At 38.4% G+C, this 67,228-nt stretch overlaps 1 pseudogene; it reads right to left on the bottom strand.

Moving 5' to 3' along the window:
• Window positions 1–18,921: 18,921 nt before the first annotated feature.
• On the bottom strand, window positions 18,922–39,586 carry LOC100467433 (annotated as a pseudogene).
• Window positions 39,587–67,228: the final 27,642 nt, after the last annotated feature.

Here is a 67,228-nt window from a genome sequence, read left to right on the forward strand (position 1 = left end):
CTGAGGAGTTTTCTGATGGTATTCCCAAGTGACAAAAACATACCCAAGACCTCACACTACAGAAGGGAGAAACAGAAAATAATTAATTATTCCATTATAACTCCTGCCTCAAAAATATCACATACTTAACATTACATTACAAACAGTATACCCCATGTTAATTATCTTTCTTATCTGTGAATCTTATCTCCTCTTATAATAAGCTCCCTGAGGAGAAAGAGACCACCATTTATTAAGAATAAACCACAGCCCACTATGATTTTATTCCATGTATAACCAACAGCCCTGTGAAGTCATTACAGATGAGGAAAGTGTGGGAGGTTTGAGTCATTCTTCCAAATGCAGACAGTGACCAAGTAATGTTTCCCACCCCCCACACCTCTGCTTGAGCTTGTCCAGGCACTCTGAAGATTTACTGAGCAACACAGACCAGCATTGATAATTGTCGTCAAGAGATTACTACTATGAGCCTACCAGAATGTCTGTTACTTGAGTACTCCTGAGACTTCTGCAGTCACCTTTGACCTTATGAACTGCCTTAGCTTTAAACATCAACATTGCCTCAGGCTTCCATCCCATTTATTTTGAGAAAACTAGTGTCCTCCACACCACCCCGATATTCATTAGTCATTTAAGCTCAAAGTTTATTGAGTGCCTCTGTGTGCCAGGCATTCTACCTTCCTAGGAGAGAGTGCCAAACAAGACAGAGTAAGTCCCTTCCCCTATCAAGCTTGCATTCCAGTGGAGCTGTTAGTTATCAATTGCTGTGTAAGAAATTACCCCCAAACCTAGTAACTTCAGATAACACTCATTTATTAGTTCATAGTTTCTAAGCTAACCGGTTAGCTGAGGGCCTGACTCAGGGTGTGGTTGAGCCGGGGACGTCTGACTCAGGGTCATAAAGCTACAAAGTGTCAGCTGGAGCTTGTAGTCATCTCAAGGCCCAACTGGAAGAGGATCTGGTTCCAGGCTCCTTCATGTGGCTGTTTACAGGTCTCAGGTCCTTGCTGGCTGTTGTCAGAGGCATCGGTTCCTTGCCACATGGGCCTCTCCATAGGCCGCTCACAACATGGCAGTTTCCTGCCTTAAGAGCCATGACTTCCAGAGAGTGAGAGAGAAAAAGGGTAAGAGAAGGCACAATGAAAGAGTCTTTTTGTAACCTAATCCTATCACTTTTCCTGAATTATATTCATTAGAAAGGAGTTACTAGGTCTAGCTCCAGCTGATACTCAAGACGGTAGGAATTTGCACAAGAGCATAAAACAGAAGACAGGGATCACTGGGGGCATTTTAGAGGCTGCCAAGCACAGAGAGACAGATAATAAATAAACAAATAAAAACTGAAGGTGATGAAAAGTGCTGTGAAGTAAAATGAAGCAGGATAAAGAATAAAAAGTCAGGGGTTGAGGGAGAAGTATTATAAATAGGATGGTCAAAGAAGGTTATCTTTACAAAGGTGACATATAAGCTAAGATCTGAAAGATGTTTGGGAACCACCTGTGCCAAAATCTGGACAAAGAGCATACCAGGCAGAGGGGACATAATGGGTATTACCCTAAGATGATAAGGACCTTGACATGTTGGACAAATGACAAGGAGGTCAGTGTGGACAAATCAGAAGGAGGGAGGTGGAGGATGGAAGAGGTAAGGCCAGAGAGGCAGCCATGAGCCAGGGCACACAGGATCTTTTTGACCAACGCAGAGAATTTGGACTTTATTCTAAAAAGAATGGGAAATCATCATGATCTGAGTTACAGTTTTTCACCAGCTTTATTAAGGTATGATAGACAAATGAAAATTGTGTATATGATGTTTTGATATATGTATACATTGTGAAATTATTACTGCAATTGGCTAACTCACATATCTCTCACCTCACAAAGTTACCCTTTGTGTGTGTGCGTGTGTGTGTGTGTGTTAAGAACACTTGAGATCTACTCTCTTAGCAAATTTCAAGTATATAATACATTATTATTAACTATACTTACCATGCTGTATACTAGATTTCCAGAACTTATTCCTCTTATAATGGAAAGTTTATATATTTATTTCAGCATCTTCCCATGTCCCCCAGCTCTCAGTCCCATAATACCATCTTTCTACTCTCTGTCACTGTAAGTTCAACATTTTTAGATTTCACATATAAGTAAGAACATGCAGTATTTGTCTTTTTGTGTCTGGTTTACTTAGCATAATGCCCTCAAGGTCCATCCAGATTGTCTCAAATGGCAATATTTCCTTCTTTTTTAAGGCTGAATAGTATTCCATTGTGTAATATATATCACATTTTCTTTATCCATTCATCCTTAGACAGACATTCAGATTGTTCCCATGTCTTGGCTACTGTCAATAATGCTTTAATCAACAGGGGAGTGCAGATATCTCCTAGAGATACTGATTTCATTTCTTTTGGATACATACCCAGAAGTGAGATTGCTGGATCAACAGTTCTATTCTTAACGTTTTAAAGGAACATCCATAGTATTTTCCATAATAGCTATATCAGTTTACATTCCCATCAGCAGTGTATAAAGGTTCCCTTTTCTCCGCGTCCTCACCAACATTTTTTTTATCTTTTGACTTTTTGATACTAGCCAACCTAATGGGTGTGAGGTGATATCTCATTGTGGTTTTAATTTGTATTTTGCTGATGATTAGTGATGTTGAACACCTCTTCACACACCTGTTGGCCATTTGAATGTCTTCTTTGGAAAAATATCTAATCGGGCTTTTTGTCCATTTTTACAATTAGGTTATTTGTTGTTTTTGCTATTGAGTTGTATGAGTTCTATACTGAGTTTTGTATCACATTGTATTTGGGGTATTAACCCCTTATCAGATACACAGTATGCAAATATTTTCTCCTATTCTGAAGGATGTTTTCTTCATTTTGTTGATGGTTTCCTTTGCTGTGCAGAAACTTTTTAGTTTGATATAGTCCCACTTCTTTATTTTTGCTTTCATTTCCTGTCAGTGTCAAATGCAAAAAAAAAAAAAAAAATCACTGCTAAGATGCTTGTTGTCAAGCATTGGTAAGGAGCTTTTCCCTATGTTTTCTTCTAAGAGTTTTATAGTTTCAGGTTTTACATTTAATTGTTTAATCTATTTTGAGTTGATTTTTGTGTATGGTATAAGGGCCCAATTTTACTCTTTTGCCTGTGGATATCCAGTTTCCTGACACTATTTATTAGAGACCATCCTTGGCCCATTGTATATTCTTTGTGCCTTTTTTGAAGATTAGTTAACCATATATGCATGGTTGCTCTCTTATATTCCATTGGTCTATGTGCCTGCATTTATATGCCAGTACCATACTGTTTTGATTACTGTAGCTTTGTAATATAATTTGAAATAAAGAAATGTGATGTCTCCAGCTCTGTTCTTGCTCAAGATTGCTTTCATTATTCAGGATCTTTTGTAGTTCCATATAAACTTCAGGATTGGTTGTTTGTTTCTATTTCAGAGAAAACATCACTGGGATTTTGATAGAGATTGCTTTGGGTAGATGGACATCTTAATATTAACTCTTCTGATCCATGAACACAGGATATCTTTCCATTTATTTATGGGCTTTTTTTCTGTTTCTTTTGTCAATATTTTATAATTTTCAGTGTATAGCTCTTTCACTTCCTTGATTAAATTATTCCTAAGTATTTTATTCTTTTTGATGCTATTATAAAAGGAATTGTTTTCTTAATTCTTTTTTGGATAGTCTGTTGTTAGTGTACAGAAATGCCACTGACTTTTGTATGTCGTTTTTGTATCCTGAAACTTTTCTGAATTCATTTATTAGTTCTAATACTTTTTTTGGTGAAGTCCTTAGGGTTTTCTGCAAAAAGACAGTTTTACTTCATTCTCAATTTGGTTGTCTTTTATTTTGTTTTTTTCCCTTAACTAATCGCTCTGGTTAGTCTTCCAGTACCATGTGGAGTAGAAGTGGTAAAAGAGGGCCACTCGTCTGAGTTGAGTGTTACCTTGTTCTTGATCTTAGAAATAAAGCCTTCATCTTTCCACCATTGACTATGATGCTAGGAGTGGGCTTGTCGTATATTTTCTTTATTACGTTGAAGACATTGCTTTTATATTTAAATCATTGAGAGTATTTATCATGAAAAAATACTGCATTGTGCCAAATGCTTTTTCTGTATCTAATGAGATAACCGTATGTTTTTTTATTCTTCATTCTGTTAATACGGTACACTACATTTATCAATTTGCATATGTTGAACCATCTTTATATTCCAAGGATAAATCCCACTTGATCATGGTGTATGATCCATTTAATGTGCTGTTGAATGCAATTTGCTGGAATTTTGTTGAGGATTTTTGTAACTATATTCATCAGTGATATTGGCCTATAGTTCAATTGTTTCTTTGTTTTTATAGTGTCTACACCTTTTGTTCTGTCTTTGAGGGGAAATTCTTAAGACTGTATGCCTTCCTACAATCCTGCAAAGCCATACTTGTGCTAAGAGCCTCCCAAGGGAAGTTTCCTGAATTGTTCAAGTTTATGTGCCTTCTCCCAATCCTGCAGAGTTGGTCCGGTTTTCTGTATGTGCTCATGAGCCATCTATAAAGACTTGCACTCACTGCCTGCAGGATTGCACTTGAGGAACCAATCTTGGGAGGTGGGTGAAGCACGCAGAGAATTAGGGGTGACTGTGAGCCATTTGGGAGAGGTCCACAGGTGCTGAGTCCCAAGCAGTTGTGGGCAGTTTCCTGATGGCATTCGCAAAGCAGGTTAGTAATATCTGTGGCCCTTTGATGAGTTCTGGTCCTGGTTGCTATGTTCCCAGCCTCTCCCTACCTTTAGCTGTGCCCATCGCCTCAGTATTCTGAGTGGGGCAAAAAAAAGTGGGTCTCTTGGGCAGTGTCCTGCCTGGTTGGGCAAGCTGGGCATTCATTCACTGTGCTCTGACTATCCCCTGTGTGCGAAATCAGAGGCTGAAGGAGTTTCCCTTGGCACTAAACTGTGATGTTTTGGGGAAGGAATAGAATGGATAAAGTGAAACTTTATCTTTTCCATTATCTTTTCTCCTTACCAGCCTCAATGCATCTGTTCTTGGATTTATTTATTTATTTTCTTTGCCCCAGTTCTTCCCCTAGACTACTGGACTTCCACAAAAGTACTCTCATCTGTAGATGGTTGTCAAAATCAATGTTCTAGAAAACTCCTATTTCACCATCTGCTAATTTACATTTTTAAAAGTTCCCCCAATCGCTGTTATAGAGAAGAGACTATAACAGGGCAAGAGGGGGAACCACAAGACCAGTTGAGAGATTATTCTGGTGTGCCCTATGAGATACATGGCAGCTCAGACAAGAGTAGAGAGGTCTCGAGGGCTTAGTTGTTTCTTAATTTCTTCCTACTCTAAGATTCTGCTTCGTCTGAATACTGACTCTCTACCTGGTATCCATCTCCTGTGACAATCTTCTCAGCACCCTAGGTTGACCCTGATGTGGAATGCAGGCCCATATCCTTCTAATTCTTTTACCAAGTGATCACCAAGGTAAGGCACTATGTGTAGCTGACTCTTCTGAAGTCCATTGGTACCTCATGGGACTTATGTTAGAACACTGGACAGTGCAGCAAAATTTTAAATGTAATATTAAATTGCTATTATGAAAAACCCTACCCATTAACCCCTACCAGCCCCAATATCCAACATGTTGCTATACCACTCTCGCTCCCTTGATGTCCTCATAGCTTAATGCTTCCAAATTTTGTGTCCCTCATTTCCTCTCAGGCTGCTCACACCTCTCTCAGGCTGCTCCACATCTTTTTACATAAGAGCAATTCAGCATCCCCTTTATCTTGCATTCTCCCTCTAAATGCTGATTTGGGGCTTAACTTTTCACAGCCAAAATATCCTTATTAAGGTGTTTTCCCAAACATCAATAGCAACTATATTTTCCTAAGCAGGACGCTTGGATGTTTTTACACTTCTCTGATACTGAGTTGGAAAGTTAGTAAACAAAGGGAGAGATGGGCTGGGAAAGGACTTCATAAACCAATTTCAGAGCATGTACCACCCCTTAAAGATGGAAAAGGTAATGAAAGAAGCTATATGCAAAACAGTTTCAGCAATAATGTTTCCTTGCCAATATGTACTTTCAGTGTTTAGTGTTTGTTATTACCCAGGGAACACAAAAGCCCCTATGGACATGAAAGTCATAATAATTCCACCTCTCCCATCCCCTAACCTCCATACCCTTTGGCAGCCTCATACATTCTAGTCACTGTAAACTCAATTTTCCAGAAAATTTCAAGAAAACTAGTTTACTACCCTCTTCAACCATTTATATTCATTTTGGCTTATTGTATTAAGAGTCTAGGTACCTTTGAGTGTTCAGACTCTGTTAATGATGTCACAGTTCAGAAGTAAAAGAATGATTGTGGAAAAATTAATTTCTGATTCATGTAGCAATAAATTGAGGCATGTTTACTCGAGCATTAGTTTTTCCAAGAACTTCTGCTGCCATATTTTATTTACAGAATGTCATTATTTTCCAAAACATTATAGTTTCTTTTTTCTTTCTTTTTATAATTTTTATTTTGTTGTATTAGTCACCATACAGTACATCCCCAGTTTTTGATGCAATGTTCCATGATTCATTATTTGTGTATAACACCCAGTGCACCACGCAATATGTCCCCTCCTTAATACTCATCACCGGCTTATCCCAATCCCCCACCCCCCTCCCCTCTGAAGCCCTCAGTTGTCATTTCTTTTTTCAGATTGTGCCTTCTGACTAGAGAGGATAATTTGGGGAAGGTTTATACTTAGTGATAGCCTGAATCCCTTCATTTATAAAATTGCGTAGTACTTGGCTCATTAATGGCTGTTGAAAATGCTAGTCTAGTAAAATCATGAGAAGAGCTTTTACCTGGGGAATTTAATTGCTGAAACCAAATTGGACCCGTTCCCAAATATTATCTGAGACAAACAATCAATCCTCATGCTGGGTGTTCCTCAGGGCATATGTTGGGAAGGCACTGCCCTGACTGGACACAATTTGGTAGTACAAAGTTACCATCTCAGGGCTCAGCTTCATTCCCTGGACTTGGAGAAATCATCAACCTGTTTATTCAACTTCATTTGGGCAATGGATAAATTCCATTGTGGCCATTTACAAAATTCCAAAAAGCAATAAAATGTACATAATATAATCCTAATTTAGAGGATTTAAGCATCTGTCAATGCTCCAGTGGGGACACTGGACCTCATCATTAAGTATTTGGTAAAGTGGTGAGCTCAAAATAAAAGATTAAATGAATGCCAGGTAAACACCTCTCCACAATTACAGATCTTATAGCCATCTATGTTGTTTTGTTCTCCCACCTAGGCCCTGGTTTGAGATCTGGTGGAAGAAATACCCTGTATTGTGTAAAAGAATGCAGAAGTAAAGCTGCTGATTTACCTAAGATCTATTACTACAGTCACTACAGTCTGAGGTAGAGCAGAGTCAGATTTCAAGGGATGAGAATAGAGTGTTGTGGCTCAGATTGGACTTCAGTTTCCTCTTGATAATTATGCATTCGTGTGTGTGTGTGTGTGTGTGTGTGTGTGTGTGTGTGTGAAGAGTTCACAAATTACATCCAATAACTAGACAAATTATCAGAATCACTTGAGGAGCTTTTAAAAATATAGATGCCCACACTTACCCACCCTGAGACCCAGGAATCTGTACTTGTAAAACAGGTGCTTATCCAAGTGACTCTGATTATTAGTTCTGGTTTAGAACCACTGTCCTAATATCCATTCTTCACCCCCCTCTCACCATTTCTCTGCTGGCTCTCTTCCAGTGATTTAGTTTCTCAAAGTTTCATTTTCTTGTTTCTTTTATATTGTGATGTGCATTTGATCCACACAGACGATTTCTTGGCCTTACAAAGGTGTTCATCTTTCCATATGCAACTATTATTCTTCTAGCTTCTGAAATTTTGCAATAACCAGATAGGTGTATAGCCAGGTAAACTGATGTTCTTTAGTTCCTGGGGAAACCTCAACTGCAAATTGGTCAAGCACTGCCCAATGATCCAATGACAGGCTCACAAATCTTTATCTGAACGGATTCTTTTTTTTTAAGATTTATATATTTATTTGAGAGAGCGAGAGAGAGCAGGGGGAGGGTCAGAGGAAGAGGGAGAGGGAATCCTCAAGGAGACTCCCTGCTGAGTGTGGAGCCCAACACGGGGCTCAATCTCATGATCCTGAGATCATGACCTGAGCCAAAATCAGGAACTAGATGCTCAACGAACTGAGCCACCCAGGTGCCCCTATGTGAACTGATTCTGAGGCAAACACAGAGACAGAGTTTGGGGCAATGTCCTAAATACTGTCAGTGGCCCCAGCATCTTAAAACAAACCAATTTTTGATTTTGAGGTAAAGTCTGGCAAAGAATTGTTTCCTTGTTTAAAGAAGGGAAGGACTTAAAATGGATTACAAACAACTTTAAAGTACATGTTCTTACAAAACAATAGCTTCATGACCTAACTCTAAATGTTAGCTATAAATGAATCAGAAACATATGGTTGCAACTTTTCTCTACATACAAAAGATACTAAAAATTCAGGGGAAAGGAGCTAAAGACAAACGTGAAGTTGATTTTCCAAAGGCTTAACTGCTGGGCAATGGTTTAGAACACTTTCTGAAAACTCTAAGCTACCAGGTTTTATCAACTCTCTTTTTTAGCTCAACTCTCAGAATCTACGGATTATCTAGAAGAATCAGTGTCAAATGAGAGTCTCAAACAAATTCTAACCAGGAGTAGTTTTCAAACTACAATCTAATTATTGAAAACTTGCTAAGGACAGGATGTAAAAGAGATGGAGACATACTCAAAAAAATCCAAAGCTGGGCCTCCCTTAACTTTCAAACACTTTTTAATAAAAAGAAAGTACTTCAAATTGAATGATAGTTGAACAAATCAATTGTTGCTGAAGAATTTCCCCTAATTAAGTCCTGATGGCTTTACAATGCAGTAAAGAATGTATTGGGCTTTTGACAACTCCTTCCATTCCCAGTGAAAAGGGAAGACAGCCCAGAAAATCACTTAGGAAGAGCCGGACAACAGATGGTACACCAGAACTGAACAATGATTTCAATAAGTGAGGCCTCAGAGACATGATGATGCATTCTGCAGCTGGATATCATAAAACTTGGGTACCAGTGGTACACTGCTATGACCACTAAAATGATATTCTTTTAAAGCCACAAGCCAGTGGTATGGCCAGTCAAAGCCCAGTCACACACTGGACAAAATTGTGGGAAACATCTGGGGCCTGCAAGGAAACAAAGCTCCCTAGGTTTTCTACAGTATGGCTATTACCTTAAGCAAGTCAGAATCCCTCTGTCTCAATTCTCTGTGGAGTGACGGCAACACCATCTATTCTATGTATCCCTACAAGTATCCAAAATGAAAAAGAAATTGCTTTTAAATGTAAATATGCTATAGTCAAATAAGCTGGTATTTTGTAAAAACGATTGGACACATTTTAGAACTTGCATTTTTTTTAATAATAATCTTTTATTATGTTATGTTAGTCACCATACAGTATATCCTTAGTTTTTGATGTAATATTCCATGACTCATTATTTGTGTATAACACCCAGGGCACCATGCAATGTGTGCCCTCCTTAATACCCATCACCGGCCTATCCCAATCCCCCATCCCCCTCCCCTCTGACTCTCAGTTTGTTTCCCAGAGTCCACAGTCTTGCATTTTTAACCCACTCTGCTAGATTAAAGATGCTGCTCCAATTGACAAGAAGGGTCTATAGTCTTTCCTCTTGAAACCGGGCAGGCTCTGTGACTGCTTGACCAATAGAATATGATGGAAGTAATGTTTCTAGTTTCCAGGTCCAAGATGTAAAGGACAGATTCCACTTTCTGACACTTGAAATACTCTTAGAACCCCGGATTCACACAGTGGGGAAATTAAAGCAGCCCCATAATAAGACCTAAATGGCGAGAAATGTGGCGTCCAGCCAGCAGCCTTGGTTGAGCTCCTAGCTAAAGGCTAACATAGCTTGATAGTCATGTGAGCCATCTAGAAGAGAATCCTCCAATTTCTAATTGAGATGCCCCAACTGATGCCACTCAGCTCTGCCCAAATTGCAGACTCATAAGCGAAATAAATGGTGGTAGTTTTTGTTTCAAAACACTAAATTTTACAGTGATTAGTTATTCAACAATAGATAACCAGAATATCCACTATATTGTATAATAATATTATAATATAATATTATTTATGTATAATGATAATTATATAATTGTTATGATATCATAATTATTATCAACAGGAATAATAATTTTCACTTACTAAATATTAACTATGTTCCAGGCACTATTTTATGTGCTTTACCTATATACTTTTAACAATTTTAACTATGTATTTGTTTGTTTATCTATTCATTGTCTATCTTACCCAGTAGACTATCAGCTCTAAGAGGGAAAGGACTATGTCTCATTCACCAGAGTATAACAAGAGTCTATCACAATGTCTGGCATATTAATAGACATTTTAGATTATTCTGCTATTAGGTTGCTTTTCTTTACTAAAATTTCATCAGGTTTTCTTTTCTTTCTTTTTTTTTCATCACAGAGGAATCAACAAAAACCTTGAAAAGTTCAGGGTCAAAAAAAGAGAGATTAAGAGAAGGAGCACAGGCTCAGTCCAACAACTTGGATGAACAAGATAACATTTACAAAGTTTTTGGAATGCAGAGTTATTAAGGATGTGTCTAGGTAGGAACCAACTGGTCAAATTTGCCTTAAGAGGTTGCTACCTTGTTTTTAATGACTAATCAGAATAGTCTAACCACTTAATGCACATGGATGGTATTACTGGGGAGCTTATACTTCTGGCTACCAAATTCTGTAGCACTTGAAATAGAATACACTAGTCAAATAATACTGCCTAGTTCTTCACCCTCATGCAGGTCCCAAAGAGACAGCCAAGGGATGGGTATGACTTGTACTAGCCTCAAGGGTAGGATGAAATTTGTCAGACAGGGGCTTGGCACTTGTTACCACATTGCTATTTCAGAAATTGATCAGAATGACTGGAAGCAGCACTCTTCTCAAAAGTATTGCCACCACTTGCACTAATTTAAATACCCTGGAAGGGACCAGAGCTACACATCTGTGATACTGAGAAGAACATAATCATCTTACCAGGCAGTTGGATGGGGTGAAAGGTATGGAACAGCAGCCAACACTGCCAAAAAGACCTGACATCACTGGTGCCTGGGCTAGCACAGGGGCTAAGGGTGAAGCTGATATGGAAATAGTTTAAACCATGTAAAATGAATAATAAATAAACAGAACTAGACCTCAAATGGTGGATATTCAGGCTCTGCTGATAAAAATCATATTGCATGCAAGTCCATGTGCCTTTAGGCCTTGGGAAATCAGAAGTCTAGGAGGACAGAGGAAGAGGTGCACAGAGGCTGTTTTTGGAAGAAAGCATAATACATGTTGAAGCTGCTATCCTCTCGCTCAAGTCACTGACTGACACGGTAATGATCATGTGTTCACAAGTCCATCTGGCAGATGTAATGTGCCAACAGTGTCCAGCACCAGTGATGTGCAGGGATCCCACCCAATCCACACCCTTCCAAAGGTCCCTAAAGGGCAACACTTGGAGCCTTGTTGCTCTAGATATTTTGCGAAAAGAAGCATTCAGATGTTAACACTGTTGGGGAACATGAAGGAGTAAAGCCAAACACACAAAGGCAGCCTGTAGTAGAGGAAAGCTGTAAGACTAAACTAGAAAAATCACCATTCTGTCCATCAGGCAGGCTGAGGCAATAAACGCTCTACTGAGGACTGGGTTACAACAGGAAGAATATAGTAACTAGTTAAGGTTGGAGGCATATTTCCCTTGGTGACCTCCAGATAAATGTTGAAAAAGGCAGCTAACGATAGGCTGTTTATATAATGTATGTCAATTTTCATTATTTTGATAAAGCCACATTGTGCAGCTGGTAGATCATAAATCTCTGGTTTACACTGGGCTATTATTTAATTAGGCCAACCCTTAATGACTCATGGTATTTTGTCATTTTAATGATTCTTTATTTTTCTCACATCTAATTGGTAAATCACTGCTTATCAGAGTTTATGGTCTCCTTTTTTATTGTACCATCTTCTAGCCGCTGTCCAAGGTGATGTGAACTCCAGGCTATGGACTTTTCCCAGTCCTCAATGGAGGTTGTCATGGAAAATTGAGTTTTTGACAAATCAACAGCCTATGTGCAATGCCTCTTCCAGGGTGTAACTCTAAGGAATTTGGGAACTGTCTTTAGTTTTGGCCTGAAGTCACACTGTAGCTTGAGATCCTGTCATTTACATCAAGCTCAAAAATATACATCTTAATACACTGCAGTATTTCTTGGACTTTGATGGTATCTGGGAGCATGGTGAAAAGGGTTTTCACCACCAGATTTGAAATGTTTGGCTTTAAAAAAAAAAATCACAGACTTCTTTTGTCTAAAACAAGTTCAGGCAGTAGGAAGAAGTGAAAATGTTCAGATTTGTTCACATGGTATTTTCTCAGAAGAGTCTTTTTTTAAAGAAGCAATTATTAAGCCATCCACATTAGACCCATGCAAATGAAAAGATCAGAGCTAATTAATCTTGTCCTGAGTAAGAGAAGTGACGAATAGCAATTAAATACTTTGTGATCCTCAAGGAATTTGCTTGCTTACTTATTCCTTATTTCTCAAGGGAGAGAGTTACTCTAATAATATGGAAAATGCTTGGTGGAAAGGGCTAAGGCTAGTGACTCATATATCCTGATTATCTTTCTTCAGCATGGCACAGGAAAAATAATGGGAGTTCATGAAGTCACACAGACCTAGCTTCTAATTTCAGTTCTACCATTCGCTAGCTATGGATAATTTATATAAACTCCTCATGTGTAAAGCAGAGCTAATGGGGCCAACCTTCCCCACAATGATGGTAAGGCAGTCAGTCACCTGTTTCTCTGGGGCCTGAGCTAATATGAAAAGAAGGCTCCTTTGAGAGTACAACTTGAACCCAAAGAGGTTTATTCAAAAACAGGAGAAAACAAATTATATTTCTAATATCACGCTGCCTTTCACTTTATTTTATACAGTACTTAGAGACTATGTCTATATCCCAGAATGTTTTAATTTATTCAGAGAAACAAAACTAGATCAAATGATAATAATACAAAAATAATGATAATAATAACAATGGATATTATTCTGATGGAGGAGAACAGGAAGAAAATACTCTTTTGGTTAAATGACTTGAGGTCATTTGTTGGTTGCCTTTCTTACTACTCAGTTGATTTTTGAGGCACCATTAGACTTAACAACTAATGTCTCTGTCAAGGGAAACAATCAACAAGTATATTAATTAGGCACTGCTTATACTTTTACTGCAAGTCTAATGATTTGTTGATTTTAAGTTAGATGTCTGTCTTCACTAAAGTCACTAAATACTCTCAGTGAATTTGTGCTTGAAATTCCATAAGTATTTAAGAATTACACATATTTTGCTTTTTACTGTGAGACCCTTAGGCTATGAACATTTTCCTACTGCAGACCTCTAAAGCTACAAACAGAGCTCTTTAGGCATTTGTTAATAAATGACTTGCCTTCACAATTGAAAATGGAAATGAAATAAACACAGAAGTGCAAGGGATGGAACCATCAAAAACACCCTATGTGTATTAACTTCTTTTTGCTGTTGGTACATGCAATGTCTTCTGCAGCTGGCCACAAGTTAGCACAGCCAGTATTTAAGGTGTGATTGACATTAACATTCACGGCTCAGTTTTCACCAGATACCAGAAGCTGTGAGACCCATACAACCCTTCCCAGGCCTCATCATCCAATGAGTACTACAATACTACCTTTACAACAACAGCACATATCTTTACCCTCTCAGACCTATGCAGAATCTCCCTTCCAAGTGATTTCTTCTAAGAGTTCTGGTGGTGGTATAATGATGATGATCACAGCTTTGTTCTGATGTCTACTGCTCTTATGATCTTTGGCTCTGTGGACCACTGATAACCAGGACCATTTTCTGTAAAGTCAGTGATCCTCCCTTGGACTTCTGACCTCTGGACAACTTCATCCACTGTACCTGAGAGGAAAGCTCCTTTAGCTCCTTCTGATCAACTTTTTCATAGGACTTTCTCACAGCAGAATTGTCCAGATGTTATGAGGGGAAGAGGGAAGAGGGAGTGACAGGAGCTGATGAAGTACAGCTTCACTCCATACCTAGGACCCATGTTCTCTCTTCAGCTCTGTTTATGTTCATCACCTGGCCCTTATAGCACCTGATGCTTCCTCTGGTGGAGGGAGTGCATCACCATTTTATCTTCTAAGCAGACTTCCTTCAGCAGCTATTAAAACATTGGACAAGTCTATGGACCCAATTCAAATACCTTCTAACAGGTACCACATGCCTGTTAGGGTATACCAGGACATAAATCTCTTTGCTTCATATTTCTTGAAAGTTCAGAAATTCCTAGAGGACAGTAGGTCCTAAGTCTGACAGAGTTACAGTTCAGCCTAACAGCCTGGACCTACCTCAACATGTTTAGTTCCTGTGGGTTTATGCTACCAATTTTATATTCTAGAACATGGAAGCAGCGTAGATATGTCATACATACCTTCCAAGACCTGCCATAGTCAGGTCACACCTCACATACTTATTCCAATCATTAAGCCTTTTCTTGAGCAACTCACCACACAGAACCCCTGTAACACTGGGATATTCTTTCTACTTAGAATCTTTTCCTTCTCCACCAATTCTTATATCACTCCTTTCTTTCCTTAAGGACTGATTTAAAATCCACTTTCTCCATGAAACATTCTTAATTTGTCCAGCCCACACTCCTCTCTCTTCTCTGTCCAGGTATTTGGCATCAAAATCACAGCAGCTCATTGTTCTATAACCTCAAATGCATTAGTATTGGCTTTAGTTTTCTAGCTAAATTGTAAATTCATCAAGAGGAAGTTCCATGTTCTAAATATGCATTCTTATATCAACACAGTATTTAGCATGATACACTCTGTTGGTCACAGAGGCACAAAAGGAAGTCAGAGTAAATGAAAAAATAATACATTATCTGCCTGGTTGGTTCATTTGCTGGTGTGTCTAGGTACTACAGGATATACAAAAGTGGGATATGATGTGGTCCCTGCCCTTAAAGAGCTCCCAATCTCATTGAGAAGTCAATAAACATAACATGAAATAATTTGACTGTAGGCAAATGCTAAAATTCTTGGTACAGACAGGTGTTGCTTTGACAGCCAGGAAGGGGATAATATAAGGTTAAATGAAATTAACTGGGAAGATTTTATGGATATGATAGAGTTTGTGATTAGCCTTAAAAAGTATAAAAGTTGAAGAGGCTGATAAAATACCAGCATAGTTATATTCATACAAAAACCTATACACTGATAAAATACCAGCAGTTATATTCATACAGAAACCTGTACACGAAAGTTCATAGAAGCTTTTTTCATAATAGCCAAAAGTTGGAAACAGCCCAGGTGTCCTTCAAAGAGTGAATGGTTACATAAACTGTGTACATTCAAAGCATGGGATACTAGTCAGAAATAGAAATGAAAGAACTATTGACACAAGTGACAACCTGGATGAATCTCCAGGGAATCATATTGAATAAAAAGAAGCCAATCCCAGAAGATTATATACTGTATGATTCCATTTACGTAACACTTTATAAATGGCAAAAACTTAGAAGTTGAGAACATATTAGTAGTTATCAAGGGTCAAGAGTTCAGAGAGGGGGCAAGAGAGAGATGGGTATGGTTATAAAAGGGAAACTCAAGAATCCTTGTGATGATGGAACAGTTCAGTATCTTGACTGTGGTGGAAGATACACAAACCTACAGAGGAGATAAAATTATAGAGAACTAAATACACACACATGCACACAAACAAATACAAATAAAATTGGGGAAATCTGAATAAGATCTGTGGATTGTATGAATGTCAGTACCTGCTTGTGATACTTTACTACAGTTTTACAAAATGTTACCATTGGGGGAAACAAGATAAAGGGGACAAAGGATCTCTCTGTATTATTTCTTACAAATGCATGTGAATCTACAATGACCTCAATAGAAATTTTTTTATTTAAAAAAAAGCAGAATATCATTTCTGACGATGGGGTACAGATGATGGAGTTCATTGCTTGGTACATAATCTAGGCAATGAAAACTTAGATCAGGTCCAAGATCAAATTTCAGAAGTCTTGCTTCCACAAATATTTCTTAACTTGCTAAAAGTTACTTTGCCTCAATTTACAAGTCAAAAATTTATGAATAGAAAGTAGTATAATGTGATCAGGAAAAATTAAGACATTCAAACATTCAAAGAAGACGATTTTATCAACTTACACCGATTCTGACTTGAGAAGACCATTGCCATTTCACAGAAAGGGTCAGAGGTTGAGATGCTATCTTGTAACAAAAACAAGTATACCCTAGCCCTCAAATTAAAAGTTCTGTCCCCATGGCCAACCAGTCTAAGAGTTCCTAAGCAATGATATACATAAGATTCATCTCAAGATATAAAAAATACAGATTCCTGGAACCACACCTAGAGATTCACATTAAGTAGAGTTTCATAGGGTTCTAGAATTTCCATGTCTGAAAAGCGACCCAGGTGATTCTAATCTACCTGGAATCAAAAATCAGAATCAACTGGAGTACTTATTAAAAATGCAAATTTTTTGAGACCCACTGCTTTGGTTGCACTAGTCTATTTTAATTTTATTCTGATGATTCAATGGAATTTATAGAAGGAGGTTTGGGTGCTTAAAGGTCCGGGTCATGTTCCTATATGGTTGGGGGTGGAGAGAGGGGAGGAAGCTGTCAAAGTATAAAACCTTCCTAGCCCTCCTCTTCCAATCACAACTCATCAGAGAGCATTTTGCACAGGGAGATCAAAGGCCCTTGCCGAGAAGAAGTTGAAAGACTTTGCTGTTATAATTCTGGGGCAGAGGTGCTTGGATATAAATGATTCCTAACTGTGGGTTTGGGGGACCCTGCTACGTAGAAATGTAAACACAGATGTCAAGCCTTTCATCCCCACTATATAAACATACCAGCTGCCAGGGGAAGAAGGAGAAACCCTTTGGAATTAGCTGCATTTTTTTGCCATCTAGAGCATAAAAATTGGCTTCACGCTTGAATTTCCACCAGCAACGCAAAAGCACTGTTCACCAGAGAAAGAGTGAACAATGAACTAGACATCCACTTGCTGATTGCTTCCTTTCTTGACGAGACTTTCAGATCTTGCCATTCTCCAGCACAGGAGTGGCTGTCTTAGATGAGAACAATGAGAAGAGGTGGTAACACTCTATCACAAAATTGCCAGGCTCATGGAAGAGGCTCTTAAAAAATATGTGGTCACTTTGCTTCCAGGGTTGTTTAAACCAAGAATCTGGCTGAAATTTATATTCCTGATCAACTCAGATTTAAGGAAAATGGAAGAAGCAGGTCTTGTGAATTTTTGTGAGAAAAACAGAATGGCTTCCAGTAAAAGAGGGTATGATTATTCCAATACATGAATATTCAAAGGGCCACAACTGGTTTAGCCACTCCCAAACCACAACAGACCTCTTCTCACCCTATTAAATATTTTTTTTTAAAAAAAAGGAAACCATGAAAGAAACCATTTCTTAAAAAAAAAAATTAAATGTGCAAAAGAGTATAATGGGAAATGTATTTCTAAACAACACTTCAATCCATGGAGAAATGTGTCTTCAATTACATCTGGAGCTAGCGTGCCAGCTTGCATATGCATACAAGTCTTGTGTTTTCTACAGAGACCCAGTTCTGAAAGACCTGAAGGACTATAGTGAAAGCATATAGTATCTTTTCATTGGACAGGGGATTTTTTTTTTCCTGGAAACATTATGACAGTCAAACAGATCTTCTGACATTGGATAAATTAGTTGTTATATTATTAACCATACGTAACAGTTCAAGATGATAAAAATAAATCTGAAATTACCAAGCAGCCCACATATGTGATCTTACTGGGCAGAGGCCATTGTGGTTTAGGCACATAACTTCTAACAAAATTTGTCCCTTTATAAATGGTCCATCAGAGTATTGTAAAAGGATTATCACAGTGAGCTTTCTAAATGGTCCTGTTGCTTAGAATGACCAGTCAACCTGGCTGTGTGTGATAGAACAGCCAATCAATCCAGGATAAACACCTCATAGGCATTAACTAGAAATTCTGTCCTGCTGAGGCTTAGTTTATAAGATGATATTTTCCATAGTCAGATTATGGACTACAACTAAATAAAAACTGTGTAGTCAATATAGTCTACTTACAAATAGGTTAATTCAGGAAGGCTGTTCATAAATTCGTTTGTCTTGAGTTCAATAGATCACAAACAATCCACTTCCCCATCTTTCTGCTTTCATAAAAGGGTTCTTGATGTTGATTGCATTGCTTCTGTCTCTTCTTGCTTATTTCAAAAACTCACATATGTATGTATGTCTGTAAATATACTGGTGTGTATGTATGTGTATATGTGTGTACTATATGGCATCTATTTGTGTGTGTGTGTGTGTGTGTCTGTATCCATGATAGTACTTCAAACATTAGCACACACACCAGAACATTTTGAAAATTCAGACTTAAAATAGCTAGCTATGCATGACAGCCAGTGTCCCCTGTGGATGTAGACAGAGTTGAATTTCCTTTATCAGGAGCATAATGTTTGTTAAATTGAGTAAATAATATAGCTTATATAATTCTTTTTTTGTTGGGGGGGGTAGGAGAATCAGGTCATTTTTATAATTAAGGTAAGAGAAAACGGCACTGGAGAAAGACAGGAGATAGCTGGATAGGGATTTTCATACTGGGCCTACTATCCACAGGCCTCAGCAGCCCTACCATGGATCCGCCTGATTCTTAAACATCAAGAAGCTGAACTTGCAAGCCATTTCCATGTTGTAGATCCAACAGAAGGTTTCATGGCTTTCCGTTTGTTGTCCGTGACAAGACTTTTTATAGTACCAACTCTCACTTAACGTCCTCAGGGAGCCCATCCATGGTGTGGATTCTATTTAGGGTCCTGTATGCACCTTCCACATTCCCTTCTTATGCTATCACAGTCCTGGCAATGAACCTCAGATGTTTTGCCACGACCTTGGAATTTAAATCTTCACTCTGCTGGACCCCATGCCCTCAGGAACCAGCTCTGGCAAAGCTTAGCTTATATAATTCTTAATCCATGCTAATATGGCAAAAATATGCAACTTGATTTGGTTCCAGTATACCTTTCCAGGCTGGTCTCTCACCCATTATGTGCTGTATTCAAACTGTTTTTGTTTTGTTTTGTTTTAATTCCCTCAAAGTACCATGTTTTCCTCTTCAGTCATTAACTGTATACTGATCATGTATTACGTGTTAGGCAGAATTCTACGTTCAAGGGGATACAGCAGTGAATCAAGCAGACAAAAACCCTTACCTTCTTGCAGTTTAGGTTCTAGTTGGGAAAGACAGAATAAACAACTACGTATAATATATAGTATGTGAAATGGTGGTAACTACAAGAGGGAAGACGGGAGAGCTGGAGGACTAGATAGGAAAGGCCATATTTGGAGCATTTGAGCAAAAGCTGAAGGGGCTGAGGAAGTGAGCCAAGTGGGCATCCGTGGAAAGAACATTCCAGGCAGAGGGAAGAGCTAGTGCAAAAACCCTGGGAAAGTGGCACTCTTGATTTATTCAACAGCAAGGAGGTCAAGATGAAGGAGGGAGAGGATGGTGGAGATGTGGTCAGGAGGCAAGAGGTTGTGTGGATCATGGAAGGCTCTAAGAAAATTTAGTTTTCACTTTGAGTGATGTGGAGAATGATGTAAGGGGGGATATGGAGAGGTGGGGGTAGGGGAAAGTGGTGGTGACACAAGGAAAGATGACATGGACAGTGTTGGTAGAAGTCATGAGAGTTGTCAGAGTCTGCACAAAATTTGAAAGTAGAGCCAAAAGGATTTGCTGATTCACTGAACTCAGGAACGGAGATAAAGAAGTCAAGAAAGAATCCAAGATGAATTTCTTTTGGCGGGGTGGGGGGGGTTGTTTGTTTGTTTTGTTTTTATGCTCAGTTAGCTACTGTATAGTACATTGTTAGTTTTCTATGTACTGTTCAATGATTCATTATTTGCATACAACACCAGTGCTCATCACAACACGTGCCCTCCTATACCCATCACCCAGTTATCCCATCTCCCCACCCCCCTCTCTGAAACCCTTAGTTTGTTTCCCGGAGTCCAAGGTGTTTGTTTACTTTTGCCTGAGTAACTAGAAAGGTAAAAACGTTGTTCACTAGGAAGGGGCAGGCTGCTGAGGAAGCAGGACTTGGCAGGGGTGGGAGAGTGCAGGTAGCAGAAGTTCAGGTTTGGACAAGCTAAGATAAGATACTTGTTAGACAACCAGATGGACACAGAGGAAAGGCAGCTGTGTCCGCATAGGAGTCCATGGTTCAGGGGAGGGCTGCATTGGAGATACAAAATTCGGAAGTTCTCAGAATAGAAGTGAGATTTAAATCTATGAAACCAAAGCACTAAAAGAGTGAGAAGACAGAGAAGCTATTTGAAGAGTGAGCATGGCTCATGGAACTGATGACTCAAACAGTATGTGCTGCGGCAACCACTGTCCTCAATTTTACATTAGTGATTTCTTCACTTTTCTATAGGGTTTTACCATCTAACCGTATTCCTAAACCATTAATTCTTCAGATTTTATTTCTTAAACTTTTTCATACAGTAAGGATTCTTCTAGATTTCCTTCTTGCCCTGTGCATTACGTTCTTAAGATTCATCATGTTGATGTATACAGCTATTGTCCATTTATTTTCACTGTTACATAGTATTTTATTGTGTGAATGGATGGTTATTTATTCAACCATTTTCCCCAGGTTTTGGCTCTTAAAAACATTTCTATTATGAACATTTTTTTATGAGTTTCCTAGTGTGCACGTGCAAGATTTTTCCTGAGACCATTCCTAGGAGTGAATTTCTTGATTCAAAGAGTATGGATGTATTCAACTTTACTGGCCATGGCTGAGCAGTTTTTTTTTTTCTCCAAGTGGTTGTACCACTTACATTCCCACCAGTAGTGAATGTGAAATTCCTATTGCTTCACATTCTTGATGGCTCTTCCTATTGCCAACAGTTAAAAAATATTTTGCTTCACATGTATGTGGAATACGATATTTTATTGAAGTTCTATTTTATATTCCTATTATTATTAATGATATCAAATATAGTTTTGTATGTTTACAGGCCATTCACATTTTCTGTGAAATGCCTGTTCACTTCTTTTGCTTATTTTTCTATAGACTTGTTGGCCATTTTCTAATGGATTTGTAGAAATTCTCAGTATTATCTACATACTACTCTTTTTTACAGTTAATGTGTTGCAAATATTTTCTGTAAGTTTGGGTCTTGTCTTTTCAATCTCTGAGATTTTTTACATGCATTTCTTCATTTTAATGCATCTGAATTTATCAAATTTTGTTTTAGTTAGTGCATTTTTTTTATTTTACTTAAAAAAAGTACCTACCAAAAAATCAAAATAACAGTTTCCTGAATTATTTATTTTTGTCATTTTCATTTCAGCCATTCATCTACCTGAAATTGATTTCTGTGTATGATGTTAGGTAGGTATCTGATTTCATTTTTCTATAGGGAAAGTGGATGTCCTAGCACTATTTACTGAATAATCCATAATTACTGCATTTATTTATAGTGCCCACAAAGTTCCACATAAGTGGATCTGTTTCTACTCTGTTCTCTTTCATTGGTCTATTTATCTATTCCTAGGTCAAAACTATAAGACATATTGTGTGTGTGTGTGTGTGTGTGTGTGTGTGTGTGTGTGTCTTAAGATTGGTCTCTCCCTACTTCACATCTTGTTCTTCTCCAAAAATGTCTTGACTATCCTTGGGCTTTGCTCTTCCACGTAATATTCAAAATTACCTTATTAAATTCCACCAAAAAAGCCACAGGGATTTTTGACATGATTGCACTGAATTTACAGTTTAAGGACAACTGATAACATTATGATACCTGCACTTCATATCCAAAACCAAGATAAAACTCAATTTTTTAAGTCATTCCTTAGCATTTTTACAAACATTTATATTTTTTCACAAATTGAAGTTATAGTTACTCTTCCCCAGTCAAAATCTGTTTAGAAACATGGTCTTCAACTGCTATTAGATATATTGCCATTTCCTGTCTCTTCTGTGACAAATTCCTGTTCACCTTCACCTTTAAGGCTCCAGCTCCCTCCTTAGTCCTCTGAGTAAAAGGGTTTGTTAGTAATGTTTCACCAATCCATTTCATTAATCCTCTGGCAAATGCTGTTTTCAGAGGATTAAAGACCAGAATGTTCTGATTAAACACTTAATTAGACATAATAAAAAATATTGCCAGTTTTAAATAATTGATTCACTCATTAGTCTAATATACTGACAGAGCTTTGAGAAAAGGAAATGGAATAAAATTTACCCTCTGAGAAAATGGGTTGAAATTAGATTTTTACGCTAAAATTTTTCAGAGTAAATTACCAGCCTGGATGGATGAGAGTGGTCTAACTAGTATTTCATTCACTGCATGGACCTCTAATGGGTAAACTTTTTGCAAATGCAAGCACTCAGGACTGGCCTTTCAGTTACTTACTATTAGAAACTTTGCAGACCGTGAGATACAATGGAAAAGAGGCCTGAACTCAGAGCCAGATGGTCTTGTTCAAATTACATCTGTCACTTCCCTATTGTGTCTTGGAAAAGGTTTCCAGTCTCTTTGAGCCTTTGCTTGACCTTATGTTAAGATGAAGACTAAGATTATGTCCTAGACAACTTTTTCTTTCATGGTGCCTACTGAAATGTTAGGCACTTACTATTATATTTACCAAATTAATAGAACAATATTAGATTAGGTGATATTTTAAGTAACTTTCAATTGTTCTTGAACAATTGTTCTCTTAAACAATGATTCTCTCTAATATTTACCTTTTTGTGATTTTGTCCCAAATTTCTAGCAAAATTACTTTAGAGGCCTGTGCAAGCCTATGATAGATAAAAAATTGCAATTTAGCACTAAAAGTGCTTATATGAAATATTTTCTTGTTTCCACTGACTTCCATCATCTGGGATATATTGTATAAGAAAATTTTAGGAGAACCCACTTACATCACAGGCTTTATTCTTTTCCATTATCCAGCATAAGAAATATAAGAAAAAGAGGAGCAACCAAATGGTAAGACAGAGAGGACTGTGTTAGATGTCTGTTAATGTGTATTATCATGGTGAACAAAATATTGTTACATAAATAGAGCAAATTGCAGAGAATAGTCCCTAATATAATCCCAATTTTATAAGAAATAGAAATAATTATAAACATACATACATATTCCATGAGTATTTCAGGGAGTATAAATTTGTATAAGCTTAGACAAAAGTATAGCTGACTACCCAACAAATTGTAACTTCTGTTTCCATGGACAGGGTGGTGGACAAGTGTTTAAGATGAGGAGAATGCAAGGGAATTATAAAAGGGAGGAGATTTTGGGGGGTGCCTTGGTGGCTCAGTCGGTTAAGCATCCAACTTTTGATTTGGTTCAGGTCATGACCTCGGGGTTGCAAGATCAAGCCCCACATCTGGCTCTGCGGTGGGCATGGAGTCTGCTTAAGTTTCTCCCTCTCCGTCTCCCTCTGCCCCTCCCTCCCCTCTCTGTCTCTAAATGAATAAATAAATAAATAAATAAGTGGGGAGATTTTGTCTCTTTCTTTGCCCACATATGTTTTGTTTGGCCTGTTTTATAAGAAATTATAAATTTGCACTGAATTCCCTTTCCAAACTAAAAAGTATGGAAAAATGGTTGATACCCAAATTTAACTTGTTCTGGAAGCCTCCTTCATGTTTCAGATTTCTGTTCAAGTGTCGTCTTCTTGAACACTATATACTATATTCCTCCTCCTTAGTACTTTCTAGACTGCTTTATTCTACTTTCTTTTTCTCCTGAGCAGTTACTGCTATCTGAGAGATGACAGTTTCACTTGTCTAGTTGCTTACTGTCTGATCTTCTCACACTAGAATATTTCAACCAGTGGCCAGCATAAATATGGTAGTCAATCAATACAGTTAATAAATACAAAGGTAAATAAAGCAAATGTGGTTCATTCACATGGAGCAATCTAGTGCCATTTGGGGCATGCATGCTGATCTATACAGCTGACGTGGGTTTTTTCCAAAGATGGAACTGAAATGGTAAGAACCTAAACTCAGCCTTTCTTCTCTCCTAGTTCCCAACATCTAGTGATATCACACAGGTTCCTCTGCAGATATTGAAGTATTACCTACCTCTTCAGAATTTTCTAGGTCCACCAGACAGGATTAGACTCAGCAAAATTATGGCTTTAGGTTTGTCTAATCACATGACATGTTTATTTGATGTCTCCCTCCAACTAATCTTGTCTTAATATATCTGATATGGGGCCAATTCAAGACCAATTCAAGAGGCAAAGTGAGCAGTATATTCTTACCCTTGGATTCTTCATGAAAATGTTATATCTCCATCATTTCTATGTCAATAGGGAAGAATGTTCCATTTGTACTAAGATGCTCTTAGTTACAAATAAGATAAAACACAATTCATTTGGATTAAATAATCAAGACTTACTGACCCTCAGAACAAATACAGCCTCAAGGAAAAGGCATATTCATGGTTAATTGATCTAGCCATATCTGCATATTGATCTAGTCATATTTCCAAAGACAGGGTTTGTTTCCATATTTCTGCGTAGCAATCCTTAATATGAGCTCCATTTTAATACCCACTCTCCTCTGGTAGCAGGATAACTGCTTAACAAAGTCAGGGATACAATTGTCCTTGTTCAAGCCCAGTAGGAGAGATTCCTTCTGCCCCTGATTTACAAAAGTGCTGAGAAATACCCTGGGTGAACTCACATGGGGGAATACGTCCTCCCCACAACCAACAGGCCAAACCAAAGGAACAGAATGTATTGAGTGGATTAAGCCAATCTGAGCCCAGCCCTAAAGCAGGGATTGAGGACAGCTGACTCTAATCCTCCATTGGTAGGATGGAGGAGAGAAGGGAATACATCAACAAAAGTTACTCTTAGGACAAATGTCCATTACAGATATCACCAGGAGGGAGATGAAAGCAAAAAGAACTGTTCATTCCATCCTTCTGCGGGCTCCAGAAAGTGAAGGGTAGAGAAACCACACCTATAGGTGTTTGATTTGGATTCCCAATGTCCTTAGTTTCTTTAAAGCATATTTATTGCTTGGAAATCACACAGAATCCAGAAGAATTAAGTCTGAGTCTAAATGCTGGGACTGGTCAGTGAATAGGGGACCTTTTCATCAGGAATTTGCCTTTTTAAAAAGACCAAAAGGACTGCCTGATAGAAACAGCAATGCCAGAAAAATTAAGATTTTTTTTTCCTCCTGATTCTTTTTTTCCTCTTCCAATCCCAGTTTAGAAACTGAGGGGACAGGGGAAGAATCCATTAGTACAGTACGAATTTAAAAAATATTTTTGTTAAGAATGCTTCCCCCTCTTTAGCATTAACAACACCTTCTACCCAAAGGGCAACAATACCTATATCACATTCTTTTAGGGATGATCTAACCTGTCACTTGAAGAAGTACTGAGAAAGCTCCAAGAATCAAAGACACTGCTCAATGCAAATTGATGGCATTAAAAAAAATGTTCTTATTGTGGTGAATTTCAAGCACAGAATAGTACAATGAACTACTGCAATAAACTCATGGTCAATCCTGATTTCAGTTACTCCCCCTTCCTATGTTATTTTGAAGCAACTTATACATCATATCATTTCATCTGCAAATATTTCAGTAAGTAACGCATGTACCTCCAAAAGATAATGAATCTTTAAGAAATCATAATACCATTATCACAGCTCTTAAAATTAGCAATATTTTCTAAATAATTGTCAATTATCTAGTCAATGTTCACATTTACAATTGTCTTGTAATTGTCATAATTTTAAAATTTGTATGTCTGCATTAAGAGGCAAATGAAGTCCACTTATTGCAATTCATTTGTAAATATTTAATATCCTTTGATCTATGGGTTCCATTTCATTTCTCTTTTGTCTTTCATGTAATATGTTTGTTAAAAAATCAAGTAATATCCCCTAAAGATTTTTCTACAATCCAGATGTAGCTGATTGCATCCCCCATGGTATAGTTTAACACTTTCCTCTCTTCCCTCCTGTAAATTGGTAGTTGGAGCTAAAAGCTTCATCAGATTCAGGTGTGGATGGCATATTGAACCATTAATCAAGGATATATATTCATATATCTTATAATGTCTTAGATGTATGTATTTGAAGGCACCTGGGAAATTCCAAGCTGCAGTAAGGTGCCATTTCACTTACTGAAAATAAATTATCCAAATGGAGAGAGTTCACATGGCAGGATGTTATTCTGAAACTCACACAAGCTAACATTTCCAAGTCAAAAGGAAAAGAAACTACATGAATGTGGGGCTGCAAGCACAGCTACTGTCTGTTCATTTGTAAGGATGTAAACACATTTCTGGGTGTTTCATTGATCAACCTACATTCCACATTCCTGAAAGTCGCACATGATCAAAAATATAGTTCTCCCTCCAAGGTGTCTGTTTTCTTTTCCCCCTATCTTCTAATACCCTCATCTTTCCCATCTTTGTCATATTTGACTAGCTCCCTGGCAGCAAAGTCAACTACAAATGACTTTGGAAAGAAATATCCCTGGAACAAAATTTGATGTAAATCAATATACATTACAAAATGCAGATGTTAAATAGATATTCTCTGATTCTCTGACTCTGATAAATAGGAGTTCTATACACCCATCTGGGCTGAATCCACAGAAGTTATACTTTCAACCAACACCATGCTGTCAAATCTCAGGCAATGGATGCTGAAATGCAGTGTAGAACACAGACTATGAAGGCTTGCTTAGAAACTATTTAGTCTGTTCCTCTTGTTTCTCAAAACCTCAGAGAAGCTAGACTTCCAGTTAAAAGACATAGGAGTCTAGAACCCGGTACTCCTGAGTTCCAGTCAGTGGCTTTCTGCACCCTCTCTCTCCTAAAAGGCTAAAGACAGCTCAACTCGCAAGTCCAAAGTCTATATGAACTTAAGCCTTCCCATCATTGTCCATCAGCTGAAGCCTAAGGAAAGATCTCTCTGGAGTGAAGGAAAGAATGATCTTCTATCCACCCACTCTCTTTATTAACTGGGATTATACTATTTCACCGCTCACCTTTCCTACCTTGGGAAAGACAAAGGCAAATTCTTTCTTTTCTCCTGAGGCTTCAGTATCATCAACAATATCAATCTCTCCCCCGTTGCCCCTTATACAGGTCAGGTTGCAAGTCTAAGCAGCTCTTCTGTGTGTCATTCATCTCTCACTCTTCTTCTCTTATGCCCCTGCTCAGATTCGGGTTATTCTATCCATGAGCTATGGCAACCTCTTCTCCCTGCTCACAGTTTGTTCCCACTAAAACAATCTTGTACATGGTGTCGTATGGATGGGATGCTCTAGTTATTCAAAATCAGGACAGTTGTCATCCATATAGCCCAATTCAAACTCTTGACCGTGATTTTCAGTGCTGTTTCACCTGTCAGTTTTCCCACGCTTATCTCACCACTTTTTGTGCTGCCGGCTTAACCTTCTGATTTCATATTTACATCCCCTCATAGCATTTTTTCCAATCCTCTCAACAGACTTTGCCAAACCCAGAGATCTCATGCATAGAACATTTTTAAAAAACAGGCCAAGTGCTCTTTCTTCTGAAAGATCGCCACTTCATACAAATTCCAACTTCCTTGACTTCCCACTCACGAAATTTTCCACCATAAGTACATATGGTATCATCTCCAAATACAAACTCCTCTGGCTAAATTAACACCATTTATAGGAACATTTTGACTGTGAACAAATTCTCCAACTCCTCTGTACAACTGCAAACTACCAATAAATATTTTTTGAATATTTACTAAATATTACATAATACTACATACAAGGCACTAATCTAAATAATATGGTATTTACACCAATGTACAAAGACCCTTATATTCTAGCTGAACCAACAAAATATGCATATTTGAAAAGAATGCTAATAACCAAAACAGATAATTTTAAATGAAAAATTAATAACAGCCTGATAATGGCTGCTATGGGGTATTCATAAGGGAGGTCCTGGAAGAAGAAAGAATTTAGACCAGCTTTGAGTTCTAGGTAGAAATTTTAGTGGGCAGGGAGAGGATCAGAATTAGCTAGGGCATGGTGAACAGAGTACGGGTGGTTAGCAGATATGTACCACTTTTAATCTTTAGCGTACTTCTAAAAAGAAACACAACTGCTGGCTATAAACAGGACGATGATGACGTTAACAATAATACTAATGATGGAGATGTGAAGAAGGTAAGGATACTGACAGTGCTAACAAATGACAATGATGATTCTAGTGAAATATGCCTTACAAGAGAAGTCACTCTCTTTTTGCCAGTCTGGACTTGATTTGTATCAGTTGGTGTGAAATAGTCTCTCATTTCAATCTGCCATTCCAATCTAATTTTGATAGCAGTGCTACCATTGACTATGTTTTCTTGCTTTATATCAATGGCTTAATGAATTTGCTGTTTTCAGTGGAACCGGAGCAAATTTTGTGGGCTGACGCTAATTTATCTGGCTAGGGCTTTGTTAATATACTTGGGTTTGGTGAAGCATGGTCCACGGAGTGCTCAGGAAAAGCACAAGTAATTGACTGCTTTCCCCAGAGTTTACTTTCCTTTAGTAGATGTTGCTTGTTTCATCCCACAAGCTTGGCTTCCGAACTGAGGATATTACAAGATAATAACCTTACCTCCAACTGAAGAAACAGTGTCGCTGTATATAACCAAAATTAAGATTCTCTTGGTAATGGATTTATAACATCTAAACTCACGAGAAAACACACACGCACACAGAGACACACACACACTCCACTTTATGTGAAAGATCTTGCCATTTTACTCTTAAGCTTGGGAAAATTGAAGGCGCAAAGGCAAGCATGTTCTCAGTTCCACTCTGTAGAGGCTAGAGCTAAAATGACGCCTGGAAAGCAAATGCGGTGACCTTTAAAGGAATCAAGAAGAAGCTATTTCCAGCACATTACTAAATGCTATATTTTAAAGGTTCTAACCTTATTTGCTACAAGTGTATAATATCAAGAAACCCTTGTGAGGGAAGGGTCTGCATTCATCACATGGCATAAGTCACTTACAGAAGAGATGAGAAAGTTATTACTTTCTAACTTGCAGACACCAAAGTTCAACCCAGCTCCTTTTGTGGTTGGCTGCATTAAATAAGGTTCAAGGATCACTTGGAGAATTACAGCCTTCTTGACCTAACAAAAATAAAAAGTTTTCTGCAAATAACAATGGCTATATCATCATGCAGAGCAATTTATGACACATACACACACGCACTCCACCTTTCACAGTTTATGCCAGCTGGCAAACTGACCCTCCATGTGTCTATGGTATTACATTTACTATTACAGTTGATTAACAGGTATGGATCTATAAGACCCACTATGAAAATAATGAATGAGTAAACAGAAGAAAATTACTCATTGAAAAAAATCTTAACATATAGTCTTTGAAAATGAAGTTGGACTCCACTAGGAAGGTCTGGAGAACTGCTTGCAAAAAAGTAAAATATAAGGTCATAACACCAATTATCTTAATATTTAATAGACAGACAGGTGTTGATAATACAATATCTCCTTACATTTGTATACATTTGTATACAAAACACTGGTATTTGGCATACTTTTATATTCATAACCTCATTATATTTTATAGATTGAAAGCAAAGATTTCCAGCAGGTCAGCTTCAGTGAATCTTTTTCCCACCCTGATTGCATAACCCACATCTGTGAAGGAGTGAGTTGCCAATTATCTCATGGATATAGGATTTATAAATTGGCCAAGCCAATAAAACATCGTGAGGGGGCCTATATGGTCAGAATTGCCTCCAGTTCACCTTTACGCTAAGTGGAGCCGTCAGAACATTAGTAAATAACCCTGATCACCTAACAAATTGCTGTCCTCTGTGTTATCATCTGACTGATTTTTTATTTTTAATGGTGGACTGGAGAATCCATTTCAACCTAGTTAGCATAAAAATCATTATTACTGTTTATTGGTTTTCTGTACTTAGAATTCAAAGAGTGAGCCCAGAAACACAAAACAACAACATGAGGCCTATGACATGGATTTTTAGGTGAGGGGGAGTTCTTTTAGGATTCTATCCTGGTCAGAAAACAGTTATGTAAGTTTGGAATCTCTTATTTAACTGAATCCCCAGGCAAAAGAAACTAATGAGGGCATTATTTCACAAGCAGCAACAGGCAAAGTCAAAGAAGAAAAGAGAACCAAATAGTTAAAGGTAGTATGCAAACTACACTCAGAAATCAGTTCAACTTCACAATTAAGGGTGGGAAAAGCTGGGAATCTCAGCAATGAGTTGTTAAATTAAGAAGCCACTTAGATCTAAAGATCTTGCCAATGGTTCCTTTGTGACTTGGGTCATCACAGTTCTAAAATGCCCTTAGCTGAGTTACAGAAAATCTAAGGTCTATGGCAGCTGCTGACTTTTAATGGCACAAGGAGTATTCTAAAGTGTTTTGGGCTACTATTGTTGAGACTCTCTAAAAAGAAACAAAATACACATTGATTTTCAGTACAGAGATCCCAGTACTACCGTAAGTCAAAAAGTGTTTCTACAAGATAACTAACTCCTTATAGCCCGAAATTTGCTAAAATAAACTCAAGGAAGGTTAGGCCTGTGAGGTCCCTCACCCGAGCCCATCCTGAATCACCTTGGATTGCTCAGTCTGGGCATTTTTTTGCTGCCACACCCTTTTTTTTCCCATCGCCTTTAGGGGAAACTTCGAGCATAGATGGTTTTATTCAATTCAAACTCAGTAAAGATAATCAACAGTGATAGTACTGGACACAATGTATTGGAGACAAGTATCAGGACTCCCCTCATACTCCCTGTTGGCAAAATTAGTCATGGGTTGCCAAGGGAGACTGGAATGGTCTTTTTTCAGTTGAACTTCAGTGGAAAGACATGTTCATTTTTCCACTTATAAACATGTTGGATATTGGCATGTAGCCAATATGCCATTTCTAGGTTCCAGATGGATATCATGCCTTCTTGGTCTCCATCATTTTGTTCTATTATCCTCTATAACAATAATGGCTAATTTTCACTGAGTGCCTCTAGTATGCCAGGCTCTGTTCTAAATACTTGCTATGAGAATACTCATTTTATCTTCTGAATAATCCTGGCAGTGAGTGCTACGTTTTCCTATTAAGGAAACCAAAGAACAGAGAGGCTAAAGGCCTTGCCAAGGTCACACAGCCAGGGAGTGGTAGAGCTGGAATCTGAACCCCATTTATTGATTCTGGGTATTTTCTACCTCACAAAGGATTATGAGGATTCAAACATTCCTAACACATAGTAACAAATAAATGTTGACTATTGTTTTTTATTATTTAGACTCATATCCTATTGTTATCCCATTTTTTAAACTAGGTTTTTATATCCATCTTAAAGCTTCTGACTTACATGTGCACTATACTCTTTCCTAGGCTTATCTTCTCAAAGTATAGTGGAATTTGATAGGATGCAAATATACAATATTTGGTCTTACTAGTTAACAAGGAACCCATCATGATGGTTAGTTTTATGTGTCAACTTGGCTAGGCTACAGTGCCAAGATATTTAGTGAAATATTATTCTGGATGTTGCTATGAGTATGTTTTTTGGATGAGCTTAACATTTAAGTGAACTTTGAGTAAAGCAGATTACCCTCCACAATACAGGTGGGTCTTATTCAATCAGTCAAAGGCCTTAATGGAACAAAGATTGACTTCCCGGAAAAAGAAATAATTCTGCTGCTAGAGGTCTTTGGACTTTACTACAACATTAGCTCCTCCCAGCCTGACAGCCTACCCTGAAGATTTTGGACTTGTTAGTCTCCATAATCACATGAACCAATTCTTTGAAGTCTCTCTCTCTCTCTTTCTCCCTGTCTGCATGTAGGCACACACACATCTTATTGGTTCTGCTTCTCTGGAGAACCCTGACTACTACACCTACGACCTGAAATGTTAAAAACTAGCCTGACTCATAGGCATTTTTTATCAGCCTACACAATTTCGTCATTTCTCCCCATCCTTCCTGGAACCATGAGAGTTATAAAATCCCCAAAATTCTCCTAGAGGGGTGGGCCTTCAAAGTCGCATTTGTTTGTTCTTACTCCTTTTTGGGTTCCATTGCCTGCAAAGAAGGCCAGGCTGCACAATAAACAAACAAAAATGCCAGCAGAGTGAGCAGATTGCTTGAGGTTGTGGCTTGTTCCTGGACACCCTGGTCATCTTGAGAACAAGCCCACGCAGCTGGTGAGGAGGGCATCTTGGCCAGGTCTCCTCTGCTGTGTCTGCCTTTCCCACAGCTGACCACAGCTCTTGCCTCGGCTGAAAACTAAGATGTGATTGATTAAATATCATGCCAGAGATTTTATGCTTAATTATTTAAATTCCCTACGGCTAATCTTTAAGAAAACAGTGGGAAAATAATATCAATAGATTGCAGAAGATAAATCTCACACCATCAAAAGCAAGTGTAGCATTTCACCCAGTACAGTTTGTTAATCCCTCAGTAAGGCCTCCTTTTCATATGTTAAAGACTTCTTATAGGATGGAATGATGTGTTATGTTATAAACAGCTACTGGGTGGTTTAATACAGTCAAGGGTGAGTGGATTCCACCCCCCCTTCTTTTTTCTCACTATTGTCACTTTAAAAATAAAAAAAGCTACCCCCTCCAGAAAGCACAAGATATAAAACCAATATGTTTGCCTTTTAATTAAATACCTCTCAGCTTGAGTGAAACACCCCAACATCAATGAGAAGATTTTTCTAAGAACTGTGAAATGCAGGACTGTGGCTGCCAGTGTTTCTGTGCAGGAATCCTGCTAATGAGTTTTAACGTCCTTGACAGCTCAGATTGCTCTAGGCTGAAGCTTGGTCTACACGTTGTCACCTTGGGTGTGTCTTTATTCCCCAAATCTTAATCTATTAAGTCATATTTGAGGTTTAACAATCAAAATGTTCACATGGATTCAAATGGTCCTTTTTTTTTTTAAGTTCCGGCCAATGGAACTGTGAAAATGACATCACAAAATTGAGCAGAAAGTTACAGAGATTTCCAATACATCCTCTGCCCCTACATATGTACACCCTCCCCCATATAGCAATATCACCGACCAGAGCAGCACATTCATTACAATGGATGAACCTACATTGACACATCATCAACCAAAGCCCATAGTTTACATTAGGGTTCACTCTTGACTTTGGACATTCTATGGATATGGGCAAGCATATAATGACATATATCCACCATTCAGTACCATACAGAGTAGTTTCACTGCCCTAAAAATCCTGTGCTCTGCATATTTATCCCCCTCACCTTCTAACCTCTGGCAACCACTCATCCTTCTACTATCTCTGTAGTTTTGCCTTTTCCAGAATGTCAGATAGTTGGAAGTGATGTGGGAAACAAAGGCAGAAGAGAAATTATTAAATTTCCTTATGACCTACAGCCCATTGATAAGTCCTTGAAACAGGCACAGTGACATTCCTCTAGGGGCTCAACTGCCTCGAAGTTAATACTTTGCTTAGGGGAAAAGGCAATCTTAGCCCAAACCCTGGGATCCTATAAGTCTACTTTAACATATAAAAATTCCTTTAGAAACTTCCTTTATCTCTAAGCCCCACCCCCAAATACGTGTTGGCAATCATTCCCTAAGCATATGGCCCACTGATATACACCTGAAGGGTCTCATGACCCTTTTATTAGATGGTAATAAATGACCTTTTCCCAGCAATAGCTAGTCCCCTCAAGGTCCTGGAAACCTTGCTTCCAAAATTCCTTAGAGATTTACACTATCCCTAACCCCCTTCCAACTTGAAAGTATATAATGAGTCACTCCTCGTGACCCCATTGCAGCTTTTTCTGCCCACGGGTCCTTTCCCTGTGCTTTAATAAAACCACCTTTTTGCACCAAAGATGTCTCAAGCATTCTTTCTTGGCTGTCAGCCATAAGGTTCTTTCCTACGTAAGATGTTTACAGATGGTAGCCTTTTCAGATTGGCTTCTTTCACTTGGTAATAAGCATTTAAGTTTCCTCCAAGTCTTTTCATAGCTTGATAGCTCATTTCTTTTTAGCCCTGAGTAATATTCCAATGTCTGTATATAACACAGTTTATCTATTCACCTACTAAAGCACCTCTTGGTTGCCAAAACTTGCAAACTTCTCTTTTGAAATAACTCTGAAAATAAAGGGATTAGTAACTCACTTGGGTGGGGGGAGGGAAGGAAACTATTAACATACTTTTTTTTAATGCATTTGTGAAACGAAGGCTACAAATTTGCTGGGTGTGGTGGTAAATTGGGTGGGAGTGGCCTTGAATGAGGAACACCAACCAGTCACAAAAATCTTATAGTCTTTGATATGATATAATACGGATTAATCACTCAGTGTTAAAAATAAATAAATAAAATATAAATAGGGGCACCTGGGTGGCTCAGTCAGTTAAGCATCTGCCTTCTGCTCGGGTCATGATCCCAGGGTCCTGGGATAGGGCCCTGCATCAGGCTCCCTGCTCAGCGGGGAGTCTGCTTTTCTCCCTCCCTCTGCCCCTCCCCACCCCCACCTCACTCTCTCTCAAATAAATATATAAATCTCTTTAAAAAATAAAACATAGTATAAATAAATAAATTAATTAAGAATTTTGAGCATATGTATAAATACCGCTGAAATCTATGGCATTATTTGGCAATTTCAAACTTCACCTAGGCAATTTAATTTTTTTGCAATTTCCTTTATTCAAGACCTCAAATTTTTCTGTTGATTGCCCCATTACATTAAGAGAGAGTAACACTGACTTTCATCTTCAGAAGAAAAACGAAGCATAGTAACTTAAAAAAAAAAAAAGATTCCTGGCATGGTGTATTCTCAGGTTTAAATTCTACCTACATTATAACTTTCCCAATGACGCAGAGAGACACTGTTAAGAAAATTAACTAGCTGCCTAACTAGTTGTTTGTATCACGTAATTCAAATTATTTTTTTATCAAACCAACCCATTGTTTCTGACTGTTTATGCATCTCCTTGATAATGTAAGATGAGGGCATCCAAAGTTTCCTGGTTTAGTTCCTGGATCATGGTCCTCAGTGAATATTTGCTGAATGAATGCCCATTTATTTATTTTATTTTTTCTTCCAAATTTTTATTAAAATTCCAGTTAGTTAACATACAGTGTAATACTAGTTTCAGGTGTAGGATTTAGTGATTCATCACTTACATACAACACCCAGTCCTTATCACAGCAAATGCCCTCCTTAATCCCCCTCACCCATTTAACCCATCCCCCCTACCTCCCTTGCAGCAACCCTCAGTTTGTTCTCTATAGTTAAGGGTCTATTTTGCCTCTGTTTTTTCCCCTATGTTCATCTGCTTTGTTTCTTAAATTCCACACATGAGTGAAATCATATGGTATTTGTCTTTCTCTGACAGATTTATTTTGCTTAGCATAATACTCTCTAGCTCCATCCACATCATTGCAAATGCAAGATTTCATTCTTTTTAAAGGCTGAGTAATATTCCAGTCAGTGTGTGTGTGTGTGTGTGTGTGTGTGTGTGTGTGTGTGTGTTTGTACACCCCACATCTTTTTTATCCATTCATCAGTTGATGGACATTTGGGCTCTTTCCATAATTTGGCTATTGTTGATAATACTGCTATAAACATAGGAGTGCATGTATCACTTCGAATCAGTATTTTTGTATCCTTTGGGTAAATAGCTAGTAGTTCAATTGCTGGGTCATAGGGTAGCTCTGTTTTTAGCTTTTTGAGGAATCTCCAGAGTGGCTGCACCAGTTTGCATTCCCACCAACAGAGTAAGAGGATTCCCCTTTATCCATATCCTCGCCAACAGCTGTTGTTTCCTGTGTTGTTCATTTTAGCTATTCTGACAGGCGTGAGGTGATATCTTATTGTAGTTTTGATTTTCATTTCCCCGATGATGAGTGATGCTGAGTATCTTTTCATGTGTCCATTAGCCATCTGTACATCTTTTTTGGAAAAATGTCTATTCATGTCTTCTCCTCATTTTTTTAACTGGATTATTTGTTTTTGGGGTGTCGAGTTTTTAAGTTCTTTATATATTTTGGATACTAACCCTTATCCAATATGTCATTTACAAATATCTCCTCCCATTCCAAAGGTTGCCTTTTAGTTTTAGTTTGTTGATTGTCTCTTTCACTGTGCAGAAGCTTTTTATCTTCATGAAGTCTCAATAGTTTATTTTTGCCTTTGTTTTCCTTGCCTCAGGAGACATATCTAGTAAGAAGTTGCTTGGGCTTCTTGTCAAAGAGGTTATTGCCTGTGTTCTCCTTGAGGATTCTGATGGTTTCCTGCCTCACATTTAAGTCTTTCATCCACTTTGAATTTATTTTTCTGTATGGTATAAGAAAGTGGTCCAGTCTGATTCTTCTGCATGTTGCTGTCCAGTTTTCCCAGCACCATTTGTTGAAGAGACTGTCTTTTATCCATTGGATAGTCTTTCCTGCTTTGTCAAGTGGATCCACAACTGTGGGTCCACTCCTGGGTTTTCTATTTTCTTCCATTGATCTGGTGTCTGTTTTTGCACCAGTACCATACTGTTTTGATCACTACAGGTTTGTAATATAACTTGAAGTCTGGAATTGTGTTGTCTCCAGCTTTGCTTTCCTATTTCAAGATAGCTTTGGCTATTCGGGATCTTTTGTGGTTCCATACATATTTTAGGATTGTTTGTTCTAGCTCTGTGAAAAATGCCGGTTGTATTTTGATAGGAATTACACTAAATATGTAGATTGCTTTGGGTAGTATAGACATTTTAACAATATTTGTTCTTCCAATCAGTGAGCATAGAATGTTTTTCCATTCCTTTGTGTCCTCTTCAATTTCTTTCAGAAGTGTTCTACAGTTTTCAGAGTACAGATCTTTTACCTCTTTGGTTAGGTTTATTCCTAGGTAACTTATGGTTTTGGTACAATTGTAAATGGGATCGATTCCTTGAATTCCCTTTCTGCTGCTTCATTATTTGTGTATAGAAATGCAACAGATTGCTGTACATTGATTTTGTATCCTACAACTTTACTGAATTTGTGTGTCAGTTTTAGCAATTTTTTGGTGGAGTCTTTTGGGTTTTCTACATAGAGTATCATGTCATCTGCAAATAATGAAAGTTTGACTTCTTCCTTACCAATTTGGTTGGCTTTTATTTCTTTTTATTGTCTGATTGCTAAGGCTAGGACTTCTAGTACTATGTTGAATAAAAGCGGTAAGAGGGAACATCCTATCTTGCTGTCTTTACTCTTAATCACTACACTACAACAAAAGGATTATAAAGAAATTATGAAAGCAAATAAAGAATGTAAAGAGTTACTTACAAAGGCTTTGTTTCCTACATGGATTTAACTTGTAAATATAGGAAAAGTAAATACCCACATAATCTAAAGTAGATTTGGTAATAGTAATCAGTATTTAAAAACAACAACAAAAACCAAAGCCTCCATTTCTTTTTATCTTCTTTTGTGCTAATATTATTACATTGACTTAGAAGGAACACACTGGGAACAGATTGAAGAATAACGCTGGGCCAGTGTGAGGTACACCTGGGGTTGGATCACTCCAAGTAAGCTGAATGGAGGCCCAAGTCCCACTTTGAAATATAAGTGGGGAAAATCCACTGATGACTTGAACCCTCATAGCTGATCTTTTCTCTAAGTGTTGCTTTTACACACTCTAGAGGGTAGCACCTGAGAGATGCTACAGCATCATGGTTAAGATGTTGAACTCCGGAGCCCCAAGTAGCTGTGAATTCAGAAAGAATGGAGTGTGAATCCTGGCTCTCCTAGAAGAGTACTCTTGCCAAGTTCCTCAGTTATACCAACTTCTGGCTTTTGATCTAAGCAATGGGGAGAAAAATAGCGCTTACCTAATGGATTGTTTTTAGGGTTAAATGAGATGACACTTTTAAAGATAACACTTAACCTTGTCACACAGTAACACTCAAAAAACTTTCTAGTAGTATTCTCTAACGCTACTCCATGCTAGTCAATAGTGTCACTCAACTAGATGTTCGCCTAAAAGGTGGGTTTCTAAGACTTTTGCTTTTCTTTATCTACCTTTCTGCTCAGTACTTGCTATGCCCAATAAATACATATTGACAGATTGATTGACAAGGAGAGCAGAAGTTCTCTACATATAAAATTCTGAAACCAAAAAAGACAGCGAGTGTATTGCCACTTGGTCTTTTGATCATTCTATTCATATTTGTATGATCAGATTCCTTTTCTTTTATAAATCAGAGGAATAATTTCAGGAAGCCTCAGACATCCTCATATAAGGTTAAATATTTAAAACAGAGCTGTACATGACCCTTGAAAATATCCAGACAAACACATGTTGAAAACCTTTTACAAAGCCCTCTGTAGCACAATGAGCCAAGGGTGGCCAAAGCATCCCTGCAGCTGTGCACTCAGGGTACACACGCCCATTTGTCAGGGGCTGTCCATCTTGAGCATAGTTTACAGGCTTCTTCTCAAGAATGAGATCACTCCACACAGCCCAGATGGGCAGACAGGCTGTAGAATGAGATGTCTGGGTGCAGATGTGGGAGGAATTGGGACTAACAACCATAATGGAAACAGGAAATGAAAGTTAGGTCAGCCCAACTGCACAGTTGTTGAAAAAGCAAAACTTAGCCATGTGGAATAATTTTCATGCTCCATAATGTTTACCGCCAATCAGCCAATTTTACCAATAGGTTAGCCCATCACTATGGAAAAAAACCAACAAAAAGCCTCTCAAGGGTGTGCATTACATCCTTTCCCCACCAGTCTTCCTAATTCCTTCCTGCACTTCAACATATCGCTAGATCCATAGGGTGATCCTATTCAAATACTTTAATAGGAAAGCCATATTTTTCCATACTGTTTAGAGCCATTACAATGAACTTTGCAAGGCCTTTGAAAACTGGAGGGCCTTATTGTTATATAAAACAAGAAAAAAATAATAGGAATTTAGTGACTAAAAGAGCATGCCCCTTCCCTTATAGTATACACAGATATGGATGTTTATCATAGATTCATAAGCCCACCCATACACATACATGAACACAAACACGAACATTTAGTGCTTCTGACCTTTAATGAGAAGTTATTTTGGAAAAAGTGTTGCTGGGTCTCTGGGCTAGGAGAGCAGTAGAATCATTAATCTCTCAAGATGGTTAGCTTATGCTTGCTGCTGTGATGTTACTTACCTCATCCTCCAAAAGCATATCCAAGGCTGTCTGCTGACCTGAAAACTTTGTTTGAACACTCTCTGCCATTCTGCCCTTGACCTCAAATGGACATTGATGTCTTTTTGGCTGATGATAAAAGTCATGCACAGCTAACACATGTAGTCTGACAAAATTAGCAGCCCCAAGCTCTGCTAATTTGTCAAAAATTATGTATAACACTCTACTGTTTCTTAAAGTCCATGATTTTACTCTTTAATATAGATGAGCATTTTTAAAAGTTGGGAAGTATCCTACACAAAAGCTTTTCTAATTCTGCAAACTCTCTGTGATTATTCTATTTTCTAAAAGCCTTACAGTCTATGTACCATATCACCTAATTGTAAAACATCTTATACAATTCTCTTGTTGTCTCACTATATTAGGCCTGCTTTCCCAAATGAAGTGGGCCCAGAAAGAGGCAAAACTTAGGGAAAATGCTTAGGAAAAAAGTTATTTTCTTTATTTGCTATTTTAAAGCAAGAGCAGGGAAAAGCACAGGGCATGCTGAGTTGATTAGCAGGCAATCCATTAATATATATTAGAATTAAGTAGAATTACCCAGGTTTTATTTTATCTACCAAAAAAAAAAGATTTAGATTAGAAAGGAGAGTATCAACAAACTTAGGTGAGAGAACCTAGAGCCTAATTCAAGAGTCAAATATAAAACTAGCAAGCTAAAGAGAATGAATTTAAATTCCGTATCTCAGAAGAAATGCATTCAAGATAAAATTACTAAACTCTTTAGAAAACCACAATGCAGAAAGGAAATCTTAGGAAAGAAGAAGACTAAAGAGTTTATGTGGCTACAAACTCAGTATAGTCCATTCACTCAATAATTTATTCACTGACAAATATATTCAGGAACATACTAGTCTCAGGGACTACCCAGTATGTGTCTGGAATTATTTTAGGCACCTTTAATTCAAAAAAACAAGACAGATGAAGTTTCTGCTCTGATGGAGCTGATGTTCTAGTGGTAGATACAGAAATTACACAAATGAATACACAAACATGTAATGGCAACTGGAGATAAGTGCCAGTAGGAAAAATAAAGCAGAATAAGGAAATAGAATGTGACTATGGGGAGATATAAGGGTTCTATTTTAGATTGAGTAGTCAAGTATGGACTTTCCGAGTAATTGACATATTCACAAATGTTAAGCAGAAATGAATTAAGGGTACAGACAATACAATGATTTACAGAGAAGAACATTCCAGGTATAGGACACAGCACCTGCCAGAGTCTTGAGTAAGGAAGGAGCTTAGTGTGTACAAGAAACAGAAAGAACAAAAAGAATTGCCCAGGTGGCTAAAGCAGAAGGAGATGAAGAGTAGGGTGGACAGGTAGGCAAATCATGCAGGATCTTCTGAGCCCCAGTAAGGAAGACTAGATTTTATATGACTGTGAACTGGAGGATCCTGAAGACTTCTGAGTAGGGAAGTATCATAATGCTATTTATAATTTAAGAAGATTGCCCTGTCTACTATGTGAAGAATACATTAAATAGGATCCCAGACAGGAAACTCTTAGACAATTTAAGAGGTTCTTTCATCAGCACAGAAGAGAGATGAAGGTGACTGGAGTGGTAGTGGTTGAGGGGATGACATCATTGACAGGGATTGCAGGGGGAACATAGCAATGGGTTGCTTGAGGGGAAGGAGTCAGGAATGATAACCGGGTGTTGCCTGGAGCTAATTGAGTGATGTGTAGGGCTGTCTACTAAGATGAGGAAGATTGGTGGAAGAGTAGAATTGGGAGCAGGGTAGAGAATCAAAAGTTACATGGGAAGTGAAATGATTAGGCACCACAACTGCTAAAAATAACTAATAGGAACTTTGACTATATGGTTGGAAATTTAGTATCCAGATCAAATGACACAATACATCCTCTCTACTCTTTGCTGTTTGTACCACATCATAACTACTCTGTTCAGTACTAGACTTTACATGTTAAAAAGGATATTGACAAAAGCCCACACTCAGAGGATGGAGTCTAGGAAAGAGAAGGAGCTGACATGACAAATGTTGGAGGAAACTGGGGAGGCTGGAAGTCAGAAATCTAGGCATTATCAGTTGGTTCTCTCTGAGGGCTGTGGGGGAGGATATGTTCTATGCCTGTCCTTAGCTTCTGGTGGTCTCTGGTGTTCCTTGGCTTATCGATAGCATTCTCCCTGTATCTTCCCTTTCACCTCCCTCTGTAAGCATCCATCTCTTCACATAGCACTTTTTATATAAGGACACCAGTCATATTGGATTAGGGGCCCATCCTACTCCAGTATGACCTCACCTTAACTAATTAACTATAACTGGACCAGAAGAGCCATCACTGAGAAAGGTGAATACAGCACATAGTGGTTGTTTCTCAACTATTAAAAGAAATTGAACTTATCCTGTGACTACAAAAGGCACTTGAGTAGAGGTGGGTAGAAGATACCAGGAGACAGACATCAAAAAGGAAGCGCTTTCTATCTGTTAAGAAATTGTTCCAAAAGAGATTGGCCAAGAATTCATCAGGGAAGCCCATCAGATAGGAAATTGGACCAGATGATATCCAAGCCCCTTCCATCACGAGGATTCTGTGACTAGATTTAAACTCTTTCTGGTTAGAAACCATCATAACCTTATTTTTAAAGTCTCCAGTAGGCTACATAGTAGGGGGTCAAAATATACTTTAAAATCCAACATTTTTGACTTGACATTCAAATCTAGCCAATGAAACTTTTAAAATATTTGTTAGTATTTTTTACTACTTATTTTTTGTGTAAGGGTGCTGATGAGATATTTGTTCTCTGCAACAGAAAGCCTGGATCAACTCTTTTCAATTTGTAACAGACTAAACCTCATAGTAACCAAGGAAAACACAGAACCCTGTGAAGTGAAGGGGGAGTGGACAGACCGCGGACCCGCACGCTTGAGACAGCAGGCTGAGAAGGGAGCTCCGGGAGCGTACGCGAGAAGGCTGGCGGTTGGCGGGCCACCTGCACGGGGGAGCAGGCAGACTCGCGGACGGCACCCGCGAGACAACAGACTTAGAACGCGAACTCCAGGAGCGCGCGCAGGGCGGCTGGCGGGCCACCTGCACCGGGGAGCGGGCGGACCGCGGACCCGCACTCTGGAAACGGCAGACTGAGTCCGTGAGCCGGGAGCGTGCACCACCAAGCATCTCACGGAGCTCCGGAGCTCCGGTGTGCTCACTGGATCGAGGCTGAGACCGGGAGCTCCGGGAGCGTCCGCGGGGCGGCTGGCGGCTGGAGGGCCACCTGCACGGGGGAGCAGGCGGACTCGCGGTCAGCACCCGTGAGACACCAGACTGAGACGGGGAGCTCCGGGAGCCCGCGCGGGGCGGCTGGCGGCGGGCGGGGTTGGAAACACAAAGGACAGAGACGTGCCGGCCCTGGAAGTGAGGGCTGGGACGCCGGGTGTGGGGCGCACAGCCCGGGATGCTGCAGGGTTGAGCAGCACCAACAGAAACAGAGTTAAAGTGGCCAGAACATCAGTGGAGAACGATCCGCGATCCCTCTGTTCTGAGACAGAGGCTGAATTTCAGCCGCTGCTGCTCTCTCAGAAGAGGCATAGCAAACCGCCAGGGAAAGCCGCCAGAGAACAAAAGCCCGGAAATACCGGCTCACAGGGTGCCCATCCCCATCCCCCCTCGCAAGGGACACAGAGACTCTACCCAAACAGGGTTTTCTGAGTACCTGCAGGCAGGCCCCTCCCCCAGAAGGCAGGCTGAAAAATCAAGAAGCCCACAACCCGGAGCGCCTGAGTGGCGCAGTCACCAAGCACCTGTCTTCGGATTAGGGTGTGATCACAACGCTCCGTAAGGAGTCCTTCATCGGGCTTCTCCACCGGGAACCTGCTTCTTCCTCTCCCACTCCTCTGCTTGGGTTCCCTTTCTTGCTGACTGTCTCTCTCTCTCTCAAATAAATAAATAAACTCTTTAAGGAAGAAGCCCACATCCCTAAGATCTCTATAAAACAAGGGCGCACGGCCTGGGTCCCAGTCAACACTTGGGCTCTGGACAACCCTGCAATCTCTCTTCATCAGAATGACGAGAAGGAGAAGTCCCCCCCAGCAAAGAAAAGATAATGAGTCTGTGGCCTCTGCCACAGAATTGGCCTCGGCCACAGAATTAATACATATGGATGTATCCCAATTATCAGAAATGGAATTCAGAGCAACAATGGTCAAGATGATGAGTAAACTTGAAAAAAGCATCAGAGAAAGCGTTGCTGAGAATATAGAATCCCTAAGGGCAGAAATGAGAGCGAATCTGACAGAAATTAAAAACTCTATGGGCCAAATACAGTCAAAACTAGAGGCTCTGACGGCCAGGGTCACCGAGGCAGAGGAACGCGTTAGCGAATTGGAGGATGGGTTAGTAGAAGAAAAAACGAAAATAGAAGCTGGTCTTAAAAAAATCCACGCCCACGAATGTAGATTACGGGAGATTACTGACTCTATGAAACGATCCAATGTCAGAATCATCGGCATCCCTGAAGGGGTGGAGAAAAACAGAGGTCTAGAAGAGATATTTGAACAAATTGTAGCTGAAAACTTCCCTAATCTAGCAAGGGAAACAAGCATTCGTGTCCAAGAGGCAGAGAGGACCCCATCCAAGCTCAACCAGGACAAACCTACGCCACGGCATGTCATAGTGCAATTCGCAAATATTAGATCCAAGGATACAGTATTGAAAGCGGCCAGGGCAAAGAAATTTCTCACGTACCAAGGCAAAGGTATCAGGATTACGTCAGACCTGTCTACAGAGACCTGGAATGAGAGAAAGGCTTGGGGGGGCATTTTTAAAGCTCTTTCAGAGAAAAACATGCAGCCAAGGATCCTTTATCCAGCAAAGCTGTCATTCAGAATTGATGGAGAAATAAAGACGTTCCAAAATCGCCAATCATTAACCAATTTCGTAACCACGAAACCAGCCCTACAGGAGATATTAAGGGGGGCTCTATAAAGGTAAAAAGGCCCCAAGAGTGATACAGAGCAGCAAGTCACAACCGATACAAAGACTTTAAAGAGAAATGGCATCATTAAAATCATATCTGTCAATAATCTCTATCAATCTAAATGGCTTAAACTCTCCCATAAAACGCCACAGGGTTGCAGATTGGATAAAAAGACATGACCCATCCATTTGCTGTCTACAAGAGACTCATTTTGAACCCAAAGATGCATTCAGACTTAGAGTAAGGGGATGGAGTACCATCTTCCACGCAAATGGACCTCAAAAGAAAGCTGGAGTAGCAATTCTCATATCAGATAGACTGGATTTTAAACTAGAGGCCATAGAGAGAGATACAGAAGGGCACTATATTATTCTTAAAGGAAGTATTCAACAAGTGGATATGACAATTATTAATATATATGCCCCCAACAGGGGAGCAGCAAGATACACAAGCCAACTCTTAACCAAAATAAAGAGACATATAGATAAGAACACAGTAATAGTAGGGGACCTCAACACCCCACTATCAGAAATAGACAGAACACCCTGGCAAAAACTAAGCAAAGAATCAAAGGCTTTGAATGCCATACTCGACGAGTTGGACCTCATAGATATATATAGAACACTACACCCCAGAACCAAAGAATACTCATTCTATTCAAATGCCCATGGAACATTCTCAAGAATAGATCATGCTCTGGGACACAAAACAGGTCTCAGCCAATACCAAAAGATTGAAATTATCCCCTGCATATTCTCAGACCACAACGCTCTGAAATTGGAACTCAACCACAAGGAAAAACCTGGAAGAAACTCAAACACTTGGAGGCTAAGAACCATCCTGCTCAAGAATGACTCGATAAACCAGGAAATCAAAAAACAAATTAAACAATTTATGGAGACCAACGAGAATGAATACACAACGGTCCAAAACCTATGGGATACTGCAAAGGCAGTCCTAAGGGGGAAATACATAGCCATCCAAGCCTCACTCAAAAGAATAGAAAAATCTAAAATGCAGTTTCTATATTCTCACCTCAAGAAACTGGAACAGCAACAGAGGGACAGGCCTAACCCACTGACAAGGAAGGAGTTGACCAAGATTAGAGCAGAAATCAATGAATTAGAGACCAGAACCACAGTAGAGCAGATCAACAGGACTAGAAGCTGGTTCTTTGAGAGAATCCATAAAATTGATAGACCACTGGCAAAACTTGTCCAAAAACAAAGAGAAAGGACTGAGATTATTAAAATTATGACTGAAAAGGGAGAGGTCACGACCAGCACCATTGAAATTGCAAGGATTATTAGAAACTTTTATCAACAGCTATATGCCAAAAAACTAAACAATCTGGAAGAGATGGAGGCCTTCCTGGAAACCTATAAACTACCAAGACTGAAACAGGAAGAAATAGATTTCTTAAATAGGCCAATTAACTATGAAGAAATTGAGTCAGTGATAAACAACCTTCCAAATAATAAAACTCCAGGCCCAGACGGTTTTCCTGGGGAATTCTACCAAACATTCAAAGAAGAAATAATACCTATTCTCCTAAAGCTATTTCAAAAAATAGAAACAGAAGGAAAGCTACCAAACTCATTCTATGAGGCTAATATTACCTTGATCCCCAAACCAGGCAAAGACCCCCTCAAAAAGGAGAATTACAGACCGATTTCTCTAATGAATATGGATGCCAAAATCCTCAACAAGATCCTTGCTAATAGAATCCAACAGTACATTAAAAGGATTATCCATCATGACCAAGTGGGATTCATACCTGGGATGCAAGCATGGTTCAACACTCGCAAATCAATCAATGTGATACATCATATCAACAAGAAAAGACTCAAGAACCATATGATCCTCTCAATTGATGCAGAAAAAGCATTTGACAAAATACAGCATCCTTTCCTGATTAAAACAAAAAAAAAAAAAAAAAAAAAAAAAAAAAAAAAAAAAAAAGAACCCTGTGAAGTAACTTGGTAAACCGCTCCTGCCCCTAAAAAGGCCAGATAGAGAGAAAGCCAGAGTGAGCGAGAAGAGGAGAGACATTGCAGTTAGACACATCTGCCAGTGATCTTGAACAACTGTATTTCAAATGATTGTAAGAATAAAATGAGATTGGCCCTGTATAAAGCACTTAGCAAGTGCCTGGACCCCAGTAAATGGTTACTGTTATTTTATCACTGTAATTATTCACAAATGTTAAAGCATGTCTATATGTTGTGCTACACGATCTTTGGTTCAAGAATCTCCAGGGAGATGAGGTGAGGGCTTTTCAGGGCCTTCCTTTCACAGTGTTTAGAACATAGTACTGAGGCTCCCTGATGGATCATCTATAAAATGAGAGGGTATGATGACCTTTAGATCCTTCCTCCTCTCACAGCCAAAGTTTCTATGAGATTTACCACCATGGAGAATATTTCCCCAAATGTGCTAAGACTCCCAAATTGGAATTAATAAGAAATTTTAGTAAAAGTGGCTGAATATTACATGACCATGTGGAAATAACTTTTCTTCATACTAGTTAGAAAATATCATGAAAAAAATGACATTTATAAAATCAAAAATCCATAAAATCCTTAAGACAATACTTAGCAAGACATGCAGGAGAACTGTGCAAAGAAGATGTCAAAGAGTTCTTGAAAAATATAAACTAATTATTTAATAATTGGAGACATAATGTTCTCAGATGGCAAAGCTAAATGTTCTAATCACATTAATTAATGACAAATAGAGTTGTTTGTTTAAAGCATATCCAATAAAAACCCCAACAGCATTTTTCTCTCATTTAGCATGCTTGACAAAAAAAGTTTCAAAAGTTCATATGAAAGAATGTATTTGTGTAAGAATGGCTAAACATATTTCAAAGAGAAAAAAGTGAGAAAAGACTGGGTACAATACTGTAGACTTTATATTTCACATGAACTTTATATTTTACATGCACAAACTAAGTTCTAAATATACTCAAAAGCTAAATGTAAAGTCCAAGCCTCAGAAATAAGGGGGGGGAACCCAAATGGGTGAATATCTATCATCTCTCTAGTAGGGAAAGGCTTGAAAGCAAGAGAACAAGCAAGAAGGAAGGAAGGAAGGGAGAAAGGAGGGAAGGAAGAAAGGGAGAAGGGAGGAAGAAAGGCAGGGAAGGGAGGAGGGATGTAAGAATCCATGGGAATGTTGATTATTTAAACACATAAAGGTTTATATTATTTGTCAATTAAAATATTATTAGCTAAATTAAAATGCATATAAACTAGAAGAATATTTGCAAGAATATGACAGAGATTTACTATTCAATATATAAAAAGCTCATATGAAGTTTATCTTAGTCCAGGTATCAAAGAAGTGGACTATAAGACACGATTAAAATTGGGAGGATTTTATTAGGTGTATTAATTTCCTGGGGCTGCCATAACAAAATACCATAAACTGGTGGCCTAAATGGGAATTTATTGTCCCACAGATCTGGAAACTAGACGTCAGAAATCTAGGTGTCCACAGGGTTGGTTCTCTCTGAAGGCTGTGGGGGAGGATCTGCTCCACCCTTGTCCCCTAGCTTCTGGTGGTCTCAGGTGTTCTTTGGCTTATGGATAGCATTCTCCCCGTGTCCTCACTTCATCCTCCCTTTGTAAGTATCTATCTCTTCATATGGTGTTCTTTGTATAAGGACAACACCATACTGGATTAGGGGCCCATCTTACTCCAGTATGACCTCATCTTAACTAGTTACATCTGCAACAACCCTATTTCTGAATAAGGTAACATTCTGAGGTACTGGGGGATAGGATTTCAACATATGAATTTGGGGGGACATAATTCAACCTATAACACTAGGAGAACTGCCTATGTGAAAGGAAATAAGGAGGGAGCCTGGCAAGTTGGGAGAGCTGTAAGAGATGGGGAGAGATGTAGCCTGCCTGATGTCTAAAGAAAGGAGAGAAAGCCACAGGAAAGTCCTTGAGACAAAATCAGCCAACAAAGAAGTTCTGTGTCTCCTAAGAATGGGTCTGCTTTAGCATCCCCACCACACTCAATCATTGGTAAGAAGCAACCCATCAGTGGTGTGGCGCCAGTGTAAATAGGACAATGGATTTCAAAGTGCTGCAGTTGGGGCCCTCAGTCAATAATGCTCGGGTAGTAGGAGCTCTGGGAGGCACCTTCTCATGTCTGCCACAATACCATCATAGATAAATAGATAAAGAAAATATAAAAAGTTCAGCTTCACTGGCAATCACAAAAGTGCAATGTAAAACAGCACCATTTTTTTCTTTTTAAAATTATCAAAGTAAGTGTTCTTTTTAAAAATGAAGATATTCAATGCTGATGAGGGTGAGCTGTAACTAATGTTACTGATAAACTGTTATGAATGTAAATTGGTGCAACCATTCCAGAATATGATTTGGTAAAAATACGTTTTTTTAAAATAACCATGTGCTTTTACCTAGTCATTCCTTACTTAGAAATCTATCCTGCACAGAAATGCATGCAAAGATGTATGCACAAAAATGATTATTATAATAATTTATAGTCATAAAAAATAGATGCAATCAAAAAGAAAGTTTTAATCACAAGAAAATCTAAAGATTTTCTAATTATACTCAATATACTTCTAAATATTTGAATATATATATATATATAGAAGTATATAAATATACTTCTAAATAATTTGAAGAGATTGTAATGTTACAGGAAAACCCTTATGACAAAATGTTAAATTAAAAAAGATCATTTGTATTTTCATATGTAATTTGAACTCCACTATGTAAAAAAAATGTGCATAAAAAAATAACTGGAGGGGTGCCTGCGTGGCGCAGTCGTTAAGCGTCTGCCTTCGGCTCAGGGCGTGATCCCGGCGTTCCGGGATCGAGCCCCACATCAGGCTCCTCTGCTGGGAGCCTGCTTCTTCCACTCCCAGTCCGCCTGCTGTGTTCCCTCTCTCTCTGGCTGTCTCTCTCTGTCAAATAAATAAATAAAATCTTTAAAAAAAAATAAAATAAAATAACTGGAAGGAAGCATGTCAACATTTTAACAGTGATTATTCCTGGGCATAGGAAGATTTTTTCATAATTGCATTTTTTGCAATCTTTTTTCTTCTCTATATTTTGCAAAATAAGCATTTAAACCAGCCATTTATTTATGTTAAAATGGCAGCTCTACCACAGGAGGAAAGGAGATAAGAATAAGCCAGTGGCAGGAGGTTTTGGTGACAATGACAGAATTGAGAGAATTAGAATCTCCTATTTTCTCATGATATGGCAGTGAAAGTGGAAGAGGAAATAAAGTAGATAATAAAATGCACATTTGAGATTTCCTACCATACACTCAATCCTTATTCACCATGGGCAAAGAGAACCACAGTTTAGCTAAAGCAACTGGCTTGACTCTATTCTCTATAACCACCTCCCAATTTACATCTAAACCAAAAAGAAGTGGCAATCCACTTTCAATAAATCACTCTAGATCCTAGAAAGAAAGTGTCCCCTCACTAGAAAATAATGCTTAAATGCACTGTGAGAGACTCCATGGTGTCACTCCCTTTCAGTCACCTGGGGCTCACACACTTATGTGATACCCACTGCTCTCTCACTTCCCTTCTGCACAGGAAGAGATGGAAACACTATGGCAAACTATTGTTAAATGTCTCCTCCTTCCCAACCCCTTCTCTTCTACCCCATATCCACCTTCAAACAAAGACACGTTTCTCCTCCTTCAGAGGAAATCACAACACCAGTTATACCTACAGTGGAGAAAGGGCATATCTACTTGGATTGGTGACCTTACTTTTCAGTGGTTGGTTAGCTATTGCCACAGTTTGAATAATCTAGCTCGCCAGAGTCAACAGTTCAAGGAAGATGCTGTATTTTGCAAATCAGACAAATGGACAGTGAAAACAATTTTTCTTTCTTTCCTTTTCCCTAACCAAGAAGAGGATCATTAGAAACAGAGCTTCCTTGCAAAACGACCAGTCTAATTTTTAACACAAATTGTTCAGAGGACTTTTCATCCATTTGACGCGGAAGAAACTAATTTATGTTCAATTTTAGAGAAGAGGGAGTGGAAAGAAAAGGGGAAGTTCACCATCCCATGAACAATAGCTTGTGAACAAGCTTTAAAACTCTTGTGCTGTTATGGTGGCTTGCCTCTGAAACTCCATTTCCAAATGTCTCCTGACCACATTACTCACATGATTTCCTACCACATCCTTCCAACCATTCTAGTTTGTCAAGACATCTCTTCTTTTAAGCTCTCCCCTCTCCCTGGAGTGTCATTTCATTGTTCCTTGAATTTGACAATAGTGCCTTAGTTTGTCCCATCAACCTTTTTCCCTGGGAGGCAGTCGGCACATTTTAGCAGATTTTACAGCATTAAAGAAAAAAGAGAGAAAAAAAGTCCTTCCTGATGTCTGTTCTGAATTTGTTTGTGCTCTATTCGATGTGTATCCCTTCTTTGTTCTGTCTCCTGCGTCAGATGGAAAGCAATCATCCTGCCTGAAATGTATCTATAGCCAAGGCTCCATGTAAATTACAGAGAGAGATGACAAATTTCATGGCCTGGTTATGGTAAAAATGGCAAATTTCACAGTTTGTCATGGATTAATAGAAAGGGAAAACAAACACAAATGAAGTCATCCCAATTGTTAGAAATAATTCCAGAGTGACTATTTGATGAATTTAAACAATGGGATGGAATGCAGGCCATTCAACACATAACCCACGATTTTAAATTTAATAAAGGACCTTGTAGTTTTATACTCAAACATCCTCATGCTAAAGTCTGAATTCAAACACACTTGCATGTCAGCCTGCGTTCATAATGAGCAAGCCCCAAATTCCAAAAACCCAAGTTTACTCTCGTTCACAGAAAATAATAAGCATCCATGAAATGTTTTCATGATGAACCATGGACTGCAGACTTTTAGGGTCATTGGTGACATCATGATAGATGAGGAGATTTATCTACATGTTTGGAAATGTTACACAGCTCAGTCGATCCACCTGGAAAGTATCTTTAAAAGATTAAGGAACTGAGCCCATCTTCATAGTTCATGCTCTTTAGTTCTAGTTTCAACTTTATTCCCTCTCTTTGCTCATTCTCAGTTACCACTGCGACCTTATGAAAAACGTGTTGACCAGAACTTCATTCACCATGGGATTCTGAGAAGGGTCTTAGGAAGGAATTGCGTAATCCATCATCATCTCTTTAAACTCAGATTCTGTAGCCTGAGCTTTAGGCCTGGCATTCCTGCGGCTTTGGTAACTGTTTCTCCACATTGTCTAAAATCCCTCAAAAGAATTCCTCATTGTTTCAGAACCTGAGCAGCGTTTTTGCACTGTACCTCATTTCTGTGTCTATATTTGGTGTATGGGCCATGTATTCCTTGTGTTTTCTCTATAACAGTCATGTCTAGGGTCTGAAAGAAGCAAATTCCCAGATTCTAACAATACTGCAGACAGTCCAAAAAATTCATTAAAGCTAATATTTTCAGGTTGCTTGGTATTCGTCAATTCAATCAAATTGACCATAAAAAGTTTAGTCTGAATAAACCTATTAGCCACTTTGGATTATTCAACAAAATAAAGACCTATAAAAAGAATGTAAATTCGAATAACATTTGTACAGGTAAATAAAGGTAGAAAAAAATTTAAATGATGACATTTAACGACTTCAAGCACTAAAGATTTAGAGACTGTCCAAAACTCTAAGGTGGAACAGGCACTGGACATTCTGAAGGGTTTATGTCATACAAGTATAATTTGAATTCCCTAATAAAGAAAGCTTGGTTCATTTTTTATCATTGCATCTTAACAGACCACTATATTCAAAGCAATCACATTTGGTTTATTGTCAGCTTTGAAAATCATGACTAACTTGTCTGGAAATTAGACACAAACAAGGAATCATGAAATACTAATGCCTCTCTTTTTACTTTATTGGGAGATTTTCAAGAAAATGGAACAGAACACAAGCAAAATAACTTTGGCTTCACCTTCAATCCTTCCAGTGCTTACATAAATAGTCTGTCTTACTTTTTCACCTTGTTTATATATCACCTTGCAATGTTCCTGAGCGTATGTCTTACCTATACAACTAGACCATAAGTTCCTTTAGGGTAGGGCCTTCCCCTAATTTTAACCTATCTTGGGAGCAATAAGAATAATTCAGGGTCATAAGTTCTACTGGCTTGAGAGACACTCCTAAGGACCACATCAAGGCCATCAGCTGCACAGCTTGCCAATTTAACTGTAGTCATTTGCAACAGGTCTTCCTAAATCATTGCTAAGGACGCAAGCCTCTAGAGCTCCATGGAATATCACCACTTAATATTCCCAGCACTGCCATAGAAAACAGTTTCATATGCAAATATAGCCACTCAGCTTTCTGATCATAGAAGCTTCACATTAAGGAAAGGCTGCTGGAACATCTGGTGTCCCATCAAGTTCCAAATATCACCATCAGTAAAGAGTGAGCTTGACTTGGAGAGTGAGGATAAAGGCAGTAGCTTCTGGCTGAGCCCCCGTTCCATATTGCTGATGGAATCCGAAGAGTGTAGTCATTTGCTCTAAGTCTGTGACAAAAGATATAGATTCTGGCAGATAAGGAAGAACTTAAATCTGAACCCATTTTAAGACCAGAGAGTCTTATGGTTGGTAGTGCTCTATTGTCTTAATCCTCATTCCTTTTCAAGAAAATTCTGCAATTTTCTAAAGGGGGGGTAGAGTGGGGGTGGTGGGTAACAACACTGAGTCATTCTAGAGGAAGGAATTTACTTCCAAAAATCGAGATTGAGCAGAGATTGAGAGTTGAGTGCAAAGCTAAAGTCTAAAGAACCCAAAGCAGTCCTCAAAGCAGTAGCTAAAGCCAAGGGGACTGGAACAAAAATAAGTAGAAACCCAGAGCTAGAAGCCAAAAAGAATCAAAAATGATAAATTGAATACCAATGAGCTATAATCTAAACAATGGCCATTATTATTTACTTGCTCTCTTATACCAGTGTAAATCAGATGTTTATATAAGCCATAAAGTTTAAAGAACAAAGGAAGAAATGTACATTGCCTTCTTCTTTATGTTTTTTTCATCTCACGGAAAAAATGCAGGGACTTACTAAACTTATCCATCAGAAAATTCAGATCCAATTTGAGAATTCTTGAAGCAGGAGACTGTCTCTCTTGTCCTTTCTTCTTAACCCTATCCAGTGCATCAGGTTCAGGAATTGCCCTGGCCTTTTTTGACTGCATCCTTGGGATTCCTATTTTGGATTTTGTGGTAATGTGAGAGGTAGGGCTTGGTCTTATTAGCCTGGGTGCAGGTGGACGTGGTAAAAGTGTAGTTGATTCCCTTCAATGGGAGTTATTAGGGTTGAAAGGTGGTAAATGCAGGCTGAAGAAACAGCCAGAGCTCTCTAACAAAGCTTGCTCCTCTCCTGCCTGATACCTGTCAGGTACATCTCATCTCAGAGAGCAATCTGTAGGTCTCCCTCACTGACTTAAAACATCTCCAGGTATCCTGCTTCCAGAGCCAGGGCAGCAATCAGATTGCAAGTTAATGGTTAACAAATTACAGGTTAATGGTGGCAATCAGATTGCTGGTTAAATTAACTTAAGTCTAGTACTGCAGACCTGAGTTTGCCACTTACTAGTTCTGGGTCTTTGAGTAAACTACTTCATCTCTTTAAGGCTAAATTCCCCAGTTTATCAAATGTGTCTTGCTTCAAGATGTGTGTATATACTAGGTCTGTAAGACTGGCTGTGATGATGATGATGACGACGACAATACCTATCAGCTATTTAACCCCAAAACAGTATTTTCTACTGGTGTAGGTTGGCCAGCTGTGCTCCAGGCAAGAGTCAGGGATTCAGGCTGTAACTAGTAAGTGGTCTGACTGAAGCCCCCATTAAATCCTCTGCATCTGCCCAAAAAGGGAGGAAGGAAACGAAGAGAATCTCATGCAGATTTCAGAGGTCAGGAATCTATTTATACCCCAAAGACTAAAACTTGTCTCACAGCTCCACCTACATTCAATAAGGCTGGGGAATATACCCAGGAAGAGGGGGGGAAACACAGACATTGGTGAGCACTGCTGTGATTTGCCCTACCCACTGTGGAGGCAGTTTATCTAGTTATAGGCAGTGGATTTGTGAAATTGAGTACGGAGGATCGATCTTGAACACTCAAAACCAAGATATGATCCAAAGAACAAAGAGCTGTAAGTGGAGCTAAGAGAGGACATCTTTGTAGATGGGGAACTGACAAGGGACAAAGAAAGCTATTTTAATGGGCCTGCTCATTGCCCCTCTGTTTCCCTGGATAATAGAGAGTGCTTCTCTCCTTAGTCTGATCCTAACTAATATGATATGAAGCCAGATGTCTTTGTAAAGTCACTTTTTCAGAGGCTGCAGAGATCACTATCAATTGGTACAATTGGGAAAGACTTCAAGTGAAGAACTTATCTATGTTTTCAAATAGGCAAAGAACTAAACAATTGATACAAGGATAAAAAGTTCATATTCTGTTAGCTATATTTGCTCCCTCATCACCAAGCAAGACAATGAAAATTAAAGAAGGGAAGGTCACTAAAATTTTCAGTTATGGTGGCAATGGTATTAAATGTAAACAGCAGCCACCTACCTTCTTCTATTCAAAACAATTTAAAAATGTGATAGGCAAATTATTTTTTAAAAATAATAACCTTTCTGCCTAAGTTCTGAACATGATCGTACAGGCCTCTCCTTTGTAGGTAAAGAGAGAGTTGCATGTGGGAAATTTTCAAAGAGCATTCCTAGTCTGCTTACAGAACGCCTAAGAGTCTCATGATACAGGTGCCTTCTGTTTTAACTGAACAAAGAAAGGGGAGGCAAGTAACTAGGTTAAGAAGGACCAGACCCAGAAAAAAAGAAATACTCAGGAAGTGATCAATAGTTCTCCATACTGTCTTCTAGGGTACAGGGAAAAAAGGCCAAGGGATTTACCACCAAGTTTAGATGAAATCTCATAGCTTGAGAAGTTTTCATGCCAAGGGATCAATGTTCCATTCCCTAAAAATACTCTATGTATGTTATAAAAAGGAAATAGAACAAAATTATAGTTCATGCACCTACAGATCTTCCTCATTCAAGTGACTTCTTCTCAGTTATTAGAGGTCTATGGATGAATGAAAATGTAATCCTGTTATGTAGCACCTGATAACAGGAGAAATATGGAGAGGCTGATATATACATAATACCCAGTTGTAATATTTATTATATTTTACTTCAATTAGCTTTTCTCCTAATGTTAGAACATGATCATAGGTAATGGAATTTAATTAACTTTTACAGGTCTATTCCAACAAATAATGTTTCCTATTTTTAATGCATTTCTAAGAGCAGAAGCATTTACCTTTCTCTGTGATATAAGTTATCCATAACAAAAACAACTTGTTTTCTCTAAAACCATTTCTTCCTCCTGAAGCTCCTAATTCTTTTAATGTTTCCTCCCATGCTGGTTATTTATCATTTGCTTCTCAGCCCCACAGCCTGCCCTTCTATACTCTGCTCTGTATTGCTGGGGCTGGAACGCTACAAACTACATTTCCCAGATACCCTTGCCAGTGGACTTGTTATGCTCCGCCAGGAGTAGGAAATGCTGGAATATTAGAAAGTGGGCGGAAAGACAGAAGCCATGTTTTTCTCTGCTTCTGATTTCAACAGCACAGCGGCTGCTAAGAGTTTCTGGTGGTAGAGCAGCAGCATGGGCAGAGGGACTATAACCTTTAGAGCCCCAGAACAGGCAGCCCCTCGTACATGGTTCTTGTTACAGCTGAGGCAACTCCTCATTGGCAGTTTCAGCTGCAGCAGATTCTAGGCTCCTGGGCTCCAGTCCAAGAGCACCAACAGCTCCCTCCATTCTCCATTAGTCAATATTTAAAAACCTGAGGTCATTCATGACCATTCTCCCTCTATGTTACAGCTCGTCAATCATCTTTTTCATCTCAATATGTCTCATAGGAATATATTCTTTCTTTTCTGTTTCATCTCTACTGCCCTGGCCCACTCCCCACCTATTTCTTGGGCCACTGAAATATTCTCCCAGGCACTGAAACTTTCAGAGAGCTGAGTTTAAATTTCAGTTCTTCCACTTACTTGTTGTGTGGCCTTGGACAGGTTATTTAACTCCTTTAAAACTAAGTTTCCTTATCTGTTATAATAGTAAACAAAACTTATTAACAGTTATTGAGCACCCACAATGTACTTGGGGTTTTGCTAAACACTTTACAGGCATTCTCTATTTTAATACTTTTAATCCCTTGAGCTGCATGTTATTCTCCTTCTCGTTTTTGCAGCTGAAAAAAAGGTTTAGAAGAGAAATTTTCTTAAGGTCTCACAGCTAGTAAAAGAAGGAAGTAAGAGTTAAACTCAGGTATCCTCTAACTTCATATCCCATACTTTAAAGCTTATTTAAGTGCTGATCATAATATAGTTATTGTAAGGTTATTGTGATGATTAAATGAGACATGCACAGCACTGATAGGGCCAACATAAAGTAAGCATCAATGAATATTAGATATTATATCATAAAAGTGCTATAATAGTCTTTATATTTTATACAACATTACATGTGTGCCTGTATGGCCCAAAATATTCTGCTTTGTCATCTTAACCCAGATAATAGGGTGTTTATTTCCCACAGAAACATATACGAGAGTTAATAGGAAAACAGAATTTGTTTATAGTTAGTTTTGCTGGAACATGTGAGCTCTGTAGACAGACCCACACTAGCATTAAATATACCTCATATTTCCTTATGTATTAATTTGTTCATGCCTAAATATATCCTTTTCTTTTTGTGTAGGCATAGTCTTAGTTGACACAATATAAAAACTTAGACTTGAATCTTTGAATATTTGACATTAGAAGAACAATAAGACAAATGGAAAATCCAACTTCCAGGAAGGAGGACATGCCCAGGGAGATAAGAGGCAGCCCAATTATAGAGAAAAGGGGGAAAAACCTAAAGGCAAATCCCATACATGCCTAGAGGTAGAACACATACCCAGTGAATTGTGTTTCAAAATACACTCAGGATATCTTTTCAGGTGGTGTAGCTTTGTGCTTTGCTGAACTGCTGGCTTTGTTTATTCTAATATGAATATTTCATAACTAAAGTTCAAAAATTAATAATTGGTAACTCAAATAAAGCTTCTTGGTTATCTTCTGTCATCAATTCTTAAAACTTCTGGAGCATCACCTTATCCTCTATGGATTTTGTTCATTTTTAAAGCAACCTGTCTCCCCTTTTCATTAGTGAATAATTAGAATTAGTTCCTCAGTAGTCATTGTGGTGTAATAAAAAGAGGAGTGGACAGGTGTCAAGAGACCTGAAGTCTGATGGTGACTCTAATGCTAAATACCTTTGTGAACTTTCTGGGCATTCATTCTCTCATTTATACAATGAGACCCACAGTTTCATCTTGTGCAGAAATTTTATGATTCTAATTAAGAATGATTTTCCATTCTGATTCATTGCAATGAATTGAAGCACACCCAAAGAATGAATTTGGCTGCATTCCAAAATGCTGCCTCTGGGAACTTTAATCTTAACAATTTCACAGAAAATTCAGTTGGCCAACACTCTCTGAACAACTACTATGTGTGCAATTGCTTAATGTTCTGGAGGATATAGGTCTTAGTACCAGCCCCCAGAGATCTTATAGTCTAATTGGTGAGGCAAGAGACATACACCAAAAAAGAAGAAGTTAAGTACAAGGCAGAATAGGACATATATCAATATCAAAAGTGCCAAGAAGACAATGTGGCATAGAACAATCACTGACAAAGAAAAGAGCATGGGCCACATACAGGAGAGTTCAAATGCAAGTTTGACCAAAGTGAAAAGTATGGTAGAAGAATAAGGTGAGCCAGAAAATAGTTTGGTCAGATAATGACAATTGAAGGCCTGTATAAGGAAACTTCACTTCACTGACTACACAGTGAGGAACTATTATGAGGTTTTGTGAAGAAAATGGTCATTCCTAGAATCATGCTGAATTTCAAAATTGTGTTAGTTTTCATGACATACAGATTTTTCACACATCTGAATAACTGCTAAATCTTTAGAATTTGGTCTTCATCTCATTTAAATTGGATCGGTTGGACAGATTCTCATAATCTGCAAGAGCACCATTTCATACATACAAGTCAAACTTAAACACATTCCCTTACGTGGCATTTGCTTCAATTAAGATACTTTTAACTTAATGTGAATAAAGATCAAAACTAGTAGCTAGTGGCAAAGTAAAAGCATTAGAGAATTCCAGTCTCTAAAACTTCTCTTTCTTCTCACTTATTTTTTTAATTAGATACCATTTCAAAAGGGGCTATTGAAGATTTGCACACCTCTCACACCTCTACACATATGTTGCCTATTCATTTCTGCAATCTTACAGTAAGATTAAAACTGTGTCTTTATCCTAAGAAGGCACTCAATTATATTTTAGATGATGACCATCCCAACCACTTGGGTGGCTAATGGATATTTCCTTGTTTTGTTGTATTTAAAAGAACCAAACCAAAAGCTTCCAGCATTCACCACCAAGGGTTGAAGAGAGAAGAAATCTCTATCTGTTAGCATGAAACTTTGCTGTTTTCTCTACTGAATTAACTCCAATCATTTTCAAGAAAGAACATTTCAATACATTTTTCTGACAGGTAGGAAATTAACTACATACCAGAAGCTATTGAATTCAACTTTAACAGTATCAATAAACATTTCTGATTAAATTATGAAATTGATTTTATAATTTTGACCATTATGTTTTTACATCAATATCATCATATGACAGTAAATGTAGTTACTGCTTCCTTATTGATCTCAGACATAGCACTCTAAAGTACTCATTTGACTATATTACAAAATCAAACTTGATTTCCTGTAGTACCACAGTAACTTCAGGTCATAATCTAGTCTGAAGAATCAAAATAGATGAATTATTCAGTTATTAAAAGATATATTTTTCCTTAGAGGAAAAGGAACACTTTGGTCAAGCCAACCTTAATGGTTGTGTTATAGGATATTTCTCCATGTGGGACTACCTTGTGTGGGTCTCACATAAACACACTACCGCCTCTCACTTGTATGTTATCAATCATGTTTCTGGTGAACAACATAAACACCACTTGAAGAAAAAGAAATGTTTATTCTTCCTACATAGGAATGCAACAAAAATGCAATGTTTCCATGGCTTTAAAATCCATGCCTTGGTCTCACCAGCCCATCCCATCAGAATAATACTAATACATTGAACCATTGTATTTCCCAGGAGAGCTACAGGTCTCATGTATCTTTCAACAGATTAATTTTTAAAGCAAACCAAAAAATGATGCACTGTGTGTCAGAGTTAATACAAAGCTGTGAGTGCTCATCTTAGAGGCCCAGCATCCCTAGATAAACCTACATAAAGACATTTCATGCTTGTCAAACTTTCTCCCAAAAGAATTGATTTTCAAAGTATAGTATGGGGAGACCACTTGTCTTATCTACTATTCCATTAGGTAGATAAGGAGAGAAAAGCCTACAGTCATTAAGGGAGACAATGAAGGAGGCATAGCTGGTTTATGATAGACTAGGACTAGACCCAAGTGTCTTATCTCCCAGCCGAAATACTTTTTTTATTCCAGGTGTGCTCTGATTATCATGTTTGAAGTAGCCCATTAAGTAAGAGTCAACATATCAAACCCAAGGTAAATTACATCCACCCCAGAACCAAACAAATCAGTCCATACTAGAGAAGTTCTTATGCTAGTCTTCTGGGATATTACTTTAAGGTGTTGGTTTGTTTGGCTTTCGTTTATGGTTTTGGTTTTGGTTCCTTCCTACTTCCATGGAACTAGGAATTCTTTGTAAGGACTACTAGAAAAGAAAGAAATGAAGAAACAAAGAACTCTTCCATGCATTTCACAAAGAACCAAGGTATGAATTCAGTAGCTCAAAGTACCAAAAAAGATATATACACCTTTTCTGTTACCACTTTGAGTTTGGAAGGTCTGATTATATCGACTCCCTCTTTGCTTCTCCTCATCCTTGCATTAGCATTTGTTAAACATAACTTCCTAGAAAAGGTTTCTGTTATATGACCAATGTTTAAAAACAATGAGAATAAAAACATCAAATTATAAGTGTTCAATAAACAAATCCCAGAATCTTCAAGTTGAATGCAATCATAAATCTCACTTTACCCAACCCTCCCCAAAGTAGAAATGTCCTGGGTACCATTCCAGAAAATGTCCACCTGATTTTGTCTCACAGCTCTGGAGCCAGAGGACCTTCTCTTCTCTAGATAGGTCATTCCATTTATGAATAATAGTGAACACTGGAGGTTTTTCTTATTTAAATACTAAAGTTTATTAACTGATTGATTTAATGCCTCCAGAAAAAAAAGGGGGGGATATTAAAACTGTCACTTTAATAAACCATGAGTCTAGCCCTAGATATTAGTCACCTATTTTACTGTAAGAATATCTTCCTGGTTTTTTTGAGTAAGACAAGCAGATCTCTGAAAGGAAAGATATTTCCAGAAGGCTTGAAAGAGATAAAAAAACAGAAATCTAATGTGTGTGGGGTTTTTTGTTTGTTTGTTTTTTTTACTGACTCAGATGTTGGATTTCTACAGAGCAGAAGTCTTGGAAAGGACATGGCAGCACCTATGGCTCCAAGCTAAATATAGGCACTGCTCTAAGCAGGATGATACCTATTCATTGCTTTAACAAAGACCATTTATGGAACGAAGAGACAGGCTCTAAGATAGATCAATTCAACAATTGATTTGTTAGGCAACTTTATAGAGTATCTTCTGTGCCTCCAGCTCTCTACAATACTCTTAAGTTCAACCCTCATGAGCCACTGGAAGAAACAGATACATAAATCTGCATGAAGAACACAGAGAATTGGTTAGTGCAAAGAGAAGGGTCAGTGATCAAAAGGAGAAAGCCCAGTTTCCACCAGGGGTTCCATCTTGCTCTGCTTCTCTTGCCCGGATTCCTAGCCTTCTAACAACCAGTTAAATGTTCCACTCAAATTCATTTTTCACATTGGTTCTTAATGACCTTTCTAAAACACTAACCTGATTAAGCTATCCCCTTGCCCCCAAGTAAAAATGCATGTTCCTCACATGATATATAGCATTGATAAAAAGCCCCTACTGTTCTCCCAGTACCAGCCCCACCTCATACTTTGTTTTCCAGCCACACTGACCTCCCTGTGGGTGCTCTCTCACCTCCTGGGTCTTCACCCACATGACTCTATTCACTGAGGATGACAGTTCTTCATTATATTCTTCATAGAACAAATTCTGAGTGAAGCTTCAGGTCTCAGCCCAAGTATTATCTTGTGAGGAAGTCATCCTTACCCTCCCAGTCAGGGTCTGGCATTTCTCTTCTTGGTTCAAGTGTACCCTGTGTTTATCTTGGTTATAGATTTATAAGCCATTGAAAATCTATAGCTGTTATAGTCCACACCACTTAGGTTTTGTGATCACCTTACACAAAGGGAGAGAGAGAAACAAAAAGAGTGATGGAAGAAGGAAGGAAAGAAAGAAAGAGGGGATTTTTTCATAAGTTATTATTAAATAGTGATAATCAATTGATAAAATTTAATAGATGAATGAGTTAGTGAGATGATGTTAGTGGTTATAAGTGGCCCAAAGGACTATTTACAGTGTCCACAGATTGTATTCTAAGCTCCGTCTGTTCAAATATCCCTTAAGTAACTTAGTACTATGAAAACTCAAATCTGCTATAGGTGAAGGACATTCAGCATGGGTTTCTTTAGAATGAAAGTAGCTCTCATAATGACAGAAGGAAGGTTTGGCTCCTCAAATATCAGGACTAGCACAGCATCATTCTTTACTTGTTAATATACTGAAGTCCTTTCAATGATAGGATAAGGTAGACCAGACTTTAATGGAGCCATGTTCTACATTAGCAGCATCCACAAGCAATCTGAAGATGCCTATACCCTTAACTTTGTCCATAAGAGAAGTTTCATTTTACAAAAAATAATCACTGGAACTATCCCTAGGTCTCAGAGCTTGAATTCAATTTAGAAAGCAATAGGGCTTTTTATTTTCTTTCTGCCTTAACTGTTTTCTAACTTTTGATGTTTTAAAAGTTCTAAATAAACTGTTCATTTAAACTTCACGACAAAGTTTTCTCCACTACTAAAACCTCAGGTCCAGTTTTACAGATTAAAATAACATAATGGGTCAAATACTCCCTTTACCTGTCTCAATGATATTCCCATGGAGAGTAGGTAGTGAGCAATTTGAGCTTAGGGGCTTTGGAAACTCATTCTGGAAAGTAAGCAAACATTGCTCAGCATAAAATTTCCTTGGGCAAACTTACAAGATCTAAAATGGACACATTAAGAATTTCCTACTATTCTTTAACCAGTGTTCATACTGTATAGATTCACCAAACTCTTGGAACAGGAATTAGGAAGGCTGTGGTCTAGACCAGGGTTTGTCATGTGTTTCTGTAAAGGGTCAGATAATCAATATTTTAGGCTTTGAAGAGCATACAATCTCTGTTGCAGTTACTCAACTCTGCCAGTATAAACAGAAAGCAGTCACACTGCTTTATGTAATTTATAATACATAAATTAACGAATGTGGCTGTGTTTTGACAAAACTTCATTTATGGGCACTGAAATAGAATTTCGTGTAGTTTTTACATGTCACAAAATCTTCTTTTGATTTTTTTTCAATTATTAAAAACTTTTCTTAGTTCCCAAGCCATACAGAAACAGGCAACCAGCTGGGTTTCTGCTGTGGGACTATACTTTATCAACCCCTACTCTGGAATATACAACCATAAATCTCTGGGCCATTAGGTAGAAGCCAATCTATGCTGCAGGTAAGGTAACAGATGAAGATTAAACTGTTTCTTCTCAAGATTGTGGGTACCTATGGGAAAGCTTGCAGGGACTCTGGGTAATATGCTGCCAATTCCCAGAAAAAGGATAAAAATGAATTCAAATATTTTTACACGCCTGCTGTATCTTGCATTTTTCATATGTTGCCTTATTTAATCCTCACAATAGCCATACGAGGGCAGTTATTTTATTTCCCCCCATTTTACGGAAGTATAAACTGAGGCCCAGAAGGGTTGTGTATAACTTGGCCAAAGTTATTGAGAACAGAATAAGGTAAAAGTGGCTCAAATTCCAGAGGAAAGGATTTGGGAAAGTTCTAATAGAAATTTCTTACTAAAATGGACGGGACTGGAGGAGATTATGTTAAGTGAAATAAGTCAAGCAAAGAAAGACAATTATCATATGGTTTCACTCATTTATGGAACATAAGAAATACCAGGGAGATCGGTAGGAGAAGGAAGGGAAGAATGATGGGGGAGGGTAAACAGAAGGGGGAATGAACCACGAGAAACTATGGACTCTGGGAAAAAAACTGAGGGCTTCAGAGGGGAGAGGGGTGGGGGATTGGGATAGGCGGGTGATGAGTATTAAGGAGGGCACGTATTGCATGGAACACTGGGTGTTATAATCAAATAATGAATCATGGAACATTACATCAAAAACTAAGGATGTACTGTATGGTGACTAACATAGCATAATAAAAATTATTAAAAAAAAAAAAAGGATTGTTGAACCAGAGAAAGTCTATACAAAGTCAGGATATGGCAAAAATGTAATTCCATTACAATCGATTCCAATAGAATCAAGGTCAGTCACTCTCAAACTGTCCCAGTCTATGGCAGTTTGAAAATAGGGACTGGGAAGCCAGGGTATGGACTAGGTGATGTGTAAATTTCTCTCCAGCTTTAGGTGTCTTTAAACTATAGATTGTGGAATATAACACTTGAAATGGGAACTCAATTTTTAATATAAAATCATAGGCAACATTCTAATGATTGCCCTATTTTTAAATATAAGAAAATGTATGGGTGGCGTGAAGTAGAAACACTAAAAAGATGCCTAAACTTTAGTGACTTATTTATAATAGTTGGGAGACAGAAAAGACTAGAGAAACTGGTCGTGTGACCATGAGCAAGTCAATTTCTTCTGGGTTTCCTCATCTGTAAAATGGGAAATGTTTCCCAGGGCTGAGTTAAGATCATATGAGATAATGGAGGTGAAAGAGCTTTGAAAAGTAGAAGGCACTCTCCCAAATGGAAGGGATTATTATTAGCTAAATGCATTACAGACCCGGCAACAGCAGGAAGGCTCAACCTCCGCAAACAGCAGTCCAACAGGTGATTTGAGTAAGGGTTGAGGTTACATTTTGATTAACCCATATGAAGCCCTTACATCATATAACGCAATGTGATACACCCAAATGGAGCCCCTTAGAGCCAAATTAGGCCTCTAGTTTCATGTTGTTACGATTGTGTTTTTCATTAATTTCAGTGACCCTTGTACTTCCTCACCTAAGGAATGGGGAGGAGGGGGGGATCTGTAAGGAAGACCAGGACAGAAGAGAGAAATTTGGATGCTAAAGCACAGGGACATTAACTTTTGCAAAGGAATAAATTAAAAAAACATAAAACCATTAGGTCAGTTAAACAAGCAGGCCACTGAGACTTGCCAAAGCATGTAATGAAATAGATAAAGACAAGTGTTGGGAGGGTGGTTTTGTTGTTTGGTTTGTCCCCCAAAGGAAATATCTGGCAGGGTTATGCCTTGTTATTAATTTATCCCATGGTTGATATCTTTGCTTGGTTTTATGTATAAATAAAACAAGAGGCCAAATCTAATTTACTTGGCAATATGGAATGAAACTGTTATTAGAAAAGCAAGAGTGGTGAAGTATTCTTTGAATACTGTTTTTATAAGTCCATTATTACAGATTTTTAAAACGAGATAGGGAGACGATTTGCAGAAAAAAACACTAACCCAAAACCAAAGCAAAGAGAGAGCCCTGGTTTGAACCTGCTGGGTTTGAAAAGTGGCATTCAGTTCAGCATGACTAGCAAGATAACCAGGCAAATGATTCATCAGGCTCGTAACTCAGCAGGTGTATTGCTGTGCGCCCGCCAAAGAACCATTCACGAATCGTTTCAAGCTGTGACTTTCTCTGTGTGGCAAGAACAAGAGAGGAAGATCAGGCACTCGGGTTTCCTCCTATGGGTGCGTCACACATCATTCCATTCAACTATACTCAGAAAATATTTATCAAACACTCTTCTTTACTATTAAATGACACTGGTTGCTGGTGGGAATAGAATGGAGGTGAGGAAAGGAGAAGGGGATAAAAAAGGAGAAACTACCCTTGCACTCAAGGAATTTATGATCTGACTGAAAAACCTGGTTTCCCCCAGGAAAACAATTATTCAAGTACAAAGCAGTGTACAGGAGTAAAAACCCAAAAGCAAGAACACAGGATGTAACACTAAATGAAAATATATACAAAACTAAGTATATACTCTAAACCAAAATTGGATTTAATGATTATGTGTGTGTATATCCGCATGTAAAGATTCACATACATATTAACAGAATAATAATTATAAATTTACATACTGAAATGTTAATACTGGTTACTTCTGCATATGGGATTATAGCTGATTTTTTTCTTATTTATACAGTTTTGTATTTTAACTTTCCTTGCAATGAACAAAATTCACTTTTTGAAACCAAGAAATTACTAAAAAATATACTAAAAAATTACTAAAAAACTATATATATGCATGTATATATAAAATGCAAACACCAAATACACGTGGCAAAGACAAATTCTGTAAGAGGAATGAGAAATGTCCTTCAGGCATTCTGACTGGAAGGGGCCGAGGCCCCTGGAAGTGAATATCCCCTGAAGGAAGCCTGAGAGCAGAGAGTTTCCATCTGAGACCCAGGTGAGGGGAGTGGGCAGTCCTCTCTGTGAGGCTACATACAAGTAAAAAGGGTGCCATGGAGAGTTCTGAATTCATATGAAAAGTCTGGGAGTGCATAAAGGTGAGCTGTTGGTGGCCTTCCCTTGAAACCACCATCAAACAATTCATTATTTAACAGGAGCAAACTACATAGTTTTGATCGAACTATGAGCCTCCTCTTTATACATCTCTCCTAAAGAAGACTCCTTTGGTGTGAATTCTGGGTTGTTAGCGATAAACAGTTTGTGATAAACAGAAGAAAGAGCTGTCAATTGGAATGAGCTCAGTCAAGGCAGAGTTTTTGGTATTCAGGGAAAAATAAATGAAGATTACTAGTGGAGGGAAGGATTTTATTCAAAAGAAGGTATGTAAGAATGGAGAAGTTAGGAGCTACTAAGCCTGAATCTAAAAGGGATTTTTGATAGAATGTGGGGAGAAAATAAATGATTATTTTCATTTTTGAGAGACTAGCAGCAGTCCCTGTGAAGGTCACTACATGGAACAGAAATGTGGAAAAAGTGTTTTCCTGTACATTGAGAATGTTCTCCCCTCCCACCCACCCCCCACATCTTCTAAGATGGGGGTCAGCAAACATTCCCTAAAAAAGGGCCAGAGAGTAAATATTTTTAGCTTTTAGAAAATTATAGTATCTGCCACAACTACTCAACATTGCCACTGTCACTTGAAAACAGCCATAGAGAATACATAATCAAATGTGGCTGTGTTTCAATAAAACCTTATTTAAAAAAAAAAAAGAACCCAAAAGAAAGAATCATTGATAGAGTTGAACAATAAAATGAAATTATCTGAAGATTAAATTAGACATCAGGAAGATAAAGAGACTACCAGGAAAAAAAAGGAAAAAAAAAAAA

Source organism: Ailuropoda melanoleuca, chromosome 4, assembly GCF_002007445.2.
Source record: "Ailuropoda melanoleuca isolate Jingjing chromosome 4, ASM200744v2, whole genome shotgun sequence".
Taxonomy (NCBI): domain Eukaryota; kingdom Metazoa; phylum Chordata; class Mammalia; order Carnivora; family Ursidae; genus Ailuropoda; species Ailuropoda melanoleuca.